Source organism: Pezoporus flaviventris, unplaced genomic scaffold, assembly GCF_033815535.1.
Source record: "Pezoporus flaviventris isolate CSIRO_AGI_PZ_B2104156 unplaced genomic scaffold, CSIRO_AGI_Pfla_v1 ptg000001l, whole genome shotgun sequence".
Taxonomy (NCBI): domain Eukaryota; kingdom Metazoa; phylum Chordata; class Aves; order Psittaciformes; family Psittacidae; genus Pezoporus; species Pezoporus flaviventris.
Genome location: NW_026892549.1, coordinates 900,234 through 963,329, shown reverse-complemented (window position 1 = coordinate 963,329; position 63,096 = coordinate 900,234). Strand labels below are relative to the sequence as shown.

General features: G+C 43.6%; 1 protein-coding gene across 1 annotated transcript; it reads left to right on the top strand.

Annotated features, from left to right (window-relative positions):
* The first annotated feature begins 4,459 nt into the window (after window positions 1–4,459).
* On the top strand, window positions 4,460–45,171 carry SMARCAL1 (SWI/SNF related, matrix associated, actin dependent regulator of chromatin, subfamily a like 1). Its single transcript, XM_061458897.1, has 16 exons — window positions 4,460–5,393; window positions 6,152–6,202; window positions 8,937–9,197; window positions 10,350–10,400; window positions 14,233–14,413; window positions 15,369–15,519; window positions 18,237–18,395; window positions 20,189–20,254; window positions 27,876–28,016; window positions 33,436–33,654; window positions 34,455–34,525; window positions 39,067–39,169; window positions 40,231–40,413; window positions 40,912–41,012; window positions 43,627–43,723; window positions 44,125–45,171. The coding sequence occupies exons 1-16, from the start codon at window positions 4,553–4,555 to the stop codon at window positions 44,326–44,328; spliced, it is 2,880 nt and encodes a 959-aa protein (XP_061314881.1). The 5' UTR covers window positions 4,460–4,552; the 3' UTR covers window positions 44,329–45,171.
* The last annotated feature ends 17,925 nt before the right edge of the window (window positions 45,172–63,096 follow it).

Here is a 63,096-nt window from a genome sequence, read left to right as displayed (position 1 = left end):
CTTAGATCCCACTGAGGACACCAAACCAGAGCAGAAGAAACACAACACTGCAGCCTACAGAGGACAGGTGCTGTAGAAAGTATTCAGGTCAGACCCTAGCAGCCTACAAGAAAGGGTTTCTCCAACCAGAAGTTCTGCCAGTCCAGGGTGTTCTCTCTGGCTCTCCTGCCCCAAGTCCTTCTCTGAAGAGCTGACCTGCATGTCCCCTGTCCAGCCACTTGATTGATTTTAGCTGGGAAGGAAGTGAGGTAGCTGCTCACTAGCATGGGATTAATTTATTTTGGAAGGTTCTACAAGGTCTCTATAGCTGGTCAAAGACTGGCACATTTGGGAACTGGTAATGGTGTCTCTGAGCTCAGCATGAACTACCAAAACCCTACAAGAAGCTGGGGCATCTGAGGACTATCAGCCTGGGCTGATTTCCAGTTGTCTGCTGGATGTCCTTGCTACGCACAACAGCTCTACATGCAATTAAGCCCCAGCAGAGAGTGCAGGCTTGCCCTTCATCCAGGATGAAGTCAGTCAGCTCTGTCCATGCAAAGAACCACCAAGGTGTGTTGGCAGGGCAGAGGAATGGGGTGAACAGATTCACTGTGACAGCAGTAGGACCTCCTAAGAACATCTCAAAACCTCTCAGAGGACAATCTATAAGATTCCAGGATAGCTCTGGGGTCTTGGGTCACTCATATTTTGGATATTAGCTGCTGCTCACACAAGAGGCAGTTCTGTCCTCACTTGGGAGCCAGCCATCAGGACCAGACACCCAGCCATTGAGAGGATGTTTAGAGCATGATCCAAGTGATGGAAAGATCCTGTTAAGAACAGCATTGGAACCCAAATTCCTTATTTCTTTTTTTTTCACCAATGGGAGCATTTCTTCAGAAGCGGGTGAACCATTTCCTCTGCAACAGAGCTGAGGTGCGCTAACCCTCCCAGTCTGCCCAGGATTTTTTTACTGCATCTCTGCTCCCTGACCCACTATGTGGAGAGTGAGTCCAAGCCACTGCTGGAAGCATGTTCTGACTGGAAGGACACCTGGAGTGCTACCAGAAAACTGCTCACAAACGTCCTCTCATTTTGTAGGTCTGTTCACTGCATGGCTGGGCTGTTCCTTGTGCTTTGCTGAAGTTGTGCCATTTGGAACAAATGTTCCAATGTCTGTCTGTGCGTCTGCCTGACTGTGCAACCCAAGAGCTCTTTGCAAATGATGCTCCCCTCTCTCATCATTTTCATAACTTGGGGATATTCCCCGATAGGGTCTTTTCTCCACTTTTCCCAAATCTCCCCCTTTCCTCTCCCCCACCTCCTCTCCACCCCAGATCTCCCTAAGCATAAGAAGCCATCACCAGAGACCTGGAACTGGATAGCTGCTGGGGGTAGAAGGTGTCTGGAAATAGTTGCAGAGTTACGCTCTGCATGTTCTCTCCCTCTCTCCCATATGTGACACTGGAATCTGGTTTAGCTTTGGGCAGTTAAAAGTGTGACAAGGAGGATCAAATAAGGTCCCTCATCCATTTCTTTCTCTTTCTGCTGCCTAGTCAGCTGAAGTCTGCTGGCTTGAGGGGAAGGGAGGGCAATGACAGAGGATCTGAAGGGAGGTCATGGGCTGAGCATCCCTTCCTAGCAAACCCCTTGAGCAGTGAGGGAGCTTGGATCTGGAAAAAGGTTCAACTTTTTTTCTTGAGAGAAGCTGGGACAAAACCCTGGGCTTGGGCCTCTGCTCAGCCCCACGGTTTTCCTTAGAATTGGTGTGTTTGCCAGCACCAGTGTGCACATGGTGTGCTCATGTCTGTGGTTGTGCGATTCCCAGGTGAGTAACAGCACTCCCAGGGTTTTGCTGTGTGTCAAGCTGCACCCGTTCTTGCTGCCTGCCTTGTTTTTCTCAGGCTGATGAACTCCTGACTAACAGCAGTCACTGCTGCTTAATCAGGAAGCAATTTAAGGATAACCTTTTCTAATTAACCATCAGAGAGAATGAATAAACTGTGAAACAGCCAGCTGCCATCGGTGTACTCAGCCAAAGGGTCTGTCAGGGGGAGAAGATGCCATCTGGGGACAGGGTGGCAGCTCCAGATCTGCCACTGGGCCGGGTAGTGCATCAGAGATGGGAGGGGATTACAGTTCTCCCCAGGGCTTCTCTGCTTTCTCCCCAGGTACTGCTCTGGTCATGCACATGGGGATCATAATCATCTAGGAAGGGCAGCTTGATGTGTGTAATCAAGCCCCATATATAATTAAAACCCTGGGAGACTCTTTTATTCAGAACTTTGATGCAAATATTAGTTAATTACCTTATTATGAAGGTATTCACTGAACCACAGAACAGGCTGCATTGGAAGGGACCTTGAAAGATCACCTGGTCCAGCCTTTTGTGGGAAAGGGAGCCTACATAAGCTATCTAGCACCCTGTCCAATTGTACCTTGTAAACCTCCAGTGATGTGGACATCACCATGTGCCTGGGGAGATCTTTCCAGTGATTGATTGTTCTCAATGTAAACAATTTCTTTCTTATATGAAGATGAAACTTCTTCCAGTGCAACTTGTTGAGCAACATGGGGCCCAGTATTGACCTCTGAAGGACCCCAATTGTGAGAGGCCACCAGCCTTAGTAAAACCCATTGACCGCTGCCTTCTGCATGTAGCCTGTAAGCCAATTTCCTACTCACCTCACAGACCACCCCTCTAGTCTTTATCTGGCCAGCTCATCCGGGAGGAGGCTGTAGGAAACAGGGCTGAACGCTTTGTTGAAGTCCAGGTAAACAACATCCATTGCTCTCCCTATGCAGACAGGAATACCATTTTGTTGTAGAAGGTGATCAGGTTAGTCTGGCATGATCTGCCAGGCTTTTCCTTGTCACCTGCTTCATTTGGTTTGGGATCATTTCTAGGAAGAATCGCTCTAAGACTTTCTTCTGTATTTTTCTCGGTCCTTTTTTGGGCCCTCCTTATAGATAGCTCTGACATTTGCCCTCTTCAGGTCATGAAGGTCACCCCTTCATCTCGACCACTATTCAAACATTACAGACAGTGGCCTTGCACAGATGTCAGCCACTGCTCTTAACACTCTGGGGTGGATTCTCTCCTCACTGCTCACAACAGGGTTTTCATCCTTTCTCATACATTACCACCATTTTTTATTCCCCATTCATAGTCACCAATTTAAAAGCCATGCACACTGGCATATCAGGCCCCCTACACCAGAAGCAGCGGGTGAGGGAGCGCTGCCCTAGCCGCGCAGCACAGGGTGTTGTCTGGGGCAGGGCCTCAGCCCGTGGCCAACAACAGGGCTCCTGCATACAGCGTGTGTGTTTGACCCGAACCTCGATGAGGGCGTGGCGGGTAGGTTCCCAGAGCCCCTAAGATGGCGCCGGGAGGGGAAGACTACATTTCCCAGCGGCCCCAGCGCCCCGCGCGTGGCATCTCAGTTCTCGGTATGCCGCACTCTGCGGCTGCTTGGCGCCGCCGGGCGGGAGTGCGAGTTCTGCTGGGAGTTGTAGTCTGTGCGGCTGCCATCCTGGCCTCTGCCAGCCGGTGGGTTGCGCGGGCTTTTGGAGGGGGGAAGCGGCCCGGCCGGGGCTGCGCCCAGCGCGGGGCTGTAGTGGAGCTCCCGGGGGAGAGGAGGGAGCGGGCGTGGACCCTGGCCTCAGTGTGGTGCGGTAGCGGCGGTGCTTGAGGATTGTGGGGGCCTCAGCCTGCGGGGCGGGGGCTGGGACCGGGACCTCAGTGCAGTTTTGGATAGGGGAGCCGGGTGCCTGGTAAAGGAGCGGGGCAAGGGGTTAGCCTCACTTCTTATAGGGTGATGAGGAAAATAGGTTTTAGTGCTGCAAAGTGGGCAGCCGCTTGGGGCATGGAGCCGGAAGTAGATGGAGTGAGGGCAGCTCCTGGGAGAGGTGGTGGGAGTCAGGTCCTCGCTGTTAATCAGAATGACTTTGGTCTGTGAGTGGCCGGTTCTCAAGGCAGCAGCTGATTCTGCACTTTGGGTTCAGTATGTATTTGCTATGCATTGTGAGATGCCCACAAACTGGAAGGTGATCAGGAAAGACAAGATTTTTCCCCATCTTTGCTTTTAGGTACCAGAAATATGAAACACTTCCACACAAGGCTGTACAGAAATGTATTGCTTTGCTTTCATCTCTTTGCAGGGCTGGTCCTGTGTTACAGGGTGTCCCAGTGCCTTGGCTATTTTACCAGTTCTGCTGGGATTTGCAGAGAAGCATGCTCAGAACTGTAGCAGACCAGGGATTTTCTCCTTTTTCTGTATGTTTTATCTACATGGAACTGTCATGCAAAGCCCCAGCAGTGGCTGTCAGCATCTGCTTGCTGACAATGGCTCAGCATTGGTCTGACAGCTTTGCTGTACTACTGGGTTTTTGTGTAGGATCAGTTACTGTAATAGTCGCTAATAATACTTAGTTATCAACACAATAACTGTTTTTGTGGGGAACACAGTTGAAACTTCCTGTCTCTTTTTACTGTGTTTTACAGACACATGTGACTGTGATTAATTCCTGATGCAGTTTTGATTCAAATTTATTGTTTAAATTGTTGAAGATGTCATCAGGCCTTACAGAGGAACAAAAGAGAAGAATTGAAGAGAACCGCCAACTGGCTTTGGCTAGGAGAGCAGAGAGGTTGGCAGCCCACAGAGGTGGGCATGTGGGTGTCGCTGGACCTCGGGTGAAAGAACAGAGTCCAGGCCATCAGGGAAGCTTGAAGGAAGAGAACAATCATGTCAGATTCATTAGCCAGCACAAACAGAATCCAAACAGTCCAGTGGAGCAGAAGAGCAGTCTTCAGAAAGATTATAATCATTACACTGCAAACCAACAGATGGCTGGTTCGCATGGAGAGCAACAAAAGAATTGTTCAGAGAACTCGGAACAAGCAAGTGGCATTAAGCCTACAACGATCGCAAATTCTCTGAGTTATTCCCATAAACATTATGTGGATGCTGATGGTCAGGAACATGGACAACAAGCTTTAATTAATCTTGGTACATTCCAGCAGCCCAAATGCTACCCAGCTTTCAAAACCCCTATGGAATCATCTCATCCCATATTAATTGATAACAGGCACCCTGATGGTAGTAAAGATTTACAGAGTCAGAAAAAATCTGCCATAAAATACATTACACCACCAAGCAGTGCCAACCCGAGTGATACAGAAATGCTGATAAGGAGACCAAAGGAAAGAGAAGGGGAAGGAGGTAGGATGCAGAAGCTGACCAACTGTATCAGTGCAGGCTCTACCTTTGAAGCTGCCTCTTGCAAGAAAGGAAATAGTGTTACAAGAGGAAAATGCGTGAAATATGGGGAAGACCGATTTCAGGTTGAAATAGGGTATAATGCTGAACTTATGGCAGTGTTTAAGAAGATACCAAGCAAAAGCTACGGTAAGAATTGGTTGTTTGCTGTTATCTGATGTCCCTGCCCTTGGCAGGGGGATTTGAACTATAGATGATCTTGGGGTCTTTTCCAACCTGAACTGTTATCTCCATTTACATGGGATTGAAGTTTCAGCATCTGCTGGAACTGTAATTGCTATATGCTCTTAGAAGTGTAGCTATTGCTGTGGTAAAATATGTGGTATTAAATGAGGATTGGAAAAGTAAAGACAGCTGAAATTGGAAATAAATTCTGGGCATATATAGCTTGCGCTTGGATTTAGCCAAGAGGTTAAGAGGCCCTGCTTTATGAACAGTGCTCTAAGAAGTGTAGTGACAGTAGCTGCTTGGAGCCTTTGGGAGCAAAAGAAGTTGTCATAAATTGATATGAGAAAATGAGTCACTACAGCTGAAGTTCAGAGTTGATGAGGTGATTCTGTTAGCTGGGTTACTGAGAGCAGTGGAGTCTCCACCTTTCGGCTTGCTTCTGGTCTTTTCTCACTGCCTTTATTTGTTGTATTCCACTTTTGTTTCTCCCATGTGTTGCTGCTGCTGTGAATGGCTGCTGATTCTTCTTGGTTTAGTATTGATATTCCCTATGGCTTTTTTTGGTGTCATGTATCTGTAAACTTGAGCATACTGTTTTTCAGATGTGTATAAAAAAAGCTTGCATGAGTAGCTTGAATTCTGTCTTACCTCTCATGAGTGTTTCACACCACCATGTTGTTTTTCCTGCTACACATGATTTGTATTCTGCCCTATTTTAGATCCTGATATGAAAAAATGGAATTTCAGCCTGAAAGATTACAGCAGTTTCAGTAAGTAAATGATAAAAAAGAATCCAAATCTTGACCCCCTTCCACTGTCTTCCATAATTATCAATTAGTTTTGTTATTGTCTGGAGTAACAAAACCAGTGCTACTCAAATATAATGCCTATCTGTTAGGCATCTAGCTCATAACATTTTTCTGACACTTTGTATTGATTAGAAATAACTTAATTTTTCACATAATATATATTAACTTTTTCTGATGTTGCTGAATTTTCCAGCGTCCACCAAGCCTGATTGTAGGAAAAATATTTACTGTGCACATACTTCATAGGAATATGTATTGAGAACTGTGTTCTACTTGCTTAATTTCTAGGTCTGTTCGTGTGTTTTCTTTCTAAAGAGCTCTTTTTATTTATTTTTCAAAACAAAACAAAACCCAAACAAACCACACAACAGACTTATTTTCCTGTTAATTTGGGTGGCAGAAAAGGAAAAAGAGTTAATTTCTTAGGGCTTTGAGTGAGTCTGAGAATGGATTTGCCTTTTTCTGGCATACCAAGTATGGTCTTTTCTTTCTCTCCTGTCATTTTGTTCTGGAAAGACTGAGAGATGATAAAGGCAAACACTTCAGGTAAGCTTTTCAAAAGCATATTGTATTGAAGTGAGTGATAAATCACTATTGATTTCAGTGGGAACAGAATTAGGCCTGAGTTGAGCACTTTGAAAAACCCACAGTTGAGTGCTGGTATTTTAGCTTCCCATGTGGGTTGCCACACATTTATAATTTAAGTGCTGCTGGTTTGCTTGAAGTGTATCAAGTACAGATGAGAGCAGAGTCTCTGCACCAAGGAGCTTGCAAGAGAAGAGGATGTTTTTTAGAAATCAGGGGTTTTCCTTAAAGCTATCAAATATGAGTTCTTTCTGGAAAGTTCACGTTGACAAGTGAAGGCAGTATCTGATCATCATTGGGCAATGGTATCAGGAGAAAAATACCCTGAAAAAAAGGAACTGACTTAAAAGGGCCTTGGTTTGAAGACTTGTAAGTGTAAAAACAATTATTTTAAAGGTTCCTACAGTTAATTTTATTCTTCTGAATAGTGTTATCCTGTACTACATTTATTTCTTTGTACTATAAATAATTAAACATGCAGTCAAACTTAGAAAATGATGTTGAAATAAAAGAGTAAAAAAAAGTTTGGTTTTTTTTTTGTTTGGTTTTTATGGTTTTTTTTGGTTTGGTTTGTTTTTTGTTTTTTGTTTTTTTACAATTCCAGTATTTGTTGTAGAGGTGAGATCTAACTATGTAATACTACATCACATCTAAAATCTTTTGCTTCATGCAGTGGGAGTAGAGAGTATAAATTGGTGGCTTCCTAGTCCTCTACTTTAAAAGTTAGTTTCACTTTAATTTTTTAATTTTTTTCTTTGGAATATAAATCTCAAATGCTTGTGTTTATTCTGGAAGTCAGTTATTATTTTAAAATAAAGTTGACTTAAGTCCAAATGGTTTATTTATTTATTTTTGATTAGGAAGAAAGTGTCTGAAATTATTTCTTCCTTTTTTTTCCCTTTTTAAATCTTAACGCTGAACTTAGATTTTGTATGTTTTTGTTGCGTATCAGTAAGCTGGACTATTTAAAAATAAGCAGAGTGGGTCATGATGTGCAGCTTAATGCTGAAAGGACTGGATTTGTGCTAAAAAGCTACCTAATAGGGAAGATTGCTTCTCTCTACAAATACATGTGCTTAGGGGCCCTTTGCTTTTGAGTCTAATGGACTAGAGATGTTAATGAATCTTTGTTTTACTGTAGTACCTGTGAGTTGGAGTCTTGGGGATGAATTTCATTGTTTGATGCTGTAAAAATATGAGAAAAAAAAAATGTTCTTAACCATCACAGTTTGGCTGTAATAATAAAGACAACATATGTGTGTAGACTGGCAGAGGAACACAGCAAGAAGTGGAATGTTTACTAGTGTGGATAGCTGTGGTTTCAGGCTAATAGCTGTAAAATGCTGTGTCCCCTCTCTCCCCATGCCCCAGCATCATGACAGAGGCTGTTGCTAGTCAGCAGTAAGATTGGAGGACAGATGGTTGGGAGGAAGTAAAAGTCTAACTCTAAGACACAGTAGAATAAAGCGTTATGGACTTTAATTATAATGAAGGAGTTTTAGGGGTTTGGACTAGATTCCTTCCTGATATCCTTCCTAAAGGATTGTGAACATAACAGCAGCCCTCCTAGATGAGGTTGCATATCAGACACTGACATAAGGCAGGAGGCAAATATTTTTAGATCTTTCTCCTTTGCTGTTTGCAGAAGTAAGCTTCCATCTTTTAAGGCACATACTATTGATCACCATGCCCCTATCCCTGTGACTTCATAAGTGAAAATGCTGTGTGGCTGTGTGTAATTTACTGCTCATGTAAATCTGCAGATTGCTTCCTCTGCCCCAATAAGCCACATTTTTGGAAATGCCAGTAGGGAGCCTAATACAGTGACAGTGCTGGATAGGCCCTTGTTCACCTACTGTCACATATGCTTTCTGCCCCTGCTGTATTCTCTGTGGAAAATCCCATCAACCTGCTCCTCCAGGCCATCACTCTCTAGTCCTTAGCCCTGTGAGTGAAAGCAGGGGAATCATCATGCCTTTTAAACTTGAAGATACATGATTTGTTTGTCATCCTCCTGTCTTTTATCTTCCCAAACCATCCTGTGCATCCTTAGTTCATCAGTGTTCTTCATTATTAATTCTTTTCTCTTATCTCGTGTTTTTCTCCCTAGTGGAAGCAGCAAGTCAACTTTCGTCAGTAATTCTGGCACCACTGGAAAGAGAAAATGCAGTTGGCTTGGCATCAGGCTCTTGTTTTGCTGGCAATAGGATTGATCTGAAATCCCTCTTGAAGATGTGTAAGAACTGGAAGAAACCCTCAGCCTGTGTCAAAGGGAAGTGTGTGCTGATCTCTCGCTTGCGGTTTGAGGTTGATATTGGGTATTCTGCAGAAGTAATTGGAGTGTTCAAGCAAATGGGTTCAAGAAATTATAGTGAGTCTCTGTTGTTTCTGCTTTATTCTAATTACATTGTTTGGGCTGCTTTTGGAATGCTGTGAACACTTCAGAGGAGAGATTATAAGAGTACATCCCTCTAAAAGAACATAAGAGGTTGTGCTTTGGTGAAGATTTTGAGCTCCCATAGTTATGGCATAGTGCTATATCTGTGTTCTGCACTCTATGGCAGAACATGTACTCTTCTGGGCCAAAGTGATACTTCAGGACTCAGCACAATTATATTTACTGTTGAAGCTGGATGTGCTGATAATTTGCCAGAAGTATGAAGACCATGCATAAGTTCTTGTCTTTATCATCAAATGCAGTTTGACATTCCTATATTTTTTTTTCTGTGATATATAATGACTGTGACTGCCTGAGCAGATCCAGTTTACCAGCAGCTTTACTGATGTTTTTGGGGCAAGTGGAACTGTTGGCATTCAGATTTCAATGGGAAATACCATTTTTTTTCCACTTGCAATGTGGGAATTGAGGCACAGAGTAATGAGATGACATATACAGTGTCACAGCAGGTCAGTGACAGCATGGGGAACAAACCCTCAGGCTCTTGTTTGGGCAGGGCCCCAGCTGGCTCACTGTGTCTTTAGCTGACTGAATTCAGTCTGCCTTCCCTGGAAGTTGTAGGCAGGTGCTTCCCAGGAATAAACCTGCCAGACAAGTCTTCAAGTTACATTTTGGGTATTGATGAATTGGTGAATTTCCTCTGTACCATCCTGAGCACATCCTTTGTAAGATACAGAGGTAAAATTGAAAGCAGTGGTGTTACTCACAGAAGCTAAAGTTTATTGGTTGACAAATAAGAACCTTCACACACATTCTTCATCCTTTCTTGCAGTAAAAAGAAAGTGGTTGCCAGAATCCTTGGGCAGGTGCTTTTTGCAAAGGTTCATTAGGGGAGCTGACCTTGGCTTGCTCTGGTGATACCACCACTTCTAGATGTGTGCTCATGCTTTTAATTGTACTTCAAACTGCTTAATGTAAAACAGAGGAGAATTGATTGCTGGATAAGTAAAAATTCTTTTAAAGCAGTTCTGAAATGCAGAGGATATAGATGGATAGCCATGTTCTTAGGGACAAAGAATTCAGTCTTTTCAAAAAGACTTATGACAGTGTTTGTAACTATTGCAGATATCAACACCAAAAAGTGGAATTTCCTGCTGGAGGACTATCCCAGACTAAGTGAGTAGCTGCATTTTCCTGGCTAGGGCTATTTTCTGGGGAGGCAAATTAATCCTAACTTCATTTCTCAGGCTAAGCCTTTTCACTGTGGGGAGATAATTTGCTAACAAACTGTGAAGCAGGTATCTTCCTGTTTTGTCAGACATTTATACTGTTTGTCCAGACTCAAAATTTTATAAATGTGTGTTATTCATGGCAGTCCTTTAGGGAACCATTGGGAAGATGGCTCTGTTTTGTCAGATTCTGCACTGAATTCCTGTGCTGTTTTTTAGAGCTCATGGATGTATTTGCTATCACAAAGTTATTATTATAATTTATACAGCAGCTCTATTTGAGCTAAGGAGGTGCAGCAAAATGGATTCCTCTGTTCCCATTTGCCAAATTTGAAGAGGTCAGTGTGGTGGCTGCCAAGCCTTCCTGTCCTTACAGAAATTCTTTTTTTTAGCTTTACTGTCCTTAGCCTCAGTGCCAGCCTGCATTACTCCCTTTTGTGTGTGTATCAGTTCATAAACTGGCACAGGCACCCCTTGCTTAGAAAACAAACACATAGCAGGCTGTCTTACTTCCAGTTCTTTAAGCAGTTTGGATGGTATTGTGCTGTTTCATTTCACAGCACATTTTGTGTTTCAGGTCAGAGTGCTAGATTTTCAAATCAAATGATTTCTGTAACAGCCAGCTCATCCACAGTTACAAGTCTAGTTGCTGTCTGGCTGATTCTGTTCAGCCTCCTATGTTACAGCTGGTAGTAATGGCTTTGCAGGCAGCACACAACTGTTACGTTTTTAATTGATGCACAAGGCAGGTTAGAATTCAGGTTGCTTCCATAGCTGAGTTGATTCTAAGCAAAATAAGAAGAGCTGCTTGTTTCTCTTGCAGAAGTGTGCAGATCTGCTTGAAGCAGAGGCCTTCATCTTGAAGCAGATTTTAATATTTCATATTTCAAATTTCATATTTCATAGAAATCCAGATTTATTTGTAGCTGGTTGAGGGATGCTTAAAAGGAAGCTTAGCAAAAAAATTTTTTTTAAAAAGCATTGTATTTTCCCCTGCATGTGCATCTTAAGCATATAGTGTTGCTACAACATTCATTTCTTGATCGAAGTTGACCATTAGACGCCTGCCTTTATGCATCTATGTAATGCTCGTGAAACTGACTCACAGATCTAAAATGAAGAGCTGTGGTTTGTTGTGTTTGGTTGATTTTTTTGTTTGGTTGGGTTTTGTTTTTTGGTTTTTGATAATGGATGCCACTTTGAGGAATAATCCAGTCTCAGCAGCATGCTCCTAGTACATCTGCTTCTTAGTTTATGTTTAGCTACATTTACGGAGTGCTTTGAGATAAATAGCATTATGCAAGTCCTAAGTATTATAATTGTTATATATCAACCCACTTGACCTTCTGTGTTTTGTCTTGGTACTCGTGTGAAGCTGTGTGGCTGTGGAATTTGATTGGGGTAAGCTTCAGGCAGATAATAAGAAAGGTGCTGACATGTCACACTTTTTAACTGTTACAGAGCTGAAATGCTGCTGCTCAGAGGAGTTTTCCTCTAGCATGAGCTCCTGCATCCACAGGATACTGGAGTGCATTTAATAATTGAATATCTGCATGCTCCTATGATGCGTGTAATGCAGGGCCTTGTAGGAATGCCAGATCTTGAAAACATGCGAGTGTGTTTTGGTGGAGGCTATTGGGAAACTCCAGGATTGGGATGCTGACAGACTCTGATTTTTGTGAGAGCTGCTAATCTCTCACAATTTGCTATAAGTGCCTTTTGTGTCCATAGGGCCTGATCATGTAGCACGTGGTAGGCAGTATGAACAAAACCATCATCTCCCAGTCTGTCACTCTCTCAGCCATGCTGGCTGGCAGTTGTATACATACACATCATATGAAGTATTCAGAATCCTAAAGATTTGAGGAAAGAAAAAAAAATCATAAATCTTCTTGCAGGGTGTAATTTGTGAGGGCATTTGAGGCTTCTGGCACATGCCTTTTTGAGGAACAGCATTTGCTTTGTGCCTGTTTGTTTACCTACATCAAAATAAAAGAATTTTTTAAAGGCTGGTTGCCATTTCCAGCAGAGAGATATGTTGGCTGGTAACTGTTTGTGGAGGTTAATGTCTCTGCCTAGTTGCTCAGTCATCTTTATGTAAAGGTCACTTCAGTAAAAAATGTCTGTGGGATGAATCATGCTGGTGGCAGATACATCTTAATCACTCTCCCAGCTCATGTACAGAACAATAGCAACAGAATTATCAGTGAACAAATTGTAGCAATTATGCTAACACATAGCTCAGTCTGTGAGTGTAATAACAAGTTTGTGCTGCACTTTGGGTGGAGAGAATTCCTGCTATTGAGGAAGTATAAATTAAACTGGAGAGTTTAAAAAGTTTGGTTGTTGCCCAGCCACAAATGGAAATCTTTTCATATGGATATTTCTTGGAACTGCTTTCCCCTTTCATATGGCAGGGCTCCATCCTGCTGCTTTCCTCTTGGAGATAGCTGAAATAAAAATACTTAACTGGATTCTGGAGGTGCATTTACTGCTGGTATAGTGAATTCTTGTTTCAGTTATTTTTGCAAAGAGTTGTTTTATGTCTTTCTGACTTCTTACACAAACCAACCACTAAAAAAAAAAAAAAAGAGTAGCTTCCTGCAGTAAAGGATCTGTGCACTTGTATTTGGGTTCCTAGTGTAGAGGTGTCTCTTATTTCTCAGTCAGTGGTCAAAGATTGATTGCTAAACATGTTTTCCTCATCCCAGATCACTGCATGTTTTAAACTGGTATTTGTTTTCATAAAATTTGTTGTTGGATTAAAAAGAAATACTTTCATCTTTCTGGGATGGGATATAGGTGGCTGGAGGGGACTGAAATAAGGTTGTCTAGAAGGAGAGTTGCTCTGACGCTCTGCTTGTTGTGATGCATGGGTTGAAAAGATGAAGGCCCAAGGTCTTTGCATAATGGAGGCTGGGGATTTCTTTAGTTTGATTGGGAAAGCTTTATGCTGTAGATAAAACTGAGAGGCTCCATGGCTGAAACAACAGTGGTGGTGAGGGACTCAAGTGACTGCCTATGGGCTGGTTCTGGCTTGCAAGCTACTCCAGTCCAAGAGAACAGCAGTGGATAATAGCTCAGCAGGGAGTTGCTATTGGTACTCTGTCCCTGAAGGATGGCTGTCAAAGTGCTGCTGATGGTGGTACAGGAGCAGTTTCTCTGAGTCTTGAGGTGCTTCCTGTTTCCTTATCCAAATGTGGTAAAAGAGGGGTCATAAAGTGGAGACGGCACCAAACCTGTGTGAATTTGAGAAGAGAGTTTTCAGAGCTGAAGTTGTATGATATTCTTTAGGTAACTGTGTCTCGGGTCAATCCTGATCACTCAGAGACAGTGGAGACCTCATAGGTGTTTAATGCATAATCCCAAGGTCAGGATAAAGATGCCCCTGCTTTCTAGGCTTCAGGAGTTCTTTTGTTCAAATCAGTACTTTTATTTATCAGTATAGTGTGCCCTAAGCTGCACTCAGTGTGAATAATCCAGCTCCAGCTATATTAGTAGCAATCATCTCTGAATGATGGCATCAGACTCAGGGTTTGGGATTTTTTTATAACCAAGTCTAAATATGAGGGGAGGAGATGTGATTCATCATGTGGCTCTGAAATAGACTTTAGGGAAGAGGTCAGGTCAACACCTGTGCATGATGCAGTACTTTCTAGAGCTGTTTCAGGATAGGAAATAATAATTGTTAATGAGGCTGAGGGTGTTCCCTAACATCCATAATGTAAGTTGTGCGTATGTTGCCCCTTTCTGATAATAAAATGTTCTGTTCTTTGCAGTGGAAGTGTTACAGAGCCTTGCGTCAGTAGAAGTGGAGCCGCTGCCAGAGGCAGTGATACAGACCTTTGCTGCTCAGATACAGAGAACTACATCACAGACAGACATTCCTGATGCTGACCTTTCAGTAGTGGACTCCAGAATTGTGAAGAGCCTCATGCCCTTTCAACGGGAAGGTGTGAAGTATGTCCTTTTTGCATGCTATTAAGAGCTAGTCCTTGCCTAGAATGGTGTACTCTATATTGGTACCCAGACTGCATTATCTTCTATGGAGGGTTCAGCATTACCTCAGAGTCTTGGGCTGTTACGCTCTGTTGCTCAGGGCTCTTGGTTATTCGGTGTGGTATGGTTTGTTTTGTTGGGGTGGTGTTGTGGATTTATTTTGAGTGACACATCTATTCTGTTTCTACCTAGAATTCTTTATCGTGAGTCATTTTGTTAGTCTCATAAAATTGTTCAAATGATACATTTCTGATCTCCCTCTGGTGAATCAGTGTGTGCCTAATTGTCATATGATTTTTTTATGTTTTAAGGTCACCGTTTTTTGTTTGGTTTTGTTGTGTTTTTTTTTTTCAAAGTACATCTCTTGTTGTTGTTTTTTGAATAATAACTGCACATGGGAAAGTGCCAGCAAATGGGACCCAGGCACTGGAAGATTTAAAGTGGCTAATTGTATGTAGAGATAAACTTTTAAATGGCTCTGTCCCCATCACATATGGTCATTAGTTGTTGACTTCAAGATGCAATCCATGAAAGCCTGTACTTACTGATGTTAAAAGGGCACTGTTACTGATATTTTCTTAGCTCAGCCAGGATGAGCTCTGGGACAGGATTTGAGTAATATCGTGGAAAGAATGTGTTTTAAATAACTGTAGGTCTTGAGATGGCTACTCATGAAATCAAAGTCTCTAAAGATTGGGTTGAACCACTGCTGAAGAGCTTTCAAGTTTGAAAGGTTTGTGAGAATTGCTCACTTGTGTTAAGACAAAGGGAAGGGCTCCAGGTTTACTGAAGAACCCAGATCACTTCCAGGTGATCCGCATTATAAGCTTGGTGGAGTTGTGCTCATCTTGGCTGCCATGACACATAGTAATCCAGTTCTTGACTCTTACTTAATTCCTCTCTCTCTTTTCCCCAGCTTTGCAATTTTAAGAAACGGACGTTTACTTATTGCGGATGACATGGGCTTGGGCAAGACTGTCCAGGCAATCTGCATTGCTGCGTATTACCAGAAGGAATGGCCCTTGCTGGTGGTGACTCCTTCTTCTGTGAGGTTTACATGGGCAGAGGTACTGTGAACTTGAGCATGCGCAGGTGGCTGCTAGAGAGCATGTGTGATGGTTGTGCTGTGTTGCATTCTGTGTAAGTTAAAATTTTAAAAAGATGTGTGTTAAGAGGGGGAGAGGGGAATTGCATGGCAGTGACTGTATGGTATAAGCATATTTGATTTTATTGGCTGATTTTCGTTTTGTGGTCCAGATGATCTGCTGGAAAGAGGGACATCTAGGGAAAGTATCTCCCTGACCCTCTGTTAACTTTGCTCCCTGCAAGTCAGCTGGCTCTAATGGGGTGTTCTACTCACCAGTGCCAAAGACAGTAATTGCATTCAAACAATTCTCTGTTGTAGAGAATTGTTCAAGTCCTTCATAGCAGTATTTGCCAGTCCCTTGGCTGGAACAGAAGCCCAGATGCTGGGATTCTCCACTTTGTTTAAGAGGCTCCATTCTCACCATCATTAAGTGTCTGTCATAATATCTTTTGACTTGTCCACTGTGTGCTGCTGACTCCTCTGAGTCCTTTATTAAAAATCAGAAGCCCAAGAAAGCTTGCATAGTTGGGAAATATATCTTGAAATAAAGTATTGTGATGACTTTTACACTGAGACTGTTCAGCTGCCATAGGCTAGTGAGATGTTCGCTATGGGAGAAAAAGGTGAGCCAGAGGTTCTAGGTCAATAATTTCATGCCTGAGCAAGAAGGGTTGGGAGTTTAGCTTTCCCTGGAATGTTGCATTGATGAGAAGTGTATTGATTGGGATTTGCTGGTTTTGTGCTGTAGCAGGTTGTTAGAGCATCTTAGTGTTTGTTTTTATATCCAGTAGTGCAACAAAATGTTGGGCAACGGGAAAAGAAAATTGTTTTCTGAACAAAGAAGTGATGCTTATCATGTTTGATATTTCATAGGCTTGTAGACCTCTGGGTCAACATGTAAATTCAAGGCTTCTGTGGGATACCTACTGGTAACAAACTGGGCCCTGGTTTCCTGAAGTACTGGACACCTGCCAGCTAAACTGTGGTGTCCTTCAATTAAGCAATATGAGGTGGGGTGGTTTGTTGTTTGTTTTTTTTTTCTTTCTTTGAGTGCTTCCTTCCCCTACTCCCAGGAGGCTGTTGTAGGAGATGTTTTGTTAGAATGTTTGCTTTAGAATGAGTTGTGTTGCGTTGTGTGAAAGTAAAAGGTGCAAGTCTAATTAAAGTGTGTCACAGACAGTGGAAGAAGGTGGAGTTTATTATTGTCTACTCTGTCCATTGTTGTACACCTGTGTTTTACTATAATAGTAGAAGGTTTTGTGGTGTCTCTGGAGGTGAATTGCCAGAAATTGTCTTAATCTCAGAGTTGTTAGCATTTTATTTTGGCTTTCCAGGCTCAGGCTGCTGGGAGCCCATAGGAAGCTGGCAGGACCATTTCAGATACTCTGGATGAGAAGTACTGCAGCCATGCACATTTTGAGTTTGGCAATGGAACTTGAATAATTAATGTTCAGAACAATTTCAAAGCACTTCTTGTGGACAGAGGTCAACATCAAGTAATAAATACAGGGTCACTTTTATGGTGTGAACTAGTCATGTGCCTTCATAAAAGGAGAGGTCAGTACAGCTAGGAGCTTTCATATACTTCCCTGTTGCTGCCAGATTTGTCTTTAAGTTTTGGCTTAGTGTTAGTCACATAGTTTTTGGTTGGGATCTAACTTTGTCCACTTGTTGGTCCATTTTTTGTTGTGGTGCTTTTCATAAGTGGTGAAGGAAAGTTAATTGTTAGTTTCTCACATACTGAGAAATGTGAGAAGCTCACATTTAACTCCTCTGGCTGCTGCATGTGGTTACTGAACAGAGGAGAAGAATGATACTTGGGGGACTTCCACAAGTGAAGGGCCTAGAGGCAGAGATGCCATTTCTCATCACCACTTGGATACATTTTCCTAAAGGGAAGCAGATCCTGGTTGCTGAAGCCCTAGCCTTTCTCTGCAGAGCAACATCAGCAGAACTCAAATGATGCAGAGAGGTTGGTATCATTTGGGACACAATAACAAGGGAAATGGTGGGTGCTCAGTAGCTAACAGATGGGTTTTGGGGGAGGATATCTTGCTCTGGTGTGGGGAGCACTTCAAGAGGTTGATTTGAATGACACATGTATTTCAGCTGCTATCATAGAGCAGCTGGTGTGTTGTCAACTTGACCTTTTCATTTTGTTTGTTTGGAGTATTTTTTTATAGGTGCTTTAAGGAGAGGTAGTGGATGATTTTTTGTCAATCTGGATGAGTAGTACTTCATCCTCACTGTGGAGTAAACATTACTATAGTGAGAGATGTTTACCTCTTAAAAGTTTGTGCTTCACAGCCTGAGTTTGCTGTTTAGTGGGAAAACTGAACTTCCCTGTTAGTAGTTTTCACTGTCTCTGGCTCTGAGCGAAACGGGTAACATTGTCAGGAGGTTATGCAAATTTCTATTACAGATCAGATTTTGGTTTTCAAGAAGAGGGAAGAAAGAGCATGTTTGAGCCTTCCTAGCTATGGAAGATAGATTTGGCCTTACAGTTTTGTTCTTTATCTTCCCACTACTAGGGTTGTTTCCTTGGAGAGACTGTTTAGCCTTACTGTGCTGTGTCTAGTGGTGGGTGGAGTGGCTCCACGTTCTAAGCATTTCTAAGAATGCTTTGTGAAGTGCTTTGTGATCCTGACAGAGAGCATAAGCACCAAAACACAATTAATTGCTTTCCTCTTCCTCCAGGCATTTCACAGGTGGCTTCCATCCTTGAGTCCAGGCAGCACGAATGTCATAGTGACTGGCAAAGACAATCTAACAGCAGGCTTGATCAACATTGTCAGCTTTGACCTCCTCAGCAAGATGGACAAGCAACTTCAGAGCACTTTCCAAGTAGTTATTATTGTAAGTGGTACACTAAAATTTTGAAGTTAATTGTATGCTGCAAATGGGGTGACCTTTGTGTTGTACAGTGGAAAAGTGTAAAGCAGGCCTTATTTGAGACTGAAACTGACTCATAATTGGGGCTGCGATCATAGCTGTCTTTATGAGTAGAAGTAGGAGGTTTCCCTGAAACCTTTTGAGATAACTAGTAGAGTTAATCATTTATGATTCCTGAAGCTGTGTTTTCTCTTTTAATTGTTATGGTGCCCCTCTGATTACAATGTGTTTGGGCATGTCCTCTGCTGGAGAGAATGGTATTTAATGTGGTGCTTCAATACAGTAGGCTTGGAATCATATCTTTTAAGGGGATTGGACTTTAGGGTGGTGTTAGTGTTTATCCAGTAAACCAGATAACGTCTCAACATCAAGTATGTGGATAAAGCATAAAAAAACCCCTCCCTTTGCTTGTGTTCCACTGACAATCTGTATTAAGCCTTCTTTGATCAGTTGTATAACTTCTTTTGTAAATTACTTTAAAATCCATTATTTAACCTTTTATAGAGTCATGATAAAGTGCATTTTTCTAGATTTCTGTTACTAGAAATTCGAAACATCTAGTGTTTCAAATCCAGCTTGGATCAATAGAGACCAAAAGTATATCTGTAGCTTACTGTGTTTGATGTTCTCAGTCTAGTTTTCAGCACATGTATGTACCTGTCCCTAAGATCATGACAATTAGAGTGTAATAATCATTTTGTTTCTCAGCATCAGAAGGGAATGTGGGAATAGATGGAGTTCTCTGGAGATCAAACTATTTATGGAGGAATTGGTTCCCTCCCCCCTCCATTTTTATTTTTATCCGCTGCGCACTCCCTGACAAGCTATTCTGTCAGGGCGGAAATGTGAACTATTACTTTCATATGGTGGTGCTTGAAGTGAAGGGACTTGGGCTCTAGGACTACTGCGCTGAAACTGTGAGATGGCAGATATTCTTTCTGTGTGTTTATGTGTTCAAATTTGGACCCTGTATATATTTTTACAGATGAGAGTAGTCTTATTGAGTGCAGAGCTTCCCTGCTTTTTCTCACAGTCTTCTTTTGATGTCTGGGAACATTAATCTAGCTTATTTGTTAATCAGGAGGGAGAAGGCAGTGTCTGAGAGGCTAACCAGTTGTGTTGTCTTTTCATGCATGGTCACGTGCTCATCCACAAGTGTAAAGATGAGAATGTACCCTTAGAGGTCACTGACTCCTTTTTGTGTCTAAGTTCTGCCTTGCTACAGCAGTAGAAATGAAGTCTGTCTGGGGGTGATATCTCAAGTAGGAGGTTGTTATCCACCTGGTGAGCCCTATCAGCAGAACAGTTGGATCCTAATTAGATTTCTTTTTTTTCCCCCTCATCATTTTCATTAACCCCTTATTTAGGGAAGTGGAACTGTATAGGCCTCCTGTATTTTCTCATTTAAAGGACACACAGGGGCAAATGAGTATTGGTGGTAGAAATAATGTTCCTGTTTCTCCTTCCCTCTCCAGCCCCCTCTGCTCACTTGTATCTGGTCATTTGAGATTCGTAGCCTTAAGGTTTGATTTCTGTGCTGTTTGCTTGCCACTGTGGGTTTGAATGTAGGAAAGCCTGCTATTCCCCATGCTGTCTTTTCACTTAGGATTTGATATGGCTACCCCAGTGCTTGAAATATCCTCTGGGGTGATAGGTTTGAAATATTAGATAGCAGAAAATACTGGGAATTTCTCCTGTAGCCTGCAGTTGGACTATGGCTCAGAACTGTCTTCACTTTCATGCTTGTTTCGTTTCAGGATGAATCGCATTTCCTAAAGAACATAAAAACTGCACGATGTCGGGCTGCCATGCCTCTACTCAAGGTGCGTATTCTGGATGCTAAACCTCCAGCAGCTAAGGTCAGGCTCCCAAAGCGATGTTGCTCCAGTTACCAGGTTTAGGAGCCAGCAAATGAATTCTGGTGCGCAAGTGGAAATCCAGGTAGTGTTGTAGATCCCAGAGCAAAATTTGTCTCTGGCTTAGTCATTTGTTTCCATACAAATGTTAGATAGTAAAACCTAACAAAAGAACTTCAGAAGTACTGCCACTGATGAGTTTTATGGTGATGGGGAAAAGGGAATATCTTACCGGATGGGAAAACTTTCTGGATGTGTTCACGGAGAGCAGAAAGAATAGTAGTATCAATATAGCTTGTTTAATAATCACTATCAGTTACTTCTTGACGCACAAATTGCTGCTGTATATCAAAGTGACATTACATAGGTTTGTTCCTTGGCTTTGGTTTAGGGCTTTACTCTGTTCCTGCAAGCATTCAGTGAATTTGTGTGGCTGGGGTTCAGGAGCACTCCTCCTGGTTAAATGTACAAAGCTAGTAGGAAATGGCAAAATGTGGGGTTAGCAAGACAAGTGGCCCACAGGAAGGAGGCAATATTCAATTATGCAGTAACAGGAGAAATGTAAATTTTCATGTCTACCTGTTGTCCTGGTATCAGAGAATCAAAAATCTCCCTGGTAGCCTTTAGCAGATTAAAGTTACTAGTAGTTTTACGTACTAAAGAGTATTAGAACATGTACATTAGACCAAGGTAAATGCGGTTCCTCTTCAGCAGTTATCAGCAAGTGTGTATAAAGAGATTTGATCTGTGATGGCTTTATTGCAACCTACTTTTATATGAAAGATTCTTAATGGCATGTTGAAGGTGGTTGTCCTTGAATAGCTTCGTTGTTCCCTTTAAAGGCCTGACTCTTCTCTTGGCTTTCAAATCACTTCAGGCTTGTAACATTTGGAAACTTAAGTAGGAGGTCCAATTTTATGAGCAGTTTGGATTACAATAATTAGAGTTTATATCTGAAAATGGTGGAAAATAACCTCATTGGAGGAAATTCCTTATGGAGGAAAATTCATCTCTTTACAAAATGCTCAAAAGGTGGTCTCATCCTTTCCTACTTGTAGCTTTGTAAGGATCAGCTTGGCAAAATCATTTGCATGCTAAAAGATACGAGAATGAAAGATGGTAGCTGTTAGGCAGAGGTTAATTGCCTTTATGCACTTACTGAGAACTTACATTTTTATGCTGCCACATCACTGGTCTTAAAGTATTGAGAACTGGTGCTTCTGAAACTGAATTTCAGTGTTCTGAAAGCATAAGATTTTCGTGTTCATATCATGCATTATCTCGCCTATAAACAGCATACAGCACCAGGTAGTTGAGGGTAGATGTTCAGGTAAATTTTATTCTGCTTGCTGACTATAACTTCTAAAGTGAGTATTTGCTGTAATAGCTACTCTTTTGCCCTCCTTGTTTTCCAACACAGGTGTTTTCCTTTAAAATTAGTCCCTTTGGCAGCTTTATCCTCAAGTATTATTGAGTGATGCTGTGTTCACTGTTGGCACAGCACGTCACAGCAATGCTTTCGTATTTGAATGACTGCCAAAATATGAGACATTTTCATCACTTGAATACTGGGTTTAACAACTGTACTGTGTCATCTTTTTAGTAAATAGTCAATGTGGTAAAAATTGAGTATTTTCAGTATCTTACATGGCGCTTTGAGATTATTAAATAAAAGACATTGATAAACATGGAAACATGCTGCTGGGGGAGAATATTCTTGCTCTTGCCTTCTTTAGGTTAAAAGGCCTAAAAGAGTAGCACTGGGCCTCTTGGAAGAGACCAAGAAAACATGCATCCATAGGTCGCCCCTTGATAGGTAAGCTACTTCTAGCACCTCAGTCTCTAGCTTAAGGTGACAGTGTGAAGCCATGCCAGTGCTGTAACCAAAGCTGCTGGAGCCAACTCGTGCATTGTATGCCTTCAGAGCATTGCCACAAGCATTGCCATTTCTAACTGTTGTTAGCATTATACTACTTTAAACTTTCTTAAATTGCCGTAGTTGTTTATATTTCCCACAAAGCTCCCAGCATCCTCATCCATGAAAGCTTAGGTTTGGCCTGAATTTTGGGGCCAGAGAAGGAAAAAAACTCAACACCTAAGAAATGTGATTCTTGGTCCTTACATGCTACAGACACTTGAGTCCATAATGACACTGGACAGATCCAAGCTAAATTTTTTCTGACCCTGAAATGTTTCTGTCACTTCCATCCGTACTTAATGGATTCTTTTCACCTTGATAGAATCTGCTCCTGTGACTTCTCCATTTGAATAATAAGTAACATATAAAAATTGTTGTGAGTATTTAGGCAGAACTGCACAATAATCAGATTAAATCAATACATTAATAATAAAGATGACTTACCTTGAATATTAATTTTAAATCTGCCTTGTTAGCCAAGCTGAATCTCCACTTCTGAAATATTTAACCTATGGTTACAGCATTTAAAGCTTCATTTTAGTTTTAATATCTGACATTTAACTGGTTTTTGAAGTGGTATTTTTAGCCACTCAGTAAATAATTCATCTTTTTCTGCTTCCTTGCATATATTACATAGCATGTCCAGTATGGAATTATTAAGCAGAACCATGCATTAAATTTGTGGCCTAAGTTTGTCAGTTGGGAACTTACAGACATTTTTCTAATATTGAAAAAACTTACAGGCTCTGTGTGTGTGTGCGCAGTATTTGGTGTGTGTAGTATTCAGTGCTTTTGCGACATAGTTAGCTGCTACCCTGACAGAAATCTAGGAGAGTTTGGCTTTGGGCAGTGGGAAGAGTGACCAGAAAGACTTTTTAGTGCACTTTTACAATGGCTGGATGTATGCAGTAACCATTATCGATACTGGTAGCTTGCCATAGGTTGTCACTGGTTTGGAGTAAGTATATAGACATGCTGTGCCCAATTTATTGTTATTGGTCGAAAATTTGAGAGGAACTAATAGTTAGAGAAACAGTAAGATAGGGTGAGCTGACTTAACAGCAATAAAATGTTTAGGCCTCATTTCTTATTGCCTTCCCATTCCCAGTGAATGTGAAAACTTGTGGGTGTGCAGACTTGTACAAGGGGAGAATACTTCATCTGCCTACGTAGAACCAGGTGGCAGAGTTTGTACATAGTCTGTGTGCATCCTTGCAAAATTATGGAGGTGGATGGATTGAAAGCCATAGTTGAAAAGAGTCCTTTGATGTTTTGGTTGAGTTGCCTAAAGTCCTGATCATGCCTGGCTTGTCCCTGCCCCTTATCCAGAGCTGTGGCAATCAGTAACAGGACCTGCTTGTCACCTTGCTGTGTTCTTTACAGTCATGACTGGGACCAAGTTCTCCTGGGTGTAGTGACAATACTGGTTGTTCCCTTCACCTCTGCCGTGCATCTCAGAGGCAGAAAGTATCATGGTGTTACACCGTTTGTAAACATTTTATTTTTGCCTTCCAAGATTAGACTGGCCCAAAGAAATGAACATAGGAGAGGGAGTATATTTGCTACCAGCATCCATAAGACAGCAAAGCCACAGGGGCACAGATGAAGAAGAAACAGCAAAACAAAAAGTTTTTCACTGATCAGTGATGGGATCTCTTGGGGACTGGAGTGAAAAGGATTCTACATCCTTCAACCAGCCAAAGTGCTGCATGATCTTTCTTCTTCTTCTGTAATTGCATGGGGTACAGCAACGCAGTGGAAACTGGGGAAGGTCCCAGTGGAACATGGATAAGTTTCTTTGAAGCATGTCAGTAAATTCTTGGTGAAAAACTGGGTTGGAAACTGAGAAATAGAAGGTAGTATCTAATCAAAAATTTCAGTGGCATAAAATGGTCTTAGTCATCTTGTGCTCTTTATGGGCTTTGTTCCACATTATTTAGGTAATATCACTAATGTGATTGTTCCCATTGAGCTGCTGTTCAGGTTAATAGCATGATGCACATCCTCATGTTTGCAGGGTTAAAGGTCTTTGTTTCTATTATGGAAGCCCAAATACATTGTGTGTCTGGAGTCTAAGATACTTTGTACTTATTTTAATAAAGAAACACAAATAATAGAGGGAAATGGATCAACGCTGAAGGTAGAATGTGAGGAGGGACCACAGAAATCTCCTTTTCCAGTGGGAAATAAATAGAAGCTGTCTTTAGGCATTACAGATCCATATGGATTGGATAAGTAAGCCTTTGCGTGTTATCATCTGCTGAGAGAAGGAGCTTCATCTTGAAACTGGAGAAGCTTCAAGGTTATGTCTTCACTTCTGTTGTTATGTTCCAATTTCCCTTTTTTTTTTTTTTTGCTTCAGTCATAGCTGATTGTCACCCTTGGACACACATTCTCTAAGATGTTCACTTAAGAATAGGGAAAGGCATTTATATTTTTGTGAATAACCACTGTAGGACCATCTTAGGAATGCAGAGCTCTTTCTGTCTTACCCAAATACAGAAACAGACTCCCCAAAACAGCTACAACACTTTATCAAATCTTCTATTTCATCAGGTGATTATTGTATTATGGTTACTGCCAGATTATTTTATTTCACCAGATAAGGTATCCTTATGCTAAGCAGTTCAGAATGACAGAGTAAGCAAAAACTGGAGACACAAGTAACTGTACAACCAGAATCAGCCACACTTACCTAAAAAAGTATGTCAGTCTGCTACCATATGGCAGAGCTCATGCTATGGAAGTCATTTAACACAGGACAGCCACTGTAAGTTAACAAGGCTCTTTGCATGCTCAATTATTTGTTTGTGGCATAACCCCTCCTCTTCACCTACTCCCCTTTGAATCAGTTGAGTGCAGGGTTTTGGACTCTTTGACTTTCAAAACTTACTTTTGTAAATGTCACAGCTGTAGAATTAATTCTTGCTGGTGTATTGTGTGTGCAAGCATAATGCTAAAAAGCCACAACTGTCTTAATGTAACTTAGTAAATGAGCTGTAGACCGGGTCTCCACTAGTCAAGCTACTGTCAGAGTTCCCTTAAACACAAGAAAGTTTCCTTTTTCACAAGAAAGTAGTTCTAAGAACAGTCACAGAGACCCATGAGAGAGGAGCGTTTCTAGGGAAGATTTAATTTCATGCCTAAATGCTGATGAGCACCTAATGTTAGTTCTCTTATGTGGAAATATGTATCAATTGATTACAGATCTGGTTTTGCTAGAAAGTCCTTTCTGCTCCCTGCAATCTTATTTTCTGTGCTGCTGTTCCATATTATTCTTACAGACCTCCCAAGAAAGAGGATAAGTTCTCACTCTTGACAGCACAGAAGCTCCAGCAGGAAACAAGAATTAAGCAGTGATCAGCAGAGACTTCTCTGTGGGAGCAAATCTTTATTGGCATCTATTCAAAATGAGTTGCCACTAGAAAAGCAAATGTGAATCAAAGCTGTTTCTTTCATCCAGACTTTAAGTAAGCCTTCAACACTTGGAAGCTTGTCTTCCTAAGATTTATTTTTTTTCCTTCTTTCTTCGGCTCCTTCTGGCATGGATTTTAAAACTTAAAGGGACCCTTGGGATAAAGAATTTTATCACCTGTGTTCCACACAATCTTCTGGAACTAATTTAAGTTTTTCATGGTTCTCGTAGAGCTAATGTTTTTTTTTTATTTGTTTTATTGGTTTGTTTTTTCTTGCTGTGTTTTACTTCTCAATTTGCTTAAAATGGTTAATTGTAGAAGATGTATCCCAGCCCTTGGTAGGTGCTTGCAGTGGTTAGATGCTCTGTCCAGAAGTAAGTTGTGCACGGCAAAGCTGCAGCTGGACAAGTTTAGAATTCAGATAACATGTAATTTCATCATTCTGTCTTTGGGTACCTATCTAGGGACTGGGGAAGTAGTCTTAATTGTTTTGACTACTGGGGGTTTAGTGTTCCAACCTTGTCTCATGTAGTTCCTAGGGAACACCCTCCAGAAAGAAGTCTTGAGAATGGCATAAAACCTTTTAACACAGTTGGGTTTATGTTGCATTTAATATGTCCCTGGTCTGTTTGAGTGAATGTTTCTTGCTTTAGATTAATCCAGAGTTATTTTAAAATGAGCTGTCTGTAATTGCATGACCTTCATGTTGTTTTTTTCCTATCAGTAGTTTTCTGTTAGCCCAGGAAGAAGAAGTTTAATTTGGAGGTTTCTTGCACATGTGGGATTAGCTTCTCTTGTGTTTCAACAGGTTTCTCAGGATGGTGTGAGTTTACTCCTCAAAGGGTTCCTACAGGGGATCACATATTGTCTAGGTTCTGCTCAGCTGCCTCCACTGTTACCTTAATTTCTAAAACTGACATCATTTCTGTTTTATCACTGTGTTTCCTCATGGGATCTGGTATCTTTGGTCTTTAGGACTCCTCTGTCTTGTGCAAACTAACTCTTATGTTCTGACATATCCAAAGGTTTGACCTCTGCTTTTAGTAAGTTCAATAAATATCCTGCTTTTTTAAATGCTTATGGGAATTGCCTTAAATGCTTATGGGAATTTATTGGGAGAACGCAAATCCCACTTTGACTACAACCTATATATAAATATCTGATAGAGTCCTGAAGTTAATTTCCGGTAGCTGATCTGTGAACTCTTTTTTTCTACCAGGTTTGGTTGGTGAGTGGATGAATCAGCTGAATAGATTTGGGTTGACTGGTAGATCTCAGTGAAATGATAAAAGAATTTAATTTTCTTTTTCATTTAAATGTGAATAAGCTGTTGGTACAGATGTCACTCAAGAATCTCTTTGTTATTTTAATGAATCTGCATTAAACCATGCAGGAAATTACAAGGCATGTGTAATTTAACTACTGTATGTGAAGTTACAGCAGTAAAAATTCACAGCTCTCACCCAAGAACAGAATTAGGTAATAATGGAGGTATGAGGGTAGAAAGGCTTTTATGCCTGTAACTTTTTTTTTTATGTCTATAGCGTAATCTTTTTGGAAGCACATAGTTTAGATACAGGTTTCCCACCCCCTTCCTGTGTCCCTTACAACATGTTTTACAATCTTCTTACATGATTCGTATTTATGAACTCATGTTCTAGCATCCAGCCAGCTGTGCCTAGACTCACCATGGCTGTCAGATTGGCATCTTCTGGTCCTGCTTCAGGCAGCATCTTTCTCTCCTTGCTAGTAGAATTTTGAAAGGAAAAAGAACTAAAAGTAAGAAAAAATCCTACTTCTCTGGATCTTTTCTGCTTTTCTGAGGAAGACAATCTATTTGTGGCTTGCTGTGGCAGGTTTATTACAAGAGAATTTATTTTGGAGGTGAGGATGTACCTGAAAAGGGTGTGTCACTTTCCTGTGACATCTGATGACAAATGAAATCTTGAGCCAGGCATAAGCTATTAACATGCCTAGTGGGTAAGTACAAATTCAGAAAGTAATGTCGTAAAAATTGATGTCCCCTTCCCTTACAGCATGTTTTTTTTTCTTGTGTCCTAGAAGTTTTAAGCACTGTCCTTAAGTGTCTTCAGGCAGCAAAGGCTGCAAGTATCTGTGGGTGGTGAAGCACTCCTCCATTTAGGGTGCTGGACCATGGCTGTGGGACTTTCTTTCAGGACTGGGGATGAGTACTTTGCAGGTTCTGCTTATATTGTAAGCTGTATGATGACAATATTCTATTTTGCTTTCCCAGGCTGCCAGGAGAGTGATCTTGCTTTCAGGAACCCCTGCCATGTCACGGCCTGCAGAGCTCTACACACAGATTGCAGCTGTCCAGCCAGCCTTCTTCCCACAGTTCCAGTCCTTTGGGCTACGCTATTGTGATGCCAGGAAGGTACTTCAGCAAACATCATCTTATTTTTTTCAAAACGTGGAGGCTTTTTCCTTCGGTCTCATGTTACCTTTTTTTTTGAGAAGGTCTCACTGCAGAGTAACATTTTGAAAGCTCTAACATGGGAATCTCTAGGTGCTGCTCCTGAGACATGGAGGCAGTAATGCTTCTTGTCAAAATCTGGCCTGAAAGCCACAGAAGTAGATAGCTTTAATAAATAAATAAGCTGTAGCTGGAGAAAGGAGCCTACTCTAATGAGAACTTGCCCCTAGACCCCAGAGTGTGTGGTCTGCTTTTGTGACTTCAACAAAGGCATTGGTTGCTTGGGATTTTATACCTCCAGGTAAGTCAGAAATGAAGACTTGTAGTCCATCCTTGTATTTTACCCTCATCTAATTCCGAAAATAGATGTGATTATCAGTCACAGTATCTTGAGAATAAATTAACTTTTATCACTGCCAGCTGCTCAGCAGTGGTTTCAGCGGAGTCATTGAGTCCAGTCACTGCAAGTTCTTGTCTTCGCAGGAAGCCACCATTTGCAGCCATCATGGCAGGTGTCTGCCTTGCTCCCAGTGTAAAGGCATCTTACCTGTGCTTGGATTTTCCATCTCTAGGGCTGCTGCATGTGTTAAAACACACACTGTTAAGAGAGGAGCTCTTGCTGCAGCATGTTGTGCTTGAAGGCTGTGGGATCAGTTCTGTGCTGGTTGCATAGACACAAAAATGGGAGCCTGAGTTCTGATTTGTAGCAAGAGCCCTCTAATCTGGCTTGCCCTTCAGCTCCTCCAGGACAAGCATGTAGCAATTAGCATGTGGCACAGAATCTTAGAGTCAACTCGGTTAGAAACCCCAGGCTTGACAGTCTGAACATGGACCTGTGATACATGAACTTGCTTACTTTGCTTTGTTCTCAAATAATCCATTTCACTTCTTGTGCCTCATTTTCTGTAAGACTAGGCAATAACTTTTAGAGTGGCTGGAAATGAACATTTCAGTGCTCAAAAATATATACAGGAGAACTGAGCATCATTATATGGTATAAAAATTATTATAGCTATTTGTAGGGGGTTTGTGCTTGTTTTCTTTTCCCTGTTTGGGGGAAACTAACATATGCCAAGTTTTCTCAAGAAGATTTGTGTTGCAGTCTCATGTAAAGTTCTAAAGTCCCTTTTTTCCTATATCTAAATGCCCACTTTTGTAGCCAGTGTAGTGCTCTTCTACATATGACCAAATATGCAAGCTAGATGAGCAAGTCATTAGCTTTGTTACTTGTATGCTGATGCCATTAAAGTAAGGCTGATTAAAGTAAGGCTGTTAGCATGCAGAATCACAGATACAGAGCTTGAGTTCTGGAAGATTCAAGTTAGGAAAGCGATGTTTTCCTGACAGGATAAGCTTACTCCATCCATAGTAGGACTCATATGGAGGGAGAGTGCCATGTCTTCTGCTGAGCTTCATTATCTTTGTTGAAGGATTTCTGTTTCAGTATTGTCCAGAATGCTTCCTAGAGGGAAATTAAGAGATGTAGTTTAATCTTGTTGGTTTTCTGCAGTAAAAAGAAAAGTTGAATTGCAGCATATGAGTCTAAATAGGTTTTTCATAAACCCTTTGAGGGTAAAGTTCTGCATGACTAGTTGTTGCTTCAGTTGCAAGGCATATAGATCTCAGGTAAAATGTTGAATTGGATGGAAGAAATGAAATTGTTTTACATGATCCAGGTTAGAACAGTGTATTCTGTGTAAATGAGTTTTGAACTCACAGTGAAACTCAGCATGGAGGGCACAGTCTGTATCAGCTTCCCATCAAACCTCTGCAGGGTTTCTAGTACAATTTCATTTCTCTGACCTGCCACTGCTAGACAGTTGAACATTACTGGTCTCAGTCCTCCCCTGGGACATTTTGCTACAGTTAATGTCAGTAAATGATAGAGTGAACCTAGAAAGAATTTAGTTATTTAGAAAAGAAATGGGACTGCTGGAAATAGAGATTTGGATAGTATTAGAGTTAAAAATGGTACTGCTGACTATTGGGTTGCCTTAGATCCACTCAGCAATAAGCAAATTAAAAGGTGTTTTGATGACTGTAGTTGTTCCCTCATGGCAGTAGTATGTCCCTCATGTTCCTTTTTGCAACTCTAAACTAAGATTGTGTTAAGAGTTACATCCTCTCTGAAGAACTGTTGTGGTACTTCTGCTGTCATAACTTAAATAGGTTCTTTCTCTCCTGAAAATGGCAGTATTATGAGTGGAAATGGAATTGCACATAACCTGAGAGATTTTGCACAGCTTTGGAAGAACTGTCAGGATGAAAGATGCTCCATAAAAATGTTTTGGTATTACTAGTAAATCTGATTGCATTACAAGAGCAAAGAAAAATTGATAAACTTGAACCATTCAATTTAAAATTAAACTTGACTAGTTTCTGTTTGAAGAGAATACATTTTATGACAGAAAATTGCAAATATCTGGCAGATGTGATGAGAAAAGAGAAAAAAAAAGAAGTTTATAATTTTGTAATTCAACCTCCTAGCATCTGTACTCTTAAAAATGCAGCAAGTGAAACGTCACCTGCTTATTTACAAAATATCTCAAGTCTGTTTCTGAAAATACATGCTGTGAATTCATTTTTCAAACTGGGTGATGTTGCAAATATTAAATAATTTCTATCCAAGTACATGCTCTGAATTTGTAAGAGTTTGACAGCTTCTGCTAACACTGTAATAAGTTTACTGACTCATGTAAGATGCTGTGACACTTTGGTAACAAAATCACAGTTGAAAGCATTTGTTGGAATGCTGTGGATCAAAGCCAGATGTGTTTTAACAAAATACATGTCCTTCTTTTCTGTAATTTTCTACTAGGATATACTAAACTATATTTTAATAATTTGAAGAATAATAATCTTTTTATCACTAATTAGGTGCAGCACAGAACTGGCATGTTTCCTTGTTTGAAAATTGTTCCAGCAACAGTCACCATAAAAGAAATACAGTAATCTGAACATATTTCAGGGATTCTGCTTGTATATGCTTTTTAATATGACAGTATATTGGCTTTTGATTTACACCTTTCTGTTATGATGGTATTATGAACTGAAATAAATTGTGCTACATGGACACAAATTTATGTATTACTTGCTTGGAAGTAAGTAATACATATGTTCTGTGTACTGGAACATAGAACATACAGTTTTCTTCTGTGTTCTATGAAGTGGAAAAACGTGGGCTGCATGAGTAGAATGGGGTAGCCTGAGGAGATGTCCAGGCCCTGAAGCAGGTCTTGCTCAGCAGCCTGGTCAATGTTGATCCCTGCTTCTTAGCTACCAGTGCACTGAGCAGAGGGCTTATGAAGCTGGGTGCAGCACCAGGTGGGTCGTTCTTGGTCCTGTACATCTCTTCTGCTGGGTCATCCACACAGCCTGAAGAAATGCAGAAAAGGGGCACAAAGACTGGGGCTCAGCACTGTCAGCTTTCCTGCAGCATGCCTAAAGTTAATAGACAGATTTGAACCAGCTTTTCACAGACCAGAGGAATATATCTATATTGCACTCCTGGTTTCAGGGAAGTGGAGCAGTAATAACCATGTTGCCTTTTTTAGGAAGGCAACATTGGGTTGGATCCAGGTGGGCTTATTACCTCTAGCTGTATACCACTGTGCTGTTGTCAGAGCCAAAGTTTTAACTCTACAGGATCCAAATTGTCTAGGGTTTGACTTGTTTCCTGCTTTAATGAGCTGACTATAGATAATCGGATGGTACCATAACTATGTAGGAATGGATTAAATCAAATGAGTTTTAATGATGGCCATTCTAGAATCTGAAGTCAGTTAATGTTTCACATCAGTACAATATGGAATGGAATTGCAGATTGTCCTGTTATGTCTCAACCTGAAGTAGGAATGTTCACTTCCAGATAACAAGGTCTTAATTGCCTAAAAGCTGTTTGATTCCTCCTCTCTCTCATAGCATATTCTCATCCATGTTCCATCAATGCACCATCTCTTAATGCAGTCAGTAATATGACTAAGCTCATGGCTAGTATGATTTTATTTTTGTCTCATGCATTCTACAGGAGGATGGAGGGTGCAGTGAATACTTTGGAGTGTTTTCCTATTTTACTCCTATTTCTGTGTTGCAGCAGGTTTCTCTTGGGGAAGGCAAATAAGAGATACATAAATTTTTAAGGCTAAATCTATTTTAGCCATTAATGTGACTCAAGAGTGGAGCAGCAGATCAGAGGGGTTGGTGCTGTGGCTTCGCACATCTCCATTGTATGCATTTTATGAGGGTGTATCAGGTTTCTTTGGGTTGTTACTCCAAGACCAGAGGTTTCATTTTTTGGCTTCTTTCTTTTGGTGACGCTGCGAGTAAGACTTGTAATTACAGCTGTGAAGAAGATCTGGTCTCTCCCCTCCCTTAGTTTACATTATTACTGTGGCTATATCTCATACACTCATTTGTGAAAACTTCCATCATGAAGGTGTCTCTCTATCCTTCAGCATAAAAACTTTATTGGTCTCCTCTCCAAAAAGAAAAAGTTGGTTACAAATATTTCTTTTGGGAATGTACCAATTTTGATGCCAATATTTGTCAGCTTAGTTGTTCTTTTCCAGAAAAGAACAAATGATAGGCTCTGGGGTTACTAGCAGGAGAAGTGATGCGCTGAGATTAATAGATACATATTGTTGGCGCACAGGTTACTGGAGGACAGGGCAGGTTCAGTGGCGAGTGCTTCAAGGAGGAGTAAATGAAGGGTTTCAGAGGAGCTTTGAAGTGATGATACTTTGAAGAGACAATACTTGGAGAGATGTTTTGGGCCACAGTTTATTTATGGTTTGCTTGAGTCTAAGCCAAATGTGGTAACGGCAGAAACAGTATGTCAGGAAGCAAATCAAGAGACAGGTCACAGTGGAAAACAGGCAGTTTTGACTTGGCATTTACCAGGCATGTTAGACAATTGTTACATCTGTGTGAAGGCATTTGGGTTAAGGATGTTTGTCCTCATGCTGTTAAGAGAAACTTTTGTGTGTGTGTGTCTGTTTAAAGGTGAGATGAATGTGCACAGAACTGCAGAGTTCTGTCAGACTGTCCAAAGCTGTAAGTTGAGAGCAGAAACACCTTGTTGTGTGAGGATGAATACCAGGGCACAGCGTTGTGGGAGGGATCCCTGCCTTTCTGCATAGTCCTGCACCTCCCAAGTCCTGCACCTCCCAAGCATTTGTAGATTAAAAAAAGGGAAGTTTATAAATTACCTTCTCATGTTGGGTGGATTCGTTAGTACAGTTCAACCTTATTGCCATTTTTGTCAGATCTCCCCTACCTACCTGCCTTGTGCAGTTTTCATGGGAGTTTATTCGACTCTTGCATCACCTGCAGACCAGTCTCTTTTAAGTTTGACACCAATAACTGCTTTGATGTTTACCAGATGCCTTGGGGTTGGGACTACTCTGGATCATCCAACTTAACGGAACTGAAAATTTTGCTGGAAGAGTCCATCATGATCCGACGTCTGAAATCAGATGTGCTTTCCCAGCTTCCAGCGAAGCAACGCAAAGTGGTTGTGGTGGCTCCTGAAAAGATTAGTGCAGAGACCAAAGCTGTCTTGGCAGCTGAAGCAAAGATGATGACCAAAGGATACAAAAGTGTAAGCTGGAAGCTATTTTCATGATGAGCCATTGGTGTTTCAGATACCTTATTTAAAGCATCAGTGGGAAAAAAGTACCCTGACTTGCAAGTAAGGTCAGAACTGCATCTCATGTGAAGGCAAAGCAGAAGGCTGTTGAAGGCACAGTTTTAAATGAATGTATAACATAATCAAAACAGCTCAGCTTTTTTTCTAAGTGGTCTACTTTGTCCCTTTTTGTATGAAATACCATTTCCTCCTTCTTTTTTTTTCCCCTCTTATTAGTCCTTTCTACTTGTCTTTTGTACCTCCTGCCTTTGTACTTTTCTGTCGTGCCTTGTAATCCCATTCACCCTACAAACACAGCCATGTTGAAGTTGTATTGTGAGCACAGCAGTAGCCAAAAATGTGAAGTATATTTTTGCCTTTCTACCCCCCACTCTGTTTTCCTTGTATGGATGGCAAATGTTCTAGGCTCCTAGGTTGCCAGTACAGTTCTGTAAGAACTTAGGAGTTTTTCCTTGCCATTTTAGTTTGGAAATGTTTTCTAAACTAAAACTACATGTTTGATATGCTTGTCATCCAACTTGGAGGAGTTGAGTAGGAGGTAGGAAAGGAGGTGTCAGAAGTAGGAGTGTGTGAGTATCTGCCATACACAGTAGCAAGTAGACTCCCCCATCCAGTCCCCTTTTGTTGTGCTTTTTTAGGCTGATTTTTCCTCCTAGCAAAGTGTTTATTGGCAGCAGCAGACATCCCAGATCTGTAAGCAAGAAGGAGAAAAGGCATTTCTGAAACTCATTTATTTATCTTTCTCTCTACAGAAAAAACAGGAGAAGGAAGCACTTCTCATCTTCTACAGCAGCACAGCAGAAGCTAAAATCCATTCAGTCGTGTAAGCTGCATGTCATTGCTTCGTTCTTGCCTAGTAAAATGTGTTTTTTTCTCTGAGAACAGGAAAATGGTGCCTTAGAGATAACAGTGAAGGGACACGAAGCATAGCCTTAAGCTAGTGTAGAAAAAAATTGATTTTAATTACAATGCACTAAACATTCTCTTCTCTCGGAGTTCCTAGGTGGACTAAGTCTTCTGATTTCATTCCAGATACGGATCTAAACTGTCATTTGAACTATCTAAAACTGCTTGATGTTTGCGATTTCGATCAAGTTCCCTGGTCCAGATCCCATTGCAATTTGAGGAGCAGGGGGAGTAATGAAATTAAAAGTATCAATTTGAGAAGCAGAATTTGAGAAAACAAATGCTGCAGTCCTGCTTCAGCAGGAACCCTGAGCCAGAAAGCTTATGAGGTGGACTGAGCTTCAGCTGTAGCATGCTGTTGGGATGTTACAGACCTTACTGAAGTTCTTTGCTCTTCCACAGGGTTCACGTGGGACCTCAGCAGCAAAAGTTTTTTATCATAAGTGTGCTTTTAACTCTGTTTTCCCTAGGAATAATTTCCTTCTATGACTTTCTGTGCCCTTTCATCCTTAGCCTTTCTGCTGGGACTGCAGGGAGTTTCTTTACTTTTTCTGCAGACCTCTGAATATAAGCACCAGCTGATGTGCACTGGGTGATTTCACAGTCTCAGACCTTGCTGCGGAATTTGCCTGTTCAGCACAGAACTGCACTTCAGAGTCCCAGTGCTCATTTCTGTAGAAGAGTTTCTTCCTTTTATGTTAGTGAACAGTTAGAAGACTTCCTTTTATTTCAGTTGCAAGTGTGAACTGAATATAAAACCATGAAGTGCTGTTTACTTGAATCTCTGTTAGGGACTAGTCCTTTTTTTTTTTTTTCTTTTTCTTTTTTTTTAGGTTTAGTAGCATTTAAAATACTGCTTATTAGAAGCTGCTGAAGTACAGTACCATATAGCTAATTGTAGTGTCCTATGACCCTCATCACCTCCCATGTTTTACCCTTGTTGACAGTGATTTCCATTGCTTCCAACAACTAGACATTTGTTAAATAGAATATGGAGAATGAGGTACACAGTAGTTGTGATGTGTTGGCATCTGCTTGCTACACTGAATGTTCACTTTGATATTTGTTTTAAAAGCCAGCAATCCTGCTGCTCTCCCAGTTTTTCTTGTTAAATGATATCGTCATGTAATTTGAATCTGAACATCATGAACCCTGGGAGCTATGTGCAAGGCACTGATACACCTTAATACAGGGCTGGAAATGCTGCTGTTTTCTGACAGTTGCTGCTGACAAAAGCTGTGATGTATTTAGCAAAGAACTTGGAATTCCTGATCTTCACAACAACTTTGCTATTCCAAAGAAAAAATGAAAGTTGTATCATCTCTATAGGCTTATCAGTGATTTTCAGGCTCCAGCTGATGTAATTGTAGCATATGTTACTACATAGGAATAGGTTTTGTGGCTATGTTGTTAGTCCATGGCAAAAGCCAGATGTCTGCATTTTATTAACACTGTTTAAATGTTTAAAATGGGTGTTGTTACCTTTTATTGGTCATTAGTCTATGTGCATATGGGTAATTCCTAGAAATAGCTTTTGTATTTAGATTGCTAAGCCATAGTAAGTTGTCAGTGTGAACCCTTGTGAGAAAAGCTACTTTTAGGATACTCTGATCTGTGCATTTAGACCCCTTTTCTCCTAAAATAGAAACAGTCCTAAGTGAACACAGGAGCGATAATTGTACACAGATTATCTTAACATACTGTGATTGTGAAAAGTTAGAAATACAGGAGGGTGAATGAGGTCATCAAATATGTATAGATGACGGAAGGACAGTATGGCCCGGCACAAGCAATCCAGGAGGTTCCTCGATTGTGTAGAAGACAACTTCCTTCTGCAAGTAGTAGAGGAGCCAACAAGGAGAGGTGCCGTGCTTGACCTTGTGCTCACCAACAGGGAAGGGCTTGTTGGAAATGTGACGCTCCAGGGCAGCCTTGGATGCAGCGATCACGACATGGTCGAATTTGAGATCCTCAGGACAGTGAGAAGAGCGTGCAGCAAGCTCACTGCTCTGGACTTGAAAAGAGCAGACTTTGGCCTCTTCAGGAACCTGCTTAGTAAGGTTCCATGGGATACAGCCCTAGAGGGCAGAGGGGCCTAAGACTGTTGGTTGATATTCAAGGATCACCTGCTGTAAGCTCAGGAGTGTTGCATCCCAACCAGAAGGAAGTGCAGCAGGAGGGCCAGGAGACCTCCTTGGATGGATAAGGAGCTCCTGAGGAAAATTAAATTGAAAAAAGAGGCTTATAATAAGTGGAAGCAAGGACAGGTGGCATGGGAAGAGTACAGGGATGTTGTCCGGGAAGCTAGGGACCAGGTTAGGAAAGCTAAGGCTCAGTTAGAATTAAACTTAGCTAGAAGTATTAAAGATAACAGGAAGGGATTCTACAGGTACATAGCAAATAAAAAACAGACTAGGGAAAATGTAGGCCTCCTCAGGAAGCTCTCAGGAGAAGTGGCTACACAGGATTTGGAGAAGGCTGAGGTTCTGAATGACTTCTTTGCCTCGGTCTTAACTGGCAAAGGCTCTGACCACACCACCCAAGTCTTGGAAGGCAGATGCAGGGACTGTGAGAATGAAGACCTTGCGCCCACTGTAGGAGAGGATCTGGTTCGAGACCATCTTAAAAATCTGAACAGGCACAAGTCTATGGGTCCTGATGAGATCCATCCACGGGTCCTGAAGGAGCTGGTGAATGAAGTTGCGAAGCTGCTGGCCATCATATTTGAGAAATCATGGCAGTCAGGAGAAGTTCCCGATAACTGGAAAAAAGGAAATATAACCCCCATTTTCAAGAAGGGGAAAATGGATGACCCGGGGAATTACAGAGCAGTCAGTCTCACCTCTGTGCCTGGCAAAATCTTGGAGCAGATTCTCCTGGAAGGCATGCTAAGGCACATGAAAAACAACAAGGTGCTTGGTGACAGCCAGCATGGCTTCACTAAGGGGAAATCCTGCCTGACCAATCTGGTGGCCTTCTATAATAGGGCTACAGAACTGATGGACAAGGGGTAGAGCAGTTGATGTCATCTATCTGGACTTGTGCAAAGCATTTGACACTGTCCCACATGACATCCTTGTCTCTAAATTGGAGAGACATCAATTTGATGGATGGACCACTCGGTGGATAAAGAACTGGCTGGATGGCGGCACCCAAAGAGTTGTGGTCAATGGATCAATGTCCGTCTGGAGACCAGTAACGAGTGGCGTCCCTCAGGGAATCAGTGTTGGGACCAGTCTTGTTCAACATCTTTGTCGCTGACATGGACAGTGGGATTGAGTGCGCCCTCAGCCAGTTTGCCAATGACACCAAGCTGTGTGGTTTGGTTGATACGCTGGAGGGAAGGAATGCCATCTAGAGGGACCTTGACACGCTTGTGAGGTGGGCTGATGTCAACCTCATGAGGTTTAACCATGCCAAGTGCAAGGTCCTACACCTGGGTCGGGGCAATCCCAGGCACAGCTACAGGTTGGGTAGAGAAGAGATTCAGAGCAGCCTGCAGAGAAGGACTTGGGGGTGTTGGTTGATGAGAAAGTGAACATGAGCTGGCAGTGTGCTCTTGCAGCCCAGAAAGCCAACCGTATCCTGGGCTGCATTAAAAGGAGCATGACCAGCAGGTCAAAGGAGGTGATCCTGCCCCTCTATTCTGCTCTTGTGAGACCTCACCTGGAGTATTGTGTGCAGTCCTGGTGTCCTCAACATAAGAAGGACATGGAACTGTTGGAACAAGTCCAGAGGAGGGCCACGAGGATGATGAAGGGACTGGAGCACCTCCCGTATGAAGACAGGCTGAGGAAGTTGGAGCTGTTCAGCTTGGAGAAGAGAAGGCTGCATGGAGACCTCATAGCAGCCTTCCAGTATCTGAAGGGGGCCAAGGGATAACGGGTTAAAACTTAAACAGGGGAAGTTTAGGTTGGATATAAGAAGGAAGTTCTTTCCTGTGAGGGTGGTGAGGCACTGGAATGGGTTGCCCAGGGAGGTTGTGAATGTTCCATCCCTGGCAGTGTTCAAGGCCAGGTTGGATGAGGCCTTGGGTGATATGATTTAGCGTAGGGTGTCCCTGCCCACAGCAGGGGGTTGGAAGTAGATGGTCTTAAGGTCCTTTCCAACCCTAACGATTCTCTGATTCTATGACTTCCACTTGATTGGTCTGGATATCATGTTTCAAGTGGGATATAATAAATTGGTTCTCAGTGATATCCACAGATAAATGTAGGCAGCTATCCAGCTGCAGTGAAGAAAAATGAGTGGATTATCCTGTAGTGTCTTTTTTTACAAATCTGTAAGAGACCTGACTTGCTACTTGCATTTTACTGCAGCTTTTTTATGTTAGCCTATTTCCTAGTTTCTCTGTATAGATGAACTGTATAGTTGTGAGCAAAGCCTGTATTCTCTCAGCACATAATTTTACAGTTCTGGTTTGGTTTGGTTTTGTTTTTTTTTTCCTTTTTCATGTAGAGAATACGTCCTGGACTTACTGGAAAGTGGCAATAATAAATTCCTGGTGTTTGCTCATCACAAGATAGTGCTGGATGCAATAGTTGCAGAGCTGGAGAAGAAAGTAAGTAATAGACTGAGTCATCTTAACTTTATCACTACTCCAGCTTCAAAGCTGTTTAAGAGCTCCCCAGAGTTACGTCTGGTCAGACAGTTTATGAAAGTTAGTAGCAGAAATCATTTCTACTTGCTGTGTTTCTGAATGTGCCCTTCACTGAGGGAGCTGAGCTGTCAGGGTGAATGCCTCACACGATGCACTTTGTATTAGCTGAATAGCTTTTGTTGTATTTAATGTTCTTTAATCTCACTATCTGCCCTGGAGCTTGTGAATTCTTGGAGTTTTACCCTGTGTGGCCATCTCTGCTTTGTCCTCCAGGCTTTCCTGAGAGAGGGAGAATGTAACAGCTATGGCTGCCTCCCTTTATCTCGGTGGTGCTGTTACATTTTTTGAACTGGGATACTGCAGGGAGACTTCTTAGACCTGCCAGTCATCTCTCTGACTTCAAAAGTGTTTGGTTAATTGTTCATGTGAGACTTAATGGAATGCCCCTGAAGAGTTCTGGGTCAGTTAATATTCCAAAGCATAAACCACTGTGACAGTGCTGCCTCTGTGGCTGCATCCTCCAGTACAGCAAGGAGGATGGACATCAAAGAGTTACAGCTCTATATTACCCAAGTTTATCATGCCTCTCCTGAGCTACCACAGAGCAACTAAGATGTGTAGGATTCCATCTCCTCCTGTTGCAAACAGGAGAAGACTTAAGAAGGTTGGGGAGATTGTAGCAGCTGTAGTATCAGCAGTGTTCAGCTTTGTATTAAGCCAATTGCATTTCCACTGTGCTTGAGTTGCCAGCTTGTTGCTATCCTTCCTGTTGCTCAGAACTGGTGGGAGAGCAGTGAACATAAGAGCAAGTCGTGCATTGTGAACAGAGGGGAGGTATGTTATATGCTGAGCTACAGTGCCTCTGCCTTGAAGATAAGGAAAGGTTTCGAAAAGACAACTGGTGCCTTTTTACTCTCCTGGTTCTGCTGTGGGGAAGGAAAACAGAATCCACTAAAATATGGAAGGAGGATACAGGAAAGGGGACACACAGCCTCTAAAAAGTCTCTTCTGCCTTTTCACAGGATGTTGAATACATTCGCATTGATGGCTCCACACCTTCAGCTGAGCGACAGTCTCTGTGCCAGAAGTTCCAGTTGTCAGAGAAGCAGATGGTGGCTGTCCTGTCCCTCACTGCTGCAAACATGGGCCTGACATTGTCTGCTGCAGACCTGGTGGTGTTTGCAGAGCTCTTCTGGAACCCAGGGGTATGCATCCTGGAGGGAACAGGGATTGGATGCTCCCTGGACAGCAGAAACATTGGTGCTAAGGAAAAGATGTAATAGGCAGGGAAGTTTCTCTGGGATTTTTCTCCTTCTTTCTCTGATGGCTACTTGTCTGTTCACCCCCAGATGCCAGGGCTTGAACAGTGAGGCTACTTACACAGCTTGCTGCTTGCAGAATATGGTGTGAAAGGGAAACATGCTCCTGTTTCTTAATTTGACAGAGCTCTCAGTTGCTCGCCCAGCCAGGACCTGAAAGGGTCCATTATTAATGCTACTGAAAAATGCTCAGTGCCTTTAGGGAACCTTGTGCACCAGATTACTTGGTTTAATCTGTGTTTGAGGATGTGGGTAGTAAGAGGATCCAGATGAGAAACAGTTGCTAACCACGAGACATGAGATCTCCCTGTTCTCTGGTGCATACACTATTGCTTAGATGTTTGAGTTCACACTTTATTTTCTTTGTCATGTCTTTACATAAAGGTTTTGATCCAAGCAGAAGATCGGGCACATCGAATTGGACAGACCAGCTCTGTTAATGTTCACTACCTGGTGGCTAAAGGCACAGCAGATGATTACTTATGGTAGGAAGTGAGAAAGACACTTTGGTTCTCCTGCCACCTGTTTTCACTGTTTGTCACATGATAATGTAAGGTGCTTAATAACAGAATCATAGAATAGTTAGGGTTGGAAAGGACCTTACGATCATCTTGTTCCAAGCCCCCTGCCATGGGAAGGGACACCTCACACTAAACCATGTCACCCAAGGCTCTGTTCAACCTGGCCTTGAACACTGCCAGGGATGGAGCATTTACCACTTTTTGGGCAACCTGTGCCATTGTCTCATCATCCTCACGGTAAAGAACTTCTTCCTTGTATCTAACCTAAACTGCCCCTATTTAAGTTTAAACCGACTAAGCCCTTGTCCTGCCACTAGTCCCTAACGAAGAGTCCCTCCACAGCATCCTTGTAGGCCCCCTTCAGATACTGGGAGGCTGCTATGAGGTCTCCACGCAGCCTTCTCTTCTCCAGGCTGAACAGCCCCAACTTTCTCAGCCCGTCTTCATACGGGAGGTGCTCAAGCCCCTTCATCATCCTCATGGCCCTTCTCCAGCAGCTCCATATCCTTCTTATGTTGAAGACTAGAACTGTACACAGTACTCCAAGTGGGGTCTCATAGGAGCAGAGCAGAGGGGCAGGATCACCTCCTTTGATCTGCTGATCCCGCTCCTTTTGACGCAGCCCAGGATACGGTTGGCTTTCTGGGCTGCGAGTGCACACTGAAGCTGGCTCATGTTCATTTTCTCATTGACCAACACCTCCAAGTCCTTCTCCACAGGGCTGCTCTGAATCTTTTTGCTGCTCTGAATCTTTTCTCTGCCCAACCTGTAGCTGTGACTGGGATTGCCCCAACCCAGGTGTAGGACCTCGCATTTGGCTTGGTTGAAGTTCATGAGGTTGGCATTGGCCACCTCTCAAGTGCATCGAGGTCCCTCTGGTCCCTCTGGATGGCATTCCTTCCCTCCAGTGTATCAACCGAACCACACAGCTTGGTGCCATTGGCAAACTTGCTGAGGGCGCACTCAATCCCACTTTCTGTGTCAGCGACAGATGTTGTACAAGATTGGTCCCAACACTGACCCCTGAAGGGCACTACTTATTACTGGCCTCCAGTTGGGTATTGAGCCATTGACCACAACTCTGCATACAGCCATCCAGCCACTTCTTTATCCAGTGAGTGGTCCATCCATCAAATGTTAATGTTAGTTCTGATTTCCACAGCCTGTAAGGGGAGGAGCAAAACTGCCAATCAGGGCTGCTGTGAGCTGGTGAATGCAGTGGACACAGCTAAGTGGGTATGACAAGCAGGAGGAATAGAAGTAGTTACCTGGCAAAGAAGGAGCTTTTGAGAGAAATTCTGGGAGAGCTGATGTATCTAAAAAACTTTGCAACCTCTGTGTAAGAAGAAGTTGTCTTAGATACAGCTTGGAGCATTTGTGCTAGGATACTGTAAAGTGCCAAGTACTTTCAAGCAAAGTCAATGTATTGTATGTGTATTGTAGGTCAGGTCTGAGGAGCAGTCTGGCTGCTGACTGCTTGGAAAGGGAACTGTGAAGGAGGACTGCGCTATAGCTTTTCTCTTGCTTTTCAGTGATCTCTTTGGATGGACTAAAAAACTGCTGCTGGCCTGCCTCTGGAAAGTTATGGTCTTGAGTCTTTTTGGCTGCATTGAGAGCTATCAGTAGACACTGGTCCTTAAGGCTGGGGAATCTGACATCCTGGGTGACAGGAGGATCTGAGAAATCCTTAATGCTGCAAGGGAACTGACCTGCAAATGATGAAAAGAAATTGTCCACCAGCTGGTTCATTTGAAGTCCAAAATTACATCTTTATTACCTTATTTAAGTGAATGAATTAACTCAGTGAACTTGTGCAGTTCCCAGAATATCATGATGGCAAATAATTATAACCCTACAATGCAGAGATCTGGAAACTGATACATCACCCATGTTTCATGGAAAGTTAATGACAGTAATTCTGCCTTTGTGAAATGCTGTCTGTGCAGTCAGTAACGCTAAATAGGAAGGAAATGTGGCTCTTCAAAGGACAGTGGTGTCCTTTTTAAAGGCAAGAAAAAGAACAAGATGATGAGACTGTTTGCTAAATGCGTTAATTGTGTGCTGTGGTCTTTGCTGCTTTCAAAGTGTGCAGTCCACAGGTGTGGTTGGGACTTTTTAGGGCAGCGACAGATTCTTCCTCCTGCAGTACACTGGAAGATACTCTAGAAGTGCTGATGAATGTGTTGATGGGGAATTTATCATTGTCTACCTTGGAGACTGAATACACAAGCTATTGGTTAGGTGCATATTCTTGTTCTGACTTTATACCATTGGTGTTGCCTCAGTCAACTGGTTTCCCTATCAGACATGTGTTCTCCAAATATTTATAGCTTCTTCTTGTTATTTATTTAAATTGGATTGATACTTACGTAGATAGGATTGACACTTATTTAGATAGTATTGACTTGATACCCCAAGACGTCATAAACAATAGCAGGATAGGTTAAGGAACTAACAAGCTTTGGTAGAAAAGCCATCTTTATACCCCTGTTATCTTTTTCATCTACCCACAGTAAATGATGTAATGTCCTTGCATGGTATTTTCTTCCTTTCAGTAATACCTGTTTATCTTTCCTAGGCCAATGATTGAAGAGAAAATTAAAGTGCTGGGGGAAGCTGGTCTTTCCGAAACCGATTTCTCCAGAACAGCTGAATCCACTAATTACTGCCCTAAGGTAATTGACCTGAAAGAATATTGATGGTCCCTAGGAGAGACTGAATGGGCTTTGGCTTGTGTACATCTAGATAGGCAGGTGATTGGCAGGCTGACCTTACACCTGTTCTGCCTTTAATGCCACAGACCAGATTCTCCAGTTCCTCCCAGAATCCGTGCCTCGACTTGGACTCTCCACAGAGAGTTCCCAAACCAGCATGCTGCATTCAAGGAGACATGATAGCCTTCATAGCATATATATGTGTCTGAGATTTATGTGTGCGTGTGTATGTATGTATGATATATGTATCATATGATATGTACACACATGTGCACTGTCTTGGGGGAGTGCCCTCTGGTTGTTGCTCACTTTGTTTTTATATTACAATGTGTATGCAGATTCTGTCTGTTCTTCTTTCTCAGGCAGATCCAAAGCAGAAGACCATCTATGACCTTTTCCAGAGGACCTTCTCTGAGAGCCAGGATGACACTGATGAAGCTTTGCTTTTGGAGGCAGCTGATGCTTGCTGCAAGTTTGACTCTGGCAGTGCCTTGCAAGATACAGGAGAAATGTGTTCAGTGAGTCCCCCCAGAAAGCGGCGTATTGAGGAGTTTTTTAAAGTGTAATGGTGACAGCAAAAGAGACTGCAGCTATTTTTTTTTTAATTAAAGACAAAAGCAATCAAGTATTATGAGTTTTCAAAAATAAAAGACTATGTTTTCTGTATCTCTAGTGTGTTTCATCTTGAAAGATGAGAAGGCAGTCTGACAGTGTGACAGATGATCAGCCCATACCTGGCAGCCTGCGTGGTTTTTGGTCCTAGTTTCGCTGATGACTGAAGGGCTATGGACAAGTAATGTACTGTTTTGTTTAAGAAGCATTTAATGGTTGTCAGGCCACAAGGTAGAACTGTTGTGAAAACTAACTGCTCAGCAGCTGCAGATTGCTTATAACAGTCTTCTATCTCCAAGAATTTTAGTCTACATTTATAAGAGTCAGTTCACTGAAAAATTTGGCCCTTGCGTCACTCACAAACTGGCTCTCTGGTATTCAGTTTGGCAGTGAAGAAAAAGATCCAGACAGATCCTGATGTTCTGTTTTGTTTAGGAAGAAGAGAGACAAACCCAGATATTTCTGTGCAGAGCAGTCAGTATTCTGAAACCAAGTAGTACAGCTGTCTGCCAGGAGGTGTATATTGTCTGCTAGGTACATGTCTGCCTGAGCACCCTCATCATTGGCCTCATCTGCTAAATCTTAGGACCTGCTCCATAACAGGTGCTTCTTGTGTCAGCAGAGGGTGAAGCTTATGCTGACTGCCAGCAATTAAGCCTGGCTGCTCAGAAAGGGGAAAGACTAGAGGCTGACTTCCACAGGTGAGTAAGGAGAGGGGAGTATGTGTAGACTTTTGCTCTTGCTTTGTAAGAAGCTAATTGTGGACTGAGCTGTTTAAATAAAGAGTTGTTTTAAGTCATGGTTCCCAAACGTTTAGTACTTTTTCTATTTTAGAATTTCATCTCCCATTTGGAGCTTAAGCTTGAGAAATGTGATGCTGTGGAAAAACTAGGGTGTGGGGTTTTTTTATTTTTTCTTTTATAAATATTCACAGTGCCTGCAAACGACAGGTCCTTTGGGGAGCACTTCTTTTGTGCTTTCTAGAATGCATCAGCTTTCAAAAGGGAAACTTCCATGATACTTTTCTTAGATACATAGAATGGTTTGGGTTGGAAAGGACCTTATGATCATCTTGTTCCAAGCCCCCTGTGATGGGCAGGGACACCTCACACTAAACCATGTCACCCAAGACTCTGTCCAACCTGGCCTTGAACACTGCTCGGGATGGAGCATTCACAACTTCTTTGGGCAACCTGTGCCAGTACCTCATATCCCTCACAGTAAAGAATTTCTTCCATATTATCTAACCTAAACTTCCCCTGTTTAAGTGTAAACCCGTTACCCCTTGTCCTGCCACTACAGTTCCTAATGATGAGCCCCTCTCCAACATCATTGTAGGCCCCCTTCAGACACTGGAAGTCTGCTATGAGGTCTCCACGCAGCTTCCCTTCTCCAGGCTGAACAGCCCCAACTTTCTCAGCCTATCTTCATATGGGAGGTGCTTGAGCCCCTTCATCATCCTCATGGCACTCCTCTGGACTTGTTTCAACAGTTCCATGTCCTTTTTATGTTGAGGACACCAGAACTGCACACAATACTCCAGGTGAGGTCTCACAAGAGCAGAGTAAAGGGGCAGGATCACCTCCTTCGACCTGCTGGTCATGCTCCTTTTGATGCAACCCAGGATAAGGTTGGCTTTCTGAGCTCTGAGTGCATGCTGCCAGGTCATGTTAAGTTTCTCATCAACCAACACCCCCAAGTCCTTTGTTACAGGTCTCCAACTGGAGATTGAGCCATTGACCACAACTCTTTGCATGCGGCCATCCAGACAGTTCTTTATCCCCCGAGTGTTCCATCCATCAAATTGATGTCTCTCCAATTTAGAGACAAGGATGTCATGTTGGGACAGTGTCGAATGCTTTGCACAAGTCCAGGTAAATGACATCAACTGCTCTACCCCTGTCCATCAGTTCTGTAGCCCCATCACAAAAGGCCAGCAAATTGCTCAGGCAGGATTTCCCCTTAGTGAAGCCATGCTGGCTGTCACCAAGCACCTTGTTGTTTTTCATGTGCCTTAGCATGCCTTCCAGGAGAATCTGCTCCAAGATTTTGCCAGGCACAGAGGTGAGACTGACTGGTCTGTAATTCCCCGGGTCATCCATTTTCCCCTTCTTGAAAATGGGGGTTATATTTCCTTTTTTCCAGTTGTCAGGAACTTCACCTGACTGCCATGATTTCTCAAATATGATGGATGGTGGCTTAGCAACTTCATTCACTGGCTCCCTCAGGACCCATGAATGCATTTCATCAGGTCTCATGGACTTCAGCACATTCAGATTCTTAAGATGATCTCACACCCTATCCTTTCCTACAGTGGGCCTAAGGTCTTCATTCTCTGTGTGAGGTGAATCCCCAAGCTAGACACATGAATGTTAATAAGCAAATATCTAAACACCCTGTGTAACAAACACAAAACAGATTTCTTAAATAATTCTTTCCCAAAAGAAGACCTCACCATAAGCAGCACTGTAGCAAATGCCACTTGGTATACTGATAAGGAATGGTGAGGAAATCCCGTATGCCCTCCATGTTTCTGCAAAGTTCATGCAGAGGGAACCAAAACGCCTTTCTTTCACCTCTGGGGTCACCACAGTAAAATGCCTGCATGTGGTATAAATGCCTTTATTGACACAGTCTGAACATACAGATTAGTTTACAGGGACACCCTGCAGTGGTGCCTAGTGTGTGGCCACTATGGGCAGGGAAATCCCCCAGGGCTTTCTGGGCACAGGCACTGCCTCAGGGCCAGCACCCCAAAGGCTTTTCTCCAAGGCATGCTGGGCAAAGGGGCAGCAGCAGGGCTGCGGTGAGCAGGGCTGCGGTGGGCAGGGCTGCAGGGGCCCCATCATCCCCGTGTCATACTGCCACCACTTGCCAATGCAGCATCACAATGCTCTGGGGCAGTATAAAGCAGCATCCTCCTGTGTCCCACTGCCAGATTACCTGGCTTTGCCACCAGGACAAAGTTGGCAGCCTTAAGGCACCGGAGAGGAATTCCTTCAGGTACCAGTGGAATTACTTGGAGGGGCAGAGTGGGGAAGACTGCCCGAAGCTGCTGGAGGCTCTCTGCTGCAATTCCAGCTCCTGGAGGGGCCACACTCACAGCTCATCATCAGTCTTCAGGGAGCTCACCGTCCTCATCTTCTGGGGAGACAGTGGCAGTAGCCATAAGAAATAGGATCCACAGATGGCCCAATGCCCTCCCCCAGTGCTTTGGAGCTCCCACTGGCCAAGCACAGGAAGGGTTCTTGCCCCCAGGGTTGATCAGGCCAGCGGCATTTCACTATTCTTGGAAGCCCCTGGGATGGCTCGTAGAAGGAGAAAAGGCAGTGCCAGTGTCCTCATAGAGGCATAACCAGCCTGTGGACCAGGAGCAGGTCTTGCTCATGTGCTCAGGGAGTAGCTGATCTGATCGCCAGCGCTGGGGTCAGGAAGGAATTTTCCCCCAGGGCAGATTGGCACTGGCCTCGGGGTTTTTTTGCCTTCCTCGGAGCACTGAGCATGACCACTTGTCAGGGCTCTTCTGGTCCTGATGCTCTGGGTTATTGCCTGGTGCTCATGCTCCACGAAGGTGGCCCTCGTGTCCTGCAGCTTGGAGGGGATGGCTTTTTTCTCCCCAGGTGGACTAGCAAGTGTCCCCGGGGTTTTTTGCCTCCTCCACAGCCAAGCACAGCCCCTTAATGGGGTTCCTTTGGGTTATTGTGGCCCAAAGGCAGCTGTTAGTGCTCCATGCAGCGGGCCCTCGTGCCCTGCATCCGGGGGAGGCAGCGTTCAGCACTCCCAGGGTGCCGCAGCGTGGCCCCAGGATTTGCTGCTGTCCTCTCTAGCACTGAGCACCCCCCCCCCCCCACACCTTGTCAGGTCTTCCCTGGCCCGTTCTGGCTGGGCTCTTCTTGCACTGCTCTTGCATCACCACGGCACCGCTCCTGCCCCAGTTTTCCTTTGTCACCCTGCAAGGGATGTTTTTTTTCAGCCAAACTGAAAGATGCGTCAGCCTACTGCTGGCTACATATGTGCATTGTGTTAATGTGTGTGAGCATCAGCTCTGAGAGATTCAGAAAAAGAAAATATAATCTAAATTAGACTAAAATTAACTAAACTAAGCTAAACTAAACTAAATAAAATAACTTTATTTATAAATAAAATACTGTTTCCACCTGTAACCTTTCTGATTTGTGTCTTTGAAAGTGTTTTTGGTGCTGAAAACCCCTTGGCATTTCAGGTAAATAATGGTCTCATCATTATACACCTCACTGTCGGTACAAGGGATGGAATGGAACAGAACAGAAGAGAATGGAATGGAACAGAATGGAATAGAACAGAACAGCTATGCTATGCTATGCATAAAACTCTGCAGGACAAGCTCTAGCATAGGTCTGAGGGGCCATCTGCAGCGCAGGTCCCAAGGGAGGCCAGTCCTAGGCACCGAGGCCTATGAACACTCTCTGGACCCTGACAGAAGTAGACCTGCTCTCTTCATATACTCTCCTTTACACATGTATGGGGTGCCATTGGGGAGAGAGTATTGGGGTAGACAGACTCCTGATGGAGTGGTGCTGTTTTGTTCTGTTTCTCCAAAAGCAACAACTCAGGCATTTTAAAAACCAGCATTTGGGGGGAGAGGTGGGGTTGGGAGCTGGGGGAAATCACAAGGAAACGAGCACCTATTGCCCACATAAACAAGATTTGCAACCATTTAGTTCAGGAGCACATCCTGCTTCAGGCCGAGAGCTTGAAGCATCACCGATGCCAGAGATGTGGTATTTTGCTATCCTGTGGAAACCCAAATAAACTAGATGCACACGGAAGAGTTTCAAAACCCAGTTCACGTGTGTTTTTCACAAATCTGTTCAGATGGTCAAACTATCCGGAGACAGTCAACATCTCTCACTGCCATCAGAAGGCACAGCCTCCTTCCCACAGTGACAGAGCCAATGCCTATGAGGAGACATGATACCCATTCAATCCCTTCCGCTAGTGCAGGCTGGGAAGAAATGTCGTCCAGTATCTCCTCAGCACATACTGTTAGGGAAAGAAGGAAGTAGGGAGAAAAAACTAGAAGTTGGAAGAGACCTACAATGATCACCAAGTCCAACTGCTCGACCATGTCAGGGCTGGCCGAAAGTTAAAGCATGTTATTAAGGGTGTTGTACAAATGACTCTGAAACACTGGTGGGCAGAGGGCGTTGGTCACCTCTCTGGGAAGCCTGTTCCTGGTTTTGACCACTCTCTGGGTAAAGAAATGCTTCCTAATGTCTACTCTAAACCTCCTGAGGTGCAGCTCTGAATAGTTCCCACACGTTCTATCGATGGATCCCAGTTAGAAGAGATCAGCACCTCCCTCTCCATTTCCCCTCCTTGGGAAAAGCTGTAGAGAGCAGTGAGGTAAATCCAATGTCCTCAGCTGCTCTCACAGGACATGCCTTCCAGCCCTTCGCCAGCTTTGCTGCCCTCCTGGATGCATTCAAGGATCTTCATATTCTCAAACAGTGGGGCCTACAACTGCACCCAGTACTCCAGGTGAGCCTGCACCAGCATTACCAGGATTACATCAGGACAGTTACCTCTTCCTCCTTTTTTTTGTTGGATTTTTGTTACTAGCTCCCAGGGTTACTGTCCTCTTCCTTTTCTGCGTACGCTATGGTGGACGCTTGTGGCCCCTGCACGGTTTTGGCCTGGAGCAAGCAGTCCAGCTCCCTGCCAGCTCCCTGACATCTTCCAGCTACTCACAGCGTCCCTCAGCTCAGCCCCTGCTGCAGCGGGACCTCCACCAGGGCGCACCGAGCGCAGCCCTGCCCATGGCGCACCCTCGCCTCACCAGCCCAGTGCAGGCACTCTCTGCACCCCGAGCTCTGACCTGCAGCCTCCTCTCTCATCGGCTCTGCCGACGCTGTCACCGCCGCGGCAGCCAGAGCAGAGCTCACAGACCGGGGCCTGCCGCGGAGGCGAGCGCTCGCTCCCTCGATTTTCCCCGCTCAGGGCGGGGCCGTCCCTCCTGGCACCGCCCCCTGTGAGCCCCTGCTCGCCTCAGCGGAGCTGCCGGCTCCTGGGCAAGGCTTGGCGAGGACTCGAGGTTCCTCTCGCTGCTTTCTCAGCTCAGATCTGAGGCTCCTGGGCGAGGGGTTTCCCCTCTCTCCGGGGTTGAAGGCTCCTCTCTCGAGCTGCTCGCCTCGGCAAACGCTTATAGATGAATCAACAGCAACTTCAATAAGACGTTTAGGTTGGTACTGATGCATGGAGAGACTCCACAACTCATTAAAGTTGTAAAGTAGGTATGTTTTTATTCAGCGCTGAGACGCACGGGGATAATTCCTCAAAGTCATGCGTACCTCAGTGTTGTTTCCCTCTACATTTATTCTCTAAAGTTATATATATTCATATGGTTGCACAATACAGCTATACATATTCATGTCCTATCCCCGCTTCGTATTATAATGAGCTAGAAGGTCCTTTGCGCCTGCGCAGTGCCCCCTCTGGTCGTGGGCAGGGGTCTCAAGATGAAGTAAATGAGCCTTCCTCCTGTGGGTAGGGGTCTTCAAGATGAAGTAAATGAGCCTTCCTGTTCTTGAACTTTTCACCTTTTAGTCTTCACGTATGGCCTTAGGGTTTGGTCGGTGTCCTAGCCATAAACCATCTGCTTCTCCCCCTTATCAGGCGTCTGCTTTTCCTTATCAATAGCTGCTTCTCAGTAGAATCAGGTGTCCGCTTTCCATATCAATAGAACTAGGTGTCTGCTTTTCCTTATCAATAGTTAGTGCCTTTGTTCTGCTTAGTAGGCATGATAGGTACAGACAATACTTTTATTTAAGCGAAATTCGTCTAACCCCCTTGTACAACCCCCTCGTACAGCCCCTCTAACCCCCTTGTACAACCCCCCTGTACATTGGTCAACCCTCTGCATCAGTACCCTAGAATGTGTTATTTGCTCCCATTACAGTTCTGTGCAGGTTACACAGAATGCCAAAAGCAGCACCGTGGTGCTTTTTTAAACACTGCACTGCACAGCTTGTGTGGTGCAGTGATTAAAAATGCCTGTTGTGATATGATTGCTTTGGGATTTGTGATAGTCTCCAACATGCCCTCAGCCCTGTGAACATCTGACTCCCAGCATTGGTGCTGCCCGAGCAAACCTGCTCTTTGGCTCTTTTCAGGAGGCTTTGATACAGTTGTTGTTTCTTAGGCATGCCCTGATTCCACTTCACGGCGGTGATTCCTCTTCAAAAGCTCTAGAGACCACTTTTGATGTGGGCTTGATGTAAAGGCGAATGGCTCTGTTTATCACAACTGGTCTTCTCAGGCACATCTGCATGGTCATATTCAGTTTTCTGTGTGTGTGCATTATTGCCAGTGTAGTGTGACCCCAAGTTAATGTCTTTCATGCTTCTGGTCTTCATACTCAAAGATACTGGGAAATGAGCTAGTGTTAAGCAAATGTGACTAGGAAGTAAGAAGACAGAATTACATGGAGGTACCAGTTAGCTATGTTTTACAGCCATAAGCTCTAGAGAGGGGTGGAGAAAAGCAAACTGAAGGCTTACATTTAGCATCTTGAGGCCAGGAGCCAACGTGATGTGCAGGCAGCATACTTGGCTATGTGCAGATACCAGACACTGACAAAAAGGTCTCCCTTCCACGGTTGAGGAGGAAAAGTTTGTGCTACAAAATCTTCTGATAAATAATATTTTTTCCTGCATTGAAGGGTTTGATGATCCCATTGTCAGCAAGTGTCATCACGGAAATGCCCTACAGACTGTGCATGCAGTTGTGATGAGGGGAGACTTGATTTTCACCCTTGACTGCAGAAGGTGGTTTGTTGTGTGTGCAAGCAGAGTAGGACTGAGGATCATGTGGCTGGCCAACTGGAGGAAATGCTTTACTTTTGGATTTTAGACTGAAACTTATACATAATTTCTCTTGCTGCAGCAGCTGGCCAGGAGATAACTTTCAACATTTTTAAATGTCTTTGTTCTTGAACACAGAGTATTTAATCAGCTTCTGTTGATGTAGGATTCATGGACAACGCAGAGACGATCAATGTGATCAAGCGACTGCCGTTTATTGAGCATCAGACATGATCTTTTATATGCAAATCCACACATTGATTATACGCTGATTGGTTAACATGCCTTGCCAACAAGTTTCTGATTGGGCTTTACACAAAGTTCCTTAATACAAGTTACAACAGCTACTTATGTTTAGCACTAACCTCAACGTTCTTACACTGCGGTTTTACATCCTGTTTTTTGTTCTTAACGTCGCTAACGTTGCAATTTCATTTCCCCCACTGCTATCCCTGGCTAACCTCCCCTCTGGCCTAGTATTTTTCCACTTACAGAGAAGCTCTACTTATGCTAACTGAGAAGCCTGACTCATGCTAACTAAATCCATACAACAATTCCCCCTTTTTGTTTTTGAGGCGTGCACATTAGTCAATATCTTCACATAACGTAGTGATCTCTTCATATTTGGTGCCGAGTTCCAATTCCATGTGTGACTGTTGAACGAGCCAAGCCTTCGGAATGAACCTCATACACAAAGCCTTCCCACATGCAAAAATTTCACAATCAATGACCAGTAACACCAACAACGTGATTAACAATTGTGCTAGGCTATACAGTAAAGGTCGCAGCCAGCCGCTAAACCCCAACTGAGCTAGCCAATCGTCTAAACCTTGTTCCACTTTAATTGTATTTACATGTTCTTGCATTTGCTGCAACCACTTCTGAATAGATTGTGAATGATCGGTTAGATTAAAACAACACATGCCTTCAAAATCATTACAGCCATGCCCATGAGCTAATAATAAAAAATCAATAGCCGTGTGATTCTGCAAAATAGCCTTGCGACTATTATCTATATCTTTCATGAGGTCTGTTAAAACTGCAGATGTAAGATTGGCTTGTTTCACAACCCAACAAGCAAGCTTTTGCAAATTAGCATTAGCAATAGTTGCTGCACACCCAGGATAAAAAATACTTGTTAAGGCATTTTTGACTTTACCCAAAAGCGTTACAGAGTCCTTACAGGTGCTCTCCAGCTTAGTAAGAAATCTACAAGATCGAACCAAAGTAGTTTTGTTTAACAGAGATACCGATGGAGCTACAAGACTAAGACGTCCCAGATAACATGGTCCACCAAGGGATACCTTGCCAGGCGCGATTACCACAAATCAAAAAAACTCCCTTAGGCAAAGCTAAGGATATGTTTGGAAAAAGTTCATACCGGTCAAACTTTTCTAGACCTACAGCTCCCCCACACCATGCTCGGGCCTCAGAAGCATCCCATATCCCATAAATACCTGATCCAGACACATCTGTTCACACATCAAGTAGATGACACTGTATGTCAGTACGAGAACTTACACACCTTGCTTTAGCTGGGACAGCAATTACATTAGTGCTAAAGCCAAAGCACAAGCCATCTTTAGTTCCGTTTATGGATCCTGCCAGCTGCACTTCCTGTGGATCCCACGGTAAAGCTTTATTCAAATGCTGAATCAAAAAAATGGACATCCAAGCTAGTGTCCGGTTTGCGATGTTATCATTGATACAACCTCCACACCAAATCTGTTTGTTGGACTGGGGCTGTTGGCAGGCCATCTGATTTCTGTTACACCAGTTATCAGACACACTAGCCTTGTCTCCTTCCAAACCTAATATGGTTTGGTTAGCTAATGAAATGTTACTTATATATCCCACAAATCTTTCTGGCTCCAAAGAACCAATTAAACAAGTGCGGAATGGGTCAGACCCAGCTGTTAAAGACACACAAAAACTAGAAGTGTTGGTTCTGTTCGCCCATGTTACCCATATGTTGTCTTGAGGCAATGCCATGCTTAAGAGTGGGTCTTCCAGACCTTTTGCTATAGCACTCATCCAGGCAATTAAAATGAGTAGCCTTGCCGATCTGGCTTGACCCATCGGCTGGGTACCCATAGTGGTCCGGAATCTGTGGAAACACAAATATAGCCCCTTCCAGTCATTATGATCTCAACTGGGCCCTTCCATTCCCCTGTCTGCAGATCTCTATAAACCACCCAAGCACCATTCACCTTAACACATCCTGCTGTTAAGGCATTGCTATGTATCAGGATAGGTGGCTCTGTCCTATCTCCTGTCAACCACAAAAAATTTAAGACATAGACAGCCTTTGTAACTCGTTCAGCTGGTGGGAGGGGTGCTCCCCCTTTTTGTTTTTGCAAAAGCTCCATAAGAGTTGCATGAGCACACCCCACGATAGCTCGACCGGTTGGAGAGTGAGGGATTCCTGTGACATGATGAATATCCCATTGATTACCAAAAGTCTGAAACTTACTGGAGATATATGCAGGCCCGTTATCCATTTTAATTTGAAGAGGGACACCTAAGGCTGCAACGGCAGAGTGCATGTGTTGAATGACCTGACGAGCCATTTCACCAGTTTGTACGGTAGCCCAAAGCGCTAGCGAAAAGTTATCAATAGAGACATGGACATATTTGAGTCTACCAAATTCAGGGACATGTGTAGCATCCATCTGCCATAACTGAAGGGTCATAAGGCCTCGAGGATTTACCCCTAGGCCTACACTGAGGCCACTACATTGACAAGCTGGACAAGACTGGACTATGCCCTGTGCATCTGTTACAGAAATGCCAAATTGTCAAACAAGCATTTTTGCAGATTGATGGAAAAAATCATGGGAAAAACATGCTTGCTCAAATAAATTAGGTGTGGGACCTGTCCATACAGGAGAAGTGAAAAGTTTGTCTGCATGGTTATTTCCTATGCTAAGACCACCGCAACTTTGATGACTACGGATGTGTGTTATAAAATACAGCTCGGTTCATTGATTAATGACCTGTAACAATTGTAACAAGGTTTTTTGTAAAATAGAATTGTTCAATGTCTTAATCATTGACCATTCAAGGCGTTGAACAACTCCCACAACATAAAGAAAATCTGATACAACATTGAGAGGTTCTTTTTCCACCTTAAAAAGACCCAAGCCACAGCCTTCAGTTCTAAAGTCTGAAGGGAATCGCCAGGTTCCCCTTCAATGAATTGTTTTTTCCAACCATTGTTAGTGTGCCAGGTTGCAACGGCAGTTTTAGACTTCTTGCCTGTATCTGTAAAAACAGTGTAACCTTGTATGGGTCACTCAGACCTTTTAGGACATTCCTCCCATTGCTGACCTGATAATAGCGGCAAGATTTTTGCTTTAGGGAAGACACTGGTCACCTTTCCTGCAAAATCTGTCATAGCAATTTGATATTCCGTCGAAAAATGTTCAAGCCACTCCAAATAACTAGAAACAACAGGTAAAAATATCTTACAGGGGTCACGACCCGAGATATCGATTACTCTATTTCTCCCTTTCATAATTAATTGAGCAAATAATTCTGGTCTGGTAATTACTGTTTTGTGAGGCTGATATGACAAAAAGATCCACTCAAGGATTCGCAATGATTCAGCTTGAAATTGCACTACTAAAGCCAAAGGGTGCTGTCTATCTCCTCCAGAATTTATGACCATCGAAGCCACTGGTTGGTCTGCTAAACGCCTGGAGGCATAACCAGCAGCAGTTTTTTGGGATATACGATCCAATGCCTGACTGCTCACTGGTTAGCTGGCGCTTGGCTTCTGCCTTATGTTCTTGGCCTAATAGAAGTATCAATGGTGCAAGATCATTATTTGTGATACCACGATCATGTCGAACCCACTGAATATCTCCCATGAGTTTCTGCACATCAGTGAGCGTTTTGATCTTGGAAGAGATTGTTACCTTTTGGGGTCAAATACTGCTACCAGAAATGACCCAACCCAAATAGTTCCATGGGGCAACTCGTTGGATCTTTTCTGGGGCAATACATAACCCCTTGACAGATAAGGTGGCTTGCAGGTCATCCAATACGTCACCAGGAATACTCTTTCCTGCTATTAAGATATCATCCATATAATGATAAATGATCAACTCCCGATATTTTCATCTCACCGGCTCCAATGCCCATGCAACATATACCTGACAAATGGTGGCGGAATTTTTCATCCCTTGGGGTAACACTGTCCAGTGATATCATTTTGCAGGAGCTTGCTTGTTCACTGGGTACTGTGAATGCATATTTTTCACAATCCTCTGGGTGCAGATAGATTGTGAAAAAACAATCCTTCAAGTCAATAATTAACAATTCCCAGTTCTCAGGGAGCATCGCAGGTGATGGTAGCCCTGGCTGTAATGCTCCCATTTCCTGCATGACAGCATTTATGGTTTGGAGGTCATGTAATAATCTCCATTTTCCTGACTTCTTTGGGATAGTGAAAATTGGAGTGTTCCATGGGTTTGTAGATGGCAGGACATGTTCTGCCTGAAGCTGTTCCTGCACTAATTCTTCTAATTTTTGCAGCCTTTCTAGTTTAAGCAGCCACTGATCTACCCAAACCGTTTTTTCTGTCAGCCAAGTTAATCTCAGTGTAGGTGGCTGCTCTTCAGTGACCGCCCCTAAAAAGGTGAAGTAATCAACTTTGTATGAAGTTGACTCAAGACATCTCTTCCTATCAGTGCTACAGGAAGGTTCAGCACACAAGGTTTGACAGTGGCAAGGGCTCCACCTGCAGAAGAACAATTGACTACCTCTTGACTAATAAAAGTCTGTTGAGAGCCTCCCACTCCCATGACTCCAGTAGGAGCCTGTACCAATGGCCAAGAGGGAAGCCAAAGATGCATTGGAACAACGGTAACATCTAAAATCGCTGTGATCTTAATAGTCTGCCCATTTTTATGTGATAATATTACAACCTCAGTTGGTTTCCCTTTGGTAATATTCATAGCAAATAAAACATTTGGTTGCCCTGCTGATCCAAAGTTTCCGTGGCCTCTGTCCTGTGTCCCCCTCCTGAGTATCTTTGCTTCAAATGGAATTAGCTGAGCTATTTTTTCCCTGCTGGTATTGAAATTGGTGGTGTTAATGTATAAACCATTATTTTAATATTACCTTGGAAATCCGCATCAATTAATCCTGGGACTACAAAGATACCCTGACGGGAGACAGATGATCGCCCAATCAATAAGGCACTAAGTCCATGCCCCAGTGGTCCCCAGAATTGTGACTCTATCAAATGCACTTGAGAGTCACTCAACCTAACAGTTACTGCGGTTGCCACGTCCACTCCTGCACTGCCGATGGTTGCTGAGGCAATGCAGTCCAGGCATCCTTCATTTGTGTCGGAGCGCGAAGGTAAGTGCCCGTCTTGCCATTTCCCGTCCTTTTACACTCCTGTGTGTTGTGAGTTGGTTTATTACAGCGCACACACCATTTAGTACTACACTGATTAACTGGCTGTTGATCTAGACCGTTTCTGGATTGATTCCTCTTTTGTGTCTTACATTGAAAACGAAGATGCCCACAGTTATAGCATTTTCGTTCTCTCTTTCCTTTTCCTTTTCCTTGTATAATCGGATGAACTGCAGCCCCTACAGCCTCTGCCATATAGGCTGCCTTTAGTTTATGAACCATTCGCTCAACAGCTTCCAGCATCTGAGCTACCAAAGTACCTCTAGGCAATGTATTCAAAAGTTGTTTCACCTGATCATTAACCCCATCAAATGGAAGCATATCCAGTAATTTTGCCTTCATATCATCACTCATGTCTGGGTTGCCTTGCAATGCACCAAATAACCAATCAATAAACTGTGGATAAGATTCTCCAAGTCCCTGTTTTTAGAGACCAAAAACCAGGAGTTGGCCTTGTCATTTGGAAGCGAAAGCCAGACTCTCAGACCCAATTCTTGGGAGTGGGTCAAGACCCGAGCAGGAAGCCTCGCTTGATTTTTTGGATTGGTAAATTGGTCTCGACTCAAATACGCATCTACTGGTGCCCCAAACAGTGGGTCTCCTTGTTGGTGTGGCTGATTCGCTTCTTCCATACAAGCCAACTCCCATTTATTCAGAAACAAAAGTTGCAAGTTAGGGGGAAGCAATGTTTGAACAATCATTTTGATATCATACGGGGTTAAGATATATGCAGAAAAAATATGGGCAATAATCGATTGAGTATATGGCGCTTTTAACCCATAGGTTGTTACTGCTTGATGAGCCTCCTTTACTATTTTTAAATCAAACGTTTCCCAGTCCTTTCCTCCCTGTATGTTATCAAAAACAGGGAAAAGAGAAGGACCTTCAGAAAACTCCCCAGTTACCACCGCGTTCTCAATCATCCCTCGCCACTTTTGGGCTGGATTAACACACCCCGTGCTCCCATTATCCCCCTTTTCCAAACCCGCTTCCCGGTGTGGAGGAGGAAAAGAAAAAGGTGGCACAGTGGGTATAGCGGTCTCTTGTGTCTCAAGAGCTTTGAGTTTTTTCAAAAGCTCCTGCAACTGGGCATCTCCCAGACCCGCAGACACCTGTCGATGGAGTGAACAAACAGATTCATCCTCTGAACCATCATCAGAGTCAGGAAGAGGAGGACACAGGTCTAGCTCTGCCTCAGGGGATTCTGAATCCGGTTCCAATTCAGACTCCGGGTTGTCCTCATTTCCTGCACCGGCAACTTTCCACATATCTTTGGCATTCTGCACGTTCTTATCGGGTTTTGGAGGTTTTTGGGCTTGTTTGCCCTTTTTAGAAAAATCAGTCACAGTCCTTTTCGGGACACTCTGCGGTACGACAGGAGGTGCAAAGGCCATTGCAGAGGCATTTTGTCCTGCATTTTTTCCCTTGCTACCCTCTGGGGCCGTAGCCATCAGCACGGACGCAACTGCGGTCCTTTCTGACTTTACGTCCCTAAGAGTCTCTATAACTAACCTCCACAATGTGGAGTGCTTCTGAGCCTCTTTGGACCCTTTACTGATTTTGTCCCACAGCGCTTGACCAATCCGGTCCCATTCTGGAACCCCAAACGCATCTTATACTGAGGGCAAAAAGCCACGATCGCGGGACCATTTTAACAGCCTCTGAAGGGCGGCACTGTCATATTGCAAACCTCTCTTAGAGAGAATGTGTTGGAGGAGCTTCATCACCGCCTGTTCCTCTTTGGATAGCGAGTGCCCCATCTCCTCCCCACCTGATCAGGGCGAGATTCCCGAAGTTTTGCAGACATCTGACTTCCAGTGCCGGGGCAGCGCCGCTTTTGGCCGGCTCACCGCCCCCTCTTTTCCCGTCAGTCCTTCCACCTTGGCTCTGCAAGGTACCGATCTGAGGGTCCCTGTTCGGGCACCACTCGTTGACGCGGGAGTCATGGACAACGCAGAGACGATCAATGTGATCAAGCGACTGCCGTTTATTGAGCATCAGACATGATCTTTTATATGCAAATCCACACATTGATTATATGCTGATTGGTTAACATGCCTTGCCAACAAGTTTCTGATTGGGCTTTACACAAAGTTCCTTAATACAAGTTACAACAGCTACTTATGTTTAGCACTAACCTCAACGTTCTTACACTGCGGTTTTACATCCTGTTTTTTGTTCTTAACATCACTAAAGTTACAATTTCATTTCCCCCACTGCTATCCCTGGCTAACCTCCCCTCTGGCCTAGTATTTTTCCACTTACAGAGAAGCTCTACTTATGCTGAGAAGCCCGACTCATGCTAACTAAATCCATACAACAAGCTTCTACGACATGTGATCTTTCAACCTGCAGAGAGGGCTGCTCTGAGTAAGAGATGAGAAACGCTGCTGTCTGCCAACTAAAAAAAAAATACAGAAGACATTATTTGTATATCCATATTGTCATCTCCTGTGGGAGTAATTTTCATACTACTTGTAAAGCTACAGCTACTTCACAGCAGTATTCTTCTGAAATCTGCTGGAAGCACCCTTGGTGAATTCTGCTTCTCATAAACTCATTTTATCCATGTATTGATAAATCCCACCCCTGTTGGAGCAATGCTGGGTGTACTCTTTCTGTGTTAGGATCCATAGAATCTCAGCTGGTTTGCTGCAGAGTTGCAAAGGCTCTTCAAGTACACTTGAGACTCACTTTATCCTTACTTAGATGGAGGGGAGAAGAATCTTGCAGGAAAGTGCTTTTAGTCATTATATCTCAAGGGGCTGGAAAGACTGTGCAGGCCTTAACCTAATTACACCATCAGTCTGTCATGAATATGATGAGGAGGTGTCTGGGAAGCTGCCAGCAGGCTCAGACAGGGTCTCCAAGGCTTGATCTTGGGGATTTGTACAAGGTAGTGTGCAGGTTGCCAGTGAGAACCACAGCCAGACTGAGGAACATGCAGTGCTCTTGGGCACCGTGACATTTGCCCATCAAGTGATGGTGTAGCTGTAACATTCTGGCATTATCTAAAGCCCAGTAAAGGGAAGGATCCATGTTACTGGAATTTGGAGCATATAACTGTGACAGAATGCCTGCTTGTCCATCTGTGTCTGTGCTCTCACCCATGTTAAAGAAAGGTATGTTTCCAGGAAGGAAGGCAAACCAGGAACAGTAGGGAAAACCAACCTGAACGCTGGAGCACTTCAAACTACATCCTCAACACATGAAGCTGGCCAGCCTGCAGCAAGCAGAAGAATTCAGGGTGGGGGACTATTGATGCAAGGCTTTTGGATCTGTGCTGGCCTATCTGCATCCATCCATCTTCCCAGTCACTTGGAAATGTATGTTTATTTTGGCAGTGCTGGGAATGGCAGTCATCTGAGGGGGGTGGGTTCAGTTGTTGGCAGAGCTGTCTGTAATGCTGACACGTGAAGGACATGACCACATGCTGTACTGTCACAGTGATACTTTAACTCCGTAGGTACAGACCAGCAGCAGATCCTCTGTCCTGGGTGTGTTGGCTGACAGTTGTTTGGTTGTGTTTGTGTTTTTTTTCCTTTTACCAAATAGTCCCAAAACATCAACTGGAACTTTTTTTTTTTAATATGTTGATATTAAAAATGTATTCTGTAGTCATCATAATAAGGATCTGAAAAGGGTAAATACATTCTTAGGATATATCAAATCAGAGTCTGACTCAACAGAGGGAGATATAAATACCACTGCCTAAAGCCCTGCTGAGCCCTCACATTGAACAGGGCTCTGGCCCAACAGCTCCCAGGAGGAGCTCCTGCTCAGACAGCTTGCAGGGATGAGTGGGAAACAGGGAGCCTGGTGCAACAGAGGGAATTAAAAATGTTGAGGATTCAAACCTCCAGAGGAAGAGCAGCTGCAGTGTCTGTCCTTGAGCATCTTGAAGTACAGAGCCCAGCCAGGGAAAGGCTAACATAGTGGTGGCGTGTGCTCTATGTGTTAATTCCCCATAGGCTGCAAATGAAGAGGAGGCTGTTGTGGGTTGAGGCAGCTGGGGCTGCTATGGGAGGAAAAGCACCTGGGCAGTCCTGGCTCCCTTCCGGGGAGAGGATGAGCTGCAGCCAGCTCTATGCATTAAAAATCACTCGGCTGACCGAATTACATTTAAGGGGTTGTTAATGGGTTGTTAATCCTGTTATGAGCATTGCAGCTCAATGGTACTGGTACAGGCCAGTGAAATGTGTATTGGGTCCAAGCAGTGCAGGAGCCCTCCTGGGTCCAGGCCCTACGCTTCGGTGCTGGTGGTAGCTCAGGGACACTGGGCATCTAGGAGCACCATCTGAGTGTCAGGAACCCACCTCCAAGTGGCACACGGAGGCTTTTACGGCTGGTTGTCTTAATGCTGAATGACCCCAGGGAAACCAGGCAGGTGTCATGTTGCAGCTGATCTGGTTATTCTGAAACTTCTGGGCTTTGGGCTGGTGTATTGGAAGATGATTCAGCCTCACTTATTTTTTTAACCCCTACCTACTATTCTCTTTAAAAGTGAGGTGAGTGAATGTAAGTGTTCAAAACCCGTGTAGATGAGGCCCTCGGTAACATGCTTTAGTGGTGGTCTTGGCAGTCCTGGGGTAAAGGTTGGACTTGACGATCTTAAAGGTCTTTTCCAACCTAGCGGATTGTATGATCTTTCCTGGCGTGACCTTGACTGGAAATCCAGGAACCTGAGTTCTGGCATCTCCCGTCGCCGGCGCTGCCGGGGCTGTCGTACCGCTTGAGGGTTCATACTGACGCACGGTGACGCGCTTTCTAAGCGATGCATCGCTCGCCATTAAGGTGCGGCTGCGCTCCTGTTTCTGCGCTCCGGGCTCTAGGTAACCCCCCTGCCACAGCAGCAATCCGCAGCACCATCACAGACCCGCCGCGCCAACCACACACCAGCTTCCCTCCTACTTCCGGGTGACTCCTCCCTCGCTTCCGCCGGCGGCTCATACTGCGCCTGCGCGCCTAGATCTTCCTCTCCGCGGCGGTGCAGGGCGGGAAGATGGTGAGTGGAGTTGGGGTGTCGTGACTCATCCGCCGCCATCCGTGCCGGCGGCACTTCACGGCGCAGGGCGATGCAGAGCACCCTGTGGCAGGGCACGGGCCGGGGCCTGGGTGGGGTCAGGGTCTGTCCCGGCGCTGCCTGCGAGACGGGCTCGCTCCCGGCTGAGCGGCTTGTGGGAGATGGCGCGAGTTGAGGGGAATGGCAGGTTGAGGGAGTGATGGGGAGACGCTGGTGAGCGGGGGGGGGGGGGGTCCTAGGGAGAGGCGGTGCCGGGTCACAGCGCTGAGACTGCTGTAGGGGTTGGTGGTGCCTGGCGGGCAGCGCTCCGTGTGAGAGCGGGCTGGGCCTGCGGGGGGACGTGGCTCTGCTCATGCTTGGCTGCCCGAAGTGGCCCGGTAGGAGCTGGGAAGCCTTGCACAACTAACGCGCTTAATTACAGCGTCAGGGTG

Coding starts and splice junctions, on each gene's coding strand:
- SMARCAL1 (XM_061458897.1), top strand. CDS start 4,553: ATGTCATCAGGCCTTACAGAGGAACAAAAGAGAAGAATTGAAGAGAAC. Junction 14,414..15,368: donor TTTCAACGGGAAGGTGTGAA/GTATGTCCTTTT, acceptor TCTTTTCCCCAG/CTTTGCAATTTTAAGAAACG. Junction 39,170..40,230: donor TTGCAGAGCTGGAGAAGAAA/GTAAGTAATAGA, acceptor GCCTTTTCACAG/GATGTTGAATACATTCGCAT.